At 41.4% G+C, this 72,089-nt stretch overlaps 1 protein-coding gene across 1 annotated transcript; it reads right to left on the bottom strand.

Annotated features, from left to right (window-relative positions):
• Positions 1–18,159: 18,159 nt before the first annotated feature.
• STMN2 (stathmin 2) lies at positions 18,160–57,982 on the bottom strand. Its single transcript, XM_058807442.1, has 5 exons — positions 57,803–57,982; positions 32,604–32,699; positions 31,799–31,971; positions 21,849–22,040; positions 18,160–19,520 (listed from the first exon to the last, which is right to left on the bottom strand). The coding sequence occupies exons 1-5, from the start codon at positions 57,819–57,821 to the stop codon at positions 19,461–19,463; spliced, it is 540 nt and encodes a 179-aa protein (XP_058663425.1). The 5' UTR covers positions 57,822–57,982; the 3' UTR covers positions 18,160–19,460.
• Positions 57,983–72,089: the final 14,107 nt, after the last annotated feature.

Here is a 72,089-nt window from a genome sequence, read left to right as displayed (position 1 = left end):
ATTTTAAAGGTACTTCCCTTCTTGTGGGAATTGTATATAATCAGAACAACACTCCATAAAACAGATGAATTATTTTAGAAGGAGACAGGTCAGCCTTTTATTTAAAAGGTCTGACGTTATTGTACATAAGAAAATCAATTGTTAGAGTGGATGACATTCTTCCACTAGCTGCCTGTGCTTCCCAAAGGTGGGGCAAAGTTTAAGGCATTGGTAACAGGAAGCCTGGGCTCCTTAGAGACTTTCATGTTTTCTGGAGCATGCAATGACAGAATGACTCTTTTTCTTCCCCAAAATAACAGCAGGAATAAGAATTGTTAAACTTTACCCTGTTAAGGATTGGAATAGGTAAAGATGCTAATGGTGCACATACCTGTGGGCCAAACCCAAATATCCACCAGGTTGGTGTGGGCAGGGGAAGGTGCATTAGTCAGTGTTGTGCTGTAAATGCCATGCAAGAAGAAAGAGAAGCTCTTCTGAAGACAAACCCTTCTAATAGACCTCTAAGGTCTGGCCCTCTGAACTTCAGTTCCAGCTGCACAGACCTTTCCCACCACATAAACCAGTATGGGCTGAGCAGGGGGCAGGTGCAGCTCTCACATGAAGCCAGAGGCTGAACTACCAGGTGGCTACAAATATGTTCTGGGATGTGGGGCACCAAATTAACCAAGCACACCAAGAGGTGTGATTGCAGATGTAAAGCTAAGTGGTTGTCATTCCCTCACCTATTAAATCTGCGCCTGCTTCAAAGGAGACAGATGAAATCCCATGTACTCTGCTCAGACAGTCTTCAAGCTCTGAGAGCCCTGAATGACTAAGATACTCCATGAAAGAAACTAAAGCAAAATATGTTATGGGACTCTTCGGGTTGTTGCTGGTTTAAACAAAGTTTGTCTAATTTTTCTCTCCTCCCTGGGAGGTAGAAAGCTCCCTGCTCCTTTATGGTGCTGACAGAGGTTTGCAGGACCCCTTGGACCCGACCTCATCCTGCCAGGAAGCAGACTGAAGGGTTATTTTCTGCCCCTGCAGCACAGCAACATCCCAGGCTGAAAGCACAGCCTCAATGGCAGGGCTGGCTGAGAGCCACAGGGGCCCGGGACTGGGAATTCCCATGGTCTGCCACCAGGGACAAAGCTGAAGGAGTGACACAACAGGTTTCCGGGTAGAAAAGTCCCTGCCGTTTTTTGTTTGTTTGTTTTTAACTGCATCAGTATCCTCATAATGTACTAGTGAGACAGTCTGACTTTATGCTTTTTTAAATAAAGAGGGAGCAATAATGAAATTATTCTTTAGCTTTCATTTTGGCTGTATACTTTTTACTGGGGAAAAAAAAAGGTTCAAAATCCCCATCTTATTGCCAGGTCTTCTCCTAGGTACTGCAGCCTTCTCTCCATACTATTTTCATTGCCTTTCATGAGATAGATACCCAGTCTGTACTAAGCAGTTGCTGAGAAAGCTGTGATTCAAGCTTTTTATAATGCAATACTTTTTATACCAGTCTGTTGGGAAGCAGCCTGTTCAACTCAGCTATCTGCATTGCATTAACTTTTATAACCTAAAACTCCCATCAGAAAGGAGATTTTTATGAGATTGCATTTGACACATCCCCAAAAATGTTCCCTTAACAGCTATGTCTGACTGACTGAAAAAGGCTAGAGAAGACTTTGCCAGGGGCTAGTGCCACCTCAGATTTAATTTTTGGTGACAATGTCTGCTCCTCACTCATTTGTACTGTGCAACACTGCTGTTAATCCTGTGGGACAGGGAGAGAGGATGAAGGTAATTTTGTGCACTGAGCTTCTATGCAGCACCTAGCCTGACTTTGCTCCAAGATCACAGAAGCTGCAGAATGAAGCAGAGTCCAGGCGAGTAGGTAGGGCACCAGGGAAAAGTTGAGACCCCTTTTATGTTGAAGTCTAATTCTAAAGAGTAGGTTTTTTATTAATAAACTCCTTATCCCCAGGGCTTTTTCAGTCTCAACCTATCCCCAAAGTCAGGTGACATTTGCAGTGTACTGTGGAGGTATAGCACCATACTTTGGGTAAGAAGTTGGGACTCAGAAAGTTGAAAATCAAACAGTTGAGCTTCTTGGCAGAGGTGTTTCAAACTGGGTTCTTTTTTTCTTCAGGACTTCTGCAGCAGTTCTGGATTCAAAGCACAGCTGCTCTTGATTTTCTGGAAGCCCCAGAGGGTGAATAGTTCTTCACATCAGCCTGAGTTACTTCCCATGTCAGAGTTTCAGCATAGGGAACATTTAGGAAGGCTTTTCCTAGTCTCCTACAGCACTTAAGGAAATAGAACTAAAAAAAAAAAAAAAACAAAAAAAACCCCAAACAATCCAGTTCTCTCTTTACCCTCAACTCTAAGACTGTATTTTCCACTCCAAAGTCTCCTAACACATTCAGCTATTTCAGCAACAACCAGATTCCTTTACTACACCCTGAAGAAAGGAAATCCAGCCAGTGTTTGGAATGAAACAGGTTTTGTAGGCAAAATTAATACTTCCCTTAGATGTGTTTTTTTTTTGGTGTTTGACTTCAAACCTCAGCACTGTGTTTCTAACACAGTCTTTTGTGTGTAATATACAGGTGTTAAATAAATTATTTGAAGCCATGGCTTTACTTACGATATCTCAAATCATCATGTGCGTGGTTTATCAGTAGGGCTGAAGGCCTTCAATACTCAGACCCCTTCAACAGGGAGGGATAAGTGGTGACACACATAGGTGATCTTCATGTGGACCAGATCTGGGTAAGAATGGGTTTAAAGGGAGAAAAATACCCACGTGAGGGCTCTGTGTGATCATGGGGCATGCACAGCTGAAGACTCTGCTGAGATGGCACAGATTGCCATTGTGGCACTGGATCATGGTAGAGGCATGGCAAGGTGCCAGCTGGGATCCCAGTGGAAAATGTGCAGTAATAAAAATGTCTAGGATGTGAAAATTGGCATTTAGAGTGCAGCTTTGAGCGGAGTTAAAGGCATGAAAGGAAACTTGTTGGGACTGTGGCAAAAGGCGAGGGCTGAGAAAAGGGGCTCATGTGTGAAAGGAGGGGATATTCCCCTCAATCCTCCTCACTTGCCAGAAACATCGTGGTGCTTTCCTACCCTGTGTGATGTATCAGTTGCTTGGACACAAGAGATAGGATCACCATCAGATAAGGCTGAAACTTTATTCTCACTGAAATTGCCTCTGCTCATGAAATGGATGTAATTACCTGGATGAGAAGCTGACAATAAAACATCACTCCTTTTGCACAAGGTGCCCCAGATCCTGAATTTCTGCAGACACAGCTGTGCTCTTACAGTCTTCCCTGGGCACAAACAATGCCACAGATTATTTTCTCCCTAACCAATTGCTTGCTTCCCTCTGTTGCCTCTCTAGTTGTACTGTCTGATACCAGGAACAATGACAAATGTGCAGCACTAATAAAGGGCTAGATGCTTCAGCAAGGCATTTGTGCCTACACACGGCTCAGTTGCTCAAAATGGCCAATCTCTGATTTGTAGTGATGTATTCAGGGAATGAACAAGGAGCCCTTCTAACCTTGGGCAAGTGGTCTTCACATGATGATGTCAGAGGAAATAAAAAAGGCAATTAGGATTTATTAGGACTTGTTTTGCAATCCTTTGTAAGGAGAGAAAGATAAAATCTTCTTAGAGTGGGTAGGAAAACTCTTTTCTGGAGGACATATGAAAATAGGTCAGTTGTGTCTCTTCTTGGGGAGTGTACAGAAAACACAGATTAGTGTCTCTGGAACAATTTTGGTTTATGCTCTGGCTTTCACAAGAGGAGGAAGGCTGTGAGGCAGCAGAGTGATTGCAGCATTCAGTGGTGCGGCCCATGGGAGCCAAGGAGCGCCGTTTGGGGCGGGGTTGGGCTGCACAATAGCGACAGGGCTGTTTGGGAAATGCTTTCAAACAATTTTATGAGAGAGAGAAAATAGATGCCTATAGAAATAACTTTTACAACTCTGTTGATTTAAAAGAGAATGAGAGTGCAATGAGGGTGCTTTTGTTCCAGCAAAGAACTTTATAGTATGTATTGTGCCCTGACGTCTCTGTGGCTTTCTGCATGTTGGGGTGCAATAGGCTGATTCTCTTGGGTTTTCCTTCTTCTCCCTCTGAGGCCAGCAACTGTGTCAGGGCTCAGTTCTAACATTTGTGGCATAAGGGAAAGAAGATTTCTTTAACAAACCAAAACAAACCAAGAAACCTGTGCAGAGACTTGGTACCATGGGTAATAATTAGAAGTTTCGCCCTGCTGTCTTCAGGGGGATGAGATCACAGTTGCAGCTGGAGATTGCTGTTTCTCTCTGGAACGTGTGGGATAAAGTCTGACATGGTCAAAATGGACAAATAATGAATTCAGTGCCACTGAACACTGAGATATCTCTTACAGTAAATAATCTAGTGTCAGAAAATATCTTTCTATTCTGGAGCTGTACTGGTATCTCCATGGAGCAAAAGCATTTCACTACTGCAAATGCCTATTCCAGATGACAGGTTATGGTTATGCTCTGGTGAAATAGTCACTATTCATAAGTTTGAATTATGTGTTATTAAAAAATGAGAAAATAGTGGAAAGCATTGGGCACACTGAACTGTCAGAGTCCTGCAGGCTCATAGACAGAAAAACACCTAAAAAAATAACAGCATTTTCAGGCACCACAGCAAATCCTCCCTCCTGGCCCTGAACCTCCTCCTGTATTCATGGAGATGACCCAGCCTGCACATCATGTGCAAGGGATGACACAGTGTGACCTTAACAACATGCATGCCTTTATGGTGTCCAGGTGAGCAGCAAACAATCAGTGTCAGCAGTTTCTTTCCCAACAGATATTTTTCTTTCTGGATAAGTTGTTGAAGAAGTGAGATAAGGTTCAAACCATGTATACTGCTAGTCCCAAAATTAAACCAGATCACTTTGACTTTTAAGAGTCAGTGATGCCTTCTTGACAAGAGAGGAAACTGATGGCAAAGCACACTGGTGCTGGCCAGAGGGTTTGCATCTGGGCAAGAGGTATCTGTGATACCTCTCATATCACTAAGATGCCAGAAAGAAACCCCAGGCTTCTGGGAGGAAATGTTTGCCATCTGCTTCCCTCTGTTGACTGAGTTATTGAAGTACACCAAACTTGGGTAGACTAAAGGCAAACTTCACAGACAATAAAGTGGGCTGGAAAGGCAGACAATAGGGCAGATTCCTGGCATTTGTGAACTGCTGGAGCTTTGCTCACAGTACTGCAATGGCTGAAGATTGGCCTACTTTGCTATTAGTTTAAGCAGCCCCTTTTCTGTAAGACCATGCTCTCAAAATGAAGACATGCTTTATGTGTACACACTTTCAAAGGTGCATCACTTTTCTCACATCTAAATAATAAACATCCCCCCCACTAAACTTTTCTTGTTTGGCAGATCAAGCTGTCAGTCACTGCTGGCACTTGGCCTACGATCAGGGAGGAAAATGAAGTAGCTTTCTTGTTCTAATGCTGTTTTTAAAACAACAGCTTTGTATTAGTCACCACAGCTACCAAATGTGGGCAGTGGTTCAGGAGAGCTTTCCAAGAGTATTGCTTTCTGCCACTGAAATGTTGGTAAACTCTGACTGGCTGTAGGACAGTTTCCAGTCCTTCATTGGGTGCTATGGAAATGTAGTGTGCATTATAGAGACACTTCTATTAAACCCTAGCAGCTCATTAGCACTGGAGTAAAACTGCCTAATATCTATCATCCTGTCCTGCTCTGCCTTGGCCACAGAGTATACATTTCCCTCATCTGGGAGGGGAGAAATGGCAGCAGTGACTCATGCTTGACACTTATGTCATTTGACATGAATACCATTTCCACTGGAGATCCTGGCTTGCAGTTTCTTTTGTTTTCTGACTACTTCTCTGGCATCTTCCTACGTGACTTTGTGTTTGCAAATGCTGGAAAGGGATGCTCTCAGTTGGCATGAGATCCGCACAATTTATTTTCTGCTGGCAGAAGCATGCCACTCAAAAGGGCTTCAGCTCTCCATAAAGCAGCCCCAGATCTGGACAGATTTATGTTTGCACTGTTTGCCTGAGATGCACTGCACAGCAGCACGTCTGTGCTCAGAAACAAACTTCACCCGTGGCAAAGGCACCTTCATGGGCTTGACACAATCCTTCTCTGGGCTCTGGGTGTACAGGTAACTTTGAGGGCTCCCCTGAGCTGGTTGGAAGAACCCTGCAAGCTCTGCTTTATCTTCTGAGAAGTAAGCTGAAGTGACAAATCACCTGCTGGACACTTTTTCTCAGCTCACCCTGTACCGAGATGCTGCTGCTTGGGTCTGAGCTTAGAAATACGGGGGACCTCTCTAAGGGAGTAAATCACATAAAGCTTTTTGGCAACAAGATGTGATCATCTGCCCATCTGCAGAATGTATTGGCTGGCCACCACCTGGTAGTTGTCAAAAATAGCCATGGAAAGTTGCCTGGCTACGGAATGTGCCAAGGAATGCTGCTGCTCTTTCTTGGTGGCCTGTGATCAGGGGCACGAGCTGATGCTTTGCTTGGCTCTGCTCAGAAGAGAGATGTTTTAGGACTCTGGTTTTAGCTGTCATCACCAGGCATCATTTGTTGTCCTCACTTCAGACCTGCTCCGCTACATAACAACTATGAGTGGATTTGCTCAAAGGTCAGCCATCTCTCAACACTAGGATGAACCAGATTCTTTTCTCATTTGGCCCCTACATGGTGCTTTGCTGACTTGGACTATCCTGCCATAATCTTCACTAACCTTAAATTATGTGGGATTGGTACTGAGCTCCCCTACTCCTAGCAGTTTCTTGTGGTTCCCTTAAATGTTCTGGGTGATGGAACACTGGGAGCATGTAGAGTTAAACCAAGTGAGCATAAGCATTCTATTGTTCGCATCTTTCTCCAGAAGGGCTGATAAAGAAACTCCTCTTTGGGGTGGGTGAAAATAGATAATCTTTGCAATTATCTTCACAGATGCCTGACTACAGCTTCTACAGCTTGTCCTTGACTTTGTGTTTAGCATTAAACATGAAGGGAGAATTATGTAGGATGCACGAGGCTATGGCCTGCCTTCCTGCTTTGGGGATAGGTTGGGTTGTGGCTGGGAGTGATGGTAAAGCAGGCAAACTTCTCCATGCAGGTTTTATTTTGCTGCCAACATGAGCCCAGTTGCCTGCATCCATCATATGAGGGCATGCTCTTACCACATGCCATTTCTCAGGTACTTGGTTGGAATGTAGAGTCTGCTGCTTTTTTTATGCCTTGGACCAACCCTTCTATTCTGATGGCTTCATTAATAGCACAAAAAGGATTGATAAACTCATGAGAGCTTTTCCTGGCAAACAGGAAAGTAGGAGGGAAGCAGCTCACTCAGAAAGTTCATCCATGTCAGAGAATGGAGAGATGCAGTTCCTGAGCTGAGCCACACCTGAAGTCGCAAGTATTTAACTATTTAACCAGATCACTTCTTTTTTTTTTTTCTTTTTTTTTTTCTTTTTCTTTTTTTTTTTTTCCTAGGCAGCCAAGGACAGTATTTAATTTGCTGATACTGCTTCCATTTCTGTTTGCAGTCAGATACAGGTAATGCTTGGATACATGTGACGAATGAAAGAATGATTGCCACAGTTACAGATCAACAATGATGTACCTCCCATTTTAGGCACAATTATGCTGTGGTATCTAAAAAAAAAAGAGGATATAGGTCATGGTGTGTGAATTTTCTTATTTACTCAAGTGAGTATAAATGTTTCCTTTTTGCAATGACTCAACTATTCAACTATGGGCTTTTGAATGACCTGTTTAGTGCCTGATTCAACATTAAATAACACAGTGGAACAAATTTCTGTTTGTATAAGGGAATATTCACATCAGATCCTTTATTAGCCATGCAAAGATCAAATGAACAGCCATACCTCTTAAGTGCTATTTGGTATTTTTTTCTTTTATGAAGTGTACAGTTAATTTTAAACTTTGTGGTTTTTAAAGTGTGATCAAAATACAAACACTTAAATTTATATCTGAAAAGATTTTACTTTGAGGGTCCATTTATAGTGGCTGTTATATCGCCATCAATTTTTCTTTAGAATAAGAAAAAACAAGATATTGTTTCACCACCAAAAATTCATCCAATATTCTCTCAGGGATGAAAACATGAATGGCCAAAACAATTAAATGGCATAGCACAGAATAAAATAGAACAGACAGGTTCAGTTGGAAGGGACCTACAGTGATCATCTCATCCTGATCCCTTAGGGCTCACCAAAAGTTAAGGCATGATTTTAAGGGCATTGTCCAAATGCCTCTTATACACTGACAAGCTTGGAGCATTGATCACCTCTCTGTGAGGTCTGTTCAACAGACTGAGGTCTGGTTGACCACCCTGTTGGTAAAGAAATGCTTCCAGTGTCCAGTCTAAGTCTGCCCTGTTGTCCATTCCCTTTTAAGAATCCATAAAAGAGGTCCTGGCTTAAGTAAATTAAGTAAATCAGATGGTGATTAATGGGAAAGAGAGGGAAATAAACTTTTCCATAAGTAATTTTGCAGATCCACAGCTGGTTTTGAGAGGCAAAGTTAATTCTTCATAAAGTAGAACACTCCAGTTTGACAACTACTGGATTGTGTGCAATTCCTTGTGTGTGACTTTAACAAGTTTCCACAGGGCACTGTTTCAAGAAGTGCACAAAAATTGATGAGGTCCAAACACCAAAAATGATGTGTTACCTTGTTATTTGTTACTTTATTCCCTTTTCCAAATCCCAAAGAATGACCTGCATTTGCCATGAAACACTTGTACCAGCATTTGTGATATCTTATGTCATGATGGACAAAATACATAACATGGGGTAAGCTAAAACATACTTTAGAAACTCTCTGCCTTCTCCTTTATGTATTTTTCTTTACCACGGACTCTGAGAGTTTGTTTGCCAAAAAATATTAAGCAGTTTGTAGTATGGGGGGAGTGTCCTTCCCGAAATATTCAATAGCACTCGAGAATTTAATGGATTCCCATTCTCTCATTCTCCTGTGATTGCTGCACCAAATGAAGCCCAGTGCCATACACAGGAGATGAGAGCTTGTAAGGGTACCCAGGGCTTGTAAGGATACCTGGGGACTTGGGTCATGAGAGAAGCCCACTTAACTAAGATAGGTAGCATGTGAGTCATCTGAACTGTGAGGGAGAAGGCAAAATTAGAGGAGCTTTAACTTCTGCTTCGAGTGGCTTTGGATTTAATAATATTTATAGGAACATTATCTGTGCTTCCAGCAACTTTTTGGAGACAGTCTAAAATCTGTTACTGGTTGTCAAGTATTTGCATCTGCTTGAATGCAGGGCATTTTCAGCAGAACCACCCACCCACCTGGCTGGCTTTTGATAAGTATGTGAAAATAATTTAGGATTCCATATGGAGTTGTTGATGTTTTGTAGATTGTTTGACTTCAGGGGCATATCATAGCCAACATCTATGAGGAGATGGAGATGATTTCTCCAGTACCCTTCCTATGAAAAGTGCCAAATTTGTAATGCCATAGTGGACTCCTCATATTTAAATTTAATAAAATATCTACAGTTACTGACAGGGTTACCTCTGTTGACGTGAGCAGCTACCCAATGCAATGCCATGACTACCATGAATACTTGTATTTTCACCCACATATCCACTTGATTTTGTCTTAAAGCCTCTTGCTTTATTTATGACCATCTCTAGGCTTTTTCTTAGAAATACCCATCAGGATGGTGACATTCATGAGTCTTACCTAATTCTGAGAAAAACTGAAGTTGTTCTGACACTTCTTTAGGCATTTTAGTATAGTCTCAAATGTATGGTATTTCTTCAAGACCAGTTGCTGAATAAAACTGCAACTCTATCTACTTCCACCACTATTTTCAGTCAGTTCTTGTCTGCCTAAGTGTAATGGAGATAATTTTGTATTTAATTTCTATTTACTTTCTTTTAAGACCACTGTGAGCATAGAGGTCATTCGGAGAACAATAAAGTCTTAATAGTGATGCAAAGATGCAAAGTCCTATTTTGAACCTTTTTCTTAGTGGGATAATATGCATTGTGAAAAACCTTTTGTGATTTCAGGCAACTATATCTTTTACTACAAGGCTAGCAAGAAGAAAATAAATCATTGTTAACCCCAAAATAATGAATAAATCATGGAGCAGAATAAGGAGAAAGATAATTTTTCCCATGTTAGGGAAACCAAGAAAGATTAAGTTTCTGGGTATGGCCATGCCAGGAATCAATATTGAAGTGTTTGTGGTTGATTTTCACTGCTGGGAGAGAAAGTGCAATTCCCCTTTCCACAGAAATCAAGACGCTGCTTAGAAAATGGTGTGTTTCTGTTTTAATTATTCATTTTTGCTTACACCTCAGACTTGCACATCATCCTATGCTGGGCAAAGGACTTTAGAGCTCCAAAATGCAGACAGAGCTCTTCAGGAAACTGTAATAAATTTGGCTGACTTCTTGCTTTTGTCCTGCCTTTAAGCATGCTGGAAAGTAGTCTGAAATGTGAAGGAAAGAAAAGGGGATATACAGGTTACACCTATGTGTTCCACATACCTGGGAAGAAATTATCTTCAGTGTAGAAACCTCTTTCCTTTTTTTTTTTTTTTTTTTTTTTTCCTGGAAAATCCATAGAAGAGTGCAGGTAAAACAGCATCTGACTGCAGAGTTGTCCCCTGTGCTACAGTCCATGAGAAAGGAGAAATTCTCTTTCAGTGCAGGGAATTTTTCTCCTCTAAACTAGGAAAGATCTAATTTCTCTCAGAAAGGAGAAAAATTGAGTGATGAAAAAGCAGTTCCTATATTTTATTGGTTCAAATAAGAGGAGGGGATTTTTTCCCAGTATTAAAGCATAGAAAATATCCAGGTTTTCCACAAAATCTGTGAGAGGGCTTCATGCTTGCAGCAGTAAGCACTAGCCTCTCAGGGTGAGCTGGAGCCTGTGTGGCTGTGCTTCAGCAGCCAAGTGCTTGCTCCCAGCATCCTGGGACTCCCAGCCTGGCTGGGGAGGATCCTGGTTTCAAGCTGGCTGAACTGAGCAGGCTCTGAGCCCAGGCCAGGAGCGTGGGGCTGTCTGAACACACCCCCACACTGTGCTGCAGGTGCCCTGGGCAGCGCAGGGGACTCTGTGCAGCCAGGACCTCTTGGTGCCTCTGGGAGCATGAAACATGTGATGGCACTGAGGCCAGCTGGTGTGAGCACCCTGTGTCCCAGGAATGATCCCAGGATCATTCCCTGCCAGGAATGGGGGACTCCCCAGCCCTGCCTGGCATCTGCCAGGCACAGCAGCATCTTGCACAGGCCAAAGGAGAGCCTGTCAATATTGTAAACTCTGCATGGTCCAGAGCCCTGGGAGAAGATGTCCAGTCTTGCCCTCATCTTCAGTGTGGAGAAATTCTACACCTTGGATAACCACAAAACTAATGGGAAACAATGAGGAGGAATCTCTCTAATGTCAACATTGTAAATTCCAGCTTGGTTTGCCAATGAGCTCTATCAAAGCTGTGGAGGTGCACCCCTAGAGAACAGAGAAGCCTGCATGCCTTCAAAAACTCATCATGAATCCTTCCATAGGAAAAAAAATACATTTTTGAAACCAGTCCAACCACCTGATTATTGTGTAAAAGATGAGGGTAAAAATGCACTGTGAAATGCAGAAGTAGCCTCATTTCTACAGTCAGGTCTGACATGGAGCCAACAGCTGGCCAGAGGACAAGCAGATAATGCCCAGTGCTGGTGACCTGCTGTGAGCTGGGGAGCACAGGGCACACACCCCTGCAGTGGTGTCAGTGCTGGACAGCATCTTGGGTGGGTTCAGAGTGCAGTTCCCAGCATGCCTGGGACCCTGCTGTCCTGGTTTTAGCTGGAATAGAGTTAATTTTCTTCCTAGGAGCTGGTACCATGCTGTGTTTTGGATTCAGGGGGAGAGCAGTGTTGGTAATGCACTGAAGTTTGGTGATCAGTGCTAACTCTAAGTCAAGGACTTTGCAACTTCTCACACCACATCCCTTTGAGAAGGCTGGGAGGCACAAGGAGATGGGAGGGGACACAGCTGGATCAGCTGACCCCAGCTGCTGAGGGGGATATTCAATGCCTTATGACATCTGGGCATTGGTCAGTGGATGGTGAGCAATTGCATTGTGCATCCCTTTTTTGCTATGGCACTATTATTATTATTATTATTATTATTATTATTATTATTACCTTTCAATTTCTGTTGTATAAAACTGTCAACTCATTCATTTTACTTTTTTCTCCCCATTTTTCTCCTCCATCCCACTGGTGGGGGGAATGAGCCAGCAGCTGTGTTGTGTTTAGCTGCCTGCTGGATTAAACCATGACTTCCATGCATGGATCACCTTCCCACAGGACCCATCCTGAGGTGCCAGGGATTGGGGAAATTCAGAGCAGAAGTAGCATCCTCCAGCTTCATCTTTGTTCTCCCCCAACTTGGCTGCTGCTGCCGGTTTGCTGCTGTCTCAGTGGCAGCCATCAGCCTCCTCTTCTCTCTGTTTCCCAGATGACATCTTTCCCTGCAGCTCTGCCACAGGCTGTGCCAGCATGGACAGGCACCCAGGGAGATGCTGGGTGGGTCAGGCTCCCTCCAGCACTGGTAGGGTGTCCGAGGAGCAGGAAAAGGCAGACTGAGCTGGCCCTTCATGGGGACATCCAAGGTCTGACAGGAACTGTTAATCTGAGCACAGGCTGTGTTTGCAAGCAAGCAGCTGTGCTGCCTCCAAACCCGTCCCTGGAGGCAGATGTGCTCTCATCCAGGGCTGCTCCCAGCTCATACCTGTATCAGGGAAACATGCACTCTGTGCAACCTGCTCATGGACAGCTCTTCACATGCCGCTGCACTCCACCATTCATTTCATCATTTGCAAACATCTAAGTGCAAAACACAGTGCAGAAAGGGATGTTCCACTTTCCTATGCTGAGAGCATCACCCTTTTTCAGCCTGTGTGAAATCTCTCTGAAGAGCAGTGATGTTTTCCTGCTTCCATCCGGCCCTCAGGAGAGCTGGTTCAGACTTGCTGGGAGCAGGAATCAGCCTCTAAGCTCCAGACTAAGGAACAGCTAATATTAACCTGTTCATTCATATGGCCACCTTATCCTTTAGTTTATTTTAAATGTCTGCCCAGTGCTGTATTTTTAAGGAAATGTAGCAAAACCAATGAATTTTGAAGAGAAAAGTGTTATCTTTTATGTTTTATATAAACCCAAGCCCATATTTTAGGGTAAATATGGAACATCTGACTCCACATAGCAGGATTTCAGGATTCTGCAGAGGCTGAAAGGCTCTTCAAAATAAAATTTGGCATCTATAGTTGCCTATTAAATAATAAGAGATTGCCATCTTCTGGTCAGAAGCAGTTGTACATGGGGAAATTTAGCTTTTGTGAATATGTAGAAATTATTATCTAAATAACTTACTGGAAAGCTGTGTCTTTAAAGAACTAATGTTTTTAAAATGTATTTTGATAGGGTGAACCTATTTTTCAAAGTTTGTTTAAAAATCCATTGCAACTATCATAGCTAAAAGAAATTTAAGTTGTAGCTTGGCTGTTTCCTCATATCACATTTGTCTGGGCTGTATCTGGGATAATGCCTTTCATGTCTCCATCAAGAGTAGCCCAGGATCTCCCTTTTCTGTGACCCATTTCACCAAAGCCAAACTGCTACAGCAGGAAGACATTTTCCAGCAGCTACTTACTGCCACCCAAAAGAATGGGAGCATGGCATTATATTGTAGACTTGAAGCAGGCAAATATTTCCCTAAGTAAATTATCTATTATCTGCATTCCTATGGTCTTTGAATAGCAAAAGGAATCTCCATGTATCTCCCAGGAGTAAAACTAAAAGATCAGATGGCATCAGAGCTTCAGCACAGCACTGGAATTATGAATGGCTAGAGCACAGGCATTTTACTGCACACTGGAGAACCCCCTAATCCATGGATAATCCAAGCATATTCTGGTTCCTATTGCTCACAGAGCTATGGATCACACACACACACACACACACACACACACACACACACACACACACACACATATATATAATGTGGGCTGGAATTGGTGTGGGGATGGAGAAAGAGTTCAGTGTTTTTCAAGGGGGACAGCTTCAAGGATGACCATGCTCTCTCCTTCGCTGGGAGATGAAAACTACTTTTCAAATGTACCTAATCTGCTGATGGTTTCTGATGTAGCTTCTTTTGCCCTTCCCTGTACTTTAGACATTGCTTTTATAATTGTCTCAGTCTCTTTTCTGAGCTGGCTGCTGTGCATTATGTTGCTTTCTAGACATATTTGAAGTTTCAGTAATGCAGGATTTACCATAGTCAGGAGTGCTTCTGATGGTGGTGCTGCAATAATTCTAATTCTGGCTGCTCCATGTTCCACACAAAAATATCAGTCCTTTCTTTGGACTTACAGCTATCTGTGGTCGTGCCACTCCTGTTAGAGAGGAGTTAAACCTAAAAATGTCTGGACTCAGGCTTCAGATTTCAAACCCACCATTTACCTCATATAAAGTGTAAACTGTGCAGCAGATTTCAAACCCACCATTTACCTCATATAAAGTGTAAACTGTGCAGCAGATGGGATGGATATTCTTCAGAGAAAATCCTTGCAATCAATCCCTGGTGTATTCAGAGATGCTCCCCCCTGTAAACTCTGACCACTGCATGGCAGTATTGCACCAACATCACTGTGTTGCCAGCCCTGAGGCACGGGGAAAGTTGCCTGAAATTATCCCAATATCCCCCTGGTAATATCCCCTCTGCTGAGTGAATGTCTCCTCTTCCCACCACTGGAATATGCTCAGGACAGAGCCTGTGGTGCAAGATGGATGTGGGGCTGCTTGTTCCTGTGCAATCTTTGCTTCTCTCCATCTAAACCTGATGGGAGGGTTTGATTTGACATGATGGGATCTGGCAACAGTGGGATGAGAAAGATATTCGTGCTGCCCTAATGTCTCACTCCTTCTGGGAGAGGGGAGAGAAGTTCCTCTCTTCTCTTCATGGTTTAGGTGCTGGGAGTAAAACTCTCCTGTGCTGATCACAGAGCCCATCTCTCTGTCAGGGCTGCTGGGCGGCAGTCAGGCAGGCAGCTCTGAGTGTGTGTATAGTGCTGCTGTGCATCAGCCACATGTTTGGGGATTCTGGAGTGAGGGAACAGGCAGACATTGCTATTTGGCTATAGAAGGGTTAGCGTTTTCTTCCAGTCATTCTAAAACAAAGCAACAAAAAACCCTTCATCTGACAAGAAGCATAATAACAAAGGGGAGAGAAAAGGCATTGTTTTCACGTTCTGAACTGGTGGTGGATTTAAACCATACATCCAAACCTTCTGACTCTGGAAATATTTGGAGGTTGTAGCAGGGTTGGTCTCTTCTCCCAGCTAACAAGCAACTGTACAAGAGGAAATGGCTTTAAGTTGTGCCAAGGGAGGTTCAGATTGGACATTAGGAAGGAATTCTTCACGGAAAGGGTAATTAGATACTGGAATGGGATACCCAGGGATGTGGTGGAGTCACCATCCATGGATGTATTTAAGGAAAGACTGGGCATGGACTTAGTGTCATGGTGTAATTGACATGGTGGTGTTTGGTCATAGGTTGGACTAAATTGTCTTTTCCTACATAAATGATTCTGTGACTCTGTGACTCTGATATTAGGAAAATTTCTTCACCAACAGGGTTATCAAGCACTGGAACAGAAGTCACTGAGTTGCCATCCCTGAAGGTATTTAAAAGATGTGGAGACGTGACACCTAGGGACGTGGTTTAGCGGTGGAGTTGGCAGTGCCAGGTTAATAATGCCAGGACCCAATGATCTTAAATGTCTCTATCAACCTAAATGATTGTTGCGATTGTAATGATTCTATGAATTGGTTTGACCATAAATTTTGTGGCTTTGGTAGGACCACAAGAAGTGTGACAGGTTTGAGCCATTCCTGTTTGATTACTCAGGCTGTCGCCTCGTGGCAGCTCTGACACAACTGATGATTTAACCAAGAGGAGATCTAACCTTAACCACACCTGGAGTGGCAGTCCTTGGACCTGCAGAGGTCAGAGGCCAGAAGTGCCTCTCTAGATGTGCTGCACAGCTCTGCCCTGCTTCTGAGGCATCACAGAGCCCAGTGAAAGGAGGAAACATCTGTGTGGTGCAATGCCAGTGCTCCAGCCTCCCTCCCATCCTGTGGGAGGTCTCAGGCAGTCTGTGGAAAATGTTCTGCAGCTCAGCAGCAGCTACTCCCAGCTCATGGCAGGGACTTGGGCATCTACAGTTAATCAAACAAGAAGCCTAATTTTTTTGATCTAAAAACCCTGAACCCTCTGGTTGCCATTGAATTAAAAAAGCCCTGTCTTACCCAAATGGTAATACTTTAAAAGCAGCTGTTTTATACTTATATTTTCTTACTTTTCAAGGAGATTCTTTATCTGAAGCTACACATGAAGAGAGACCCACGGCCAAAATACACTTTTGCTAGCACAAGCAGGGAGGAGCTAAAAACGCAGTACTAAAGCAAAATATAAGGAAATGTAAAGAAGGAGTAAAAGAAGGAAATGGCTATTCTGCAGGTCTCCAGATATTTCCTTTTTTTGCTATTAGAGATTAAATAGGCAGTGCATTTGCAAACAGGCTTTCAAAGCATAGTTATACATTAATATGAATGAATTGTAGACCCTCCACTGTTCAAAGAGCCAAGTGAGCAGGAGCAGAGCATGGTTTGTGACCTGGGGCAGCAATGCTCCCACTGTCTGGATCTTCACTCTTTTCCCTGGTGCAGCCTTGGTGCCTGTCAAGAAGCACTTAGCAGGCAAAGCACAGTTCTGTGACAGAGTGAGAGTGTGCTGGGGACCATCCCAGCTGGCACTTTGGGTGTGGACACCCTTTTTTGGGAGGAAGAGAGTTGAACCCCATGGCAGTGATGCAGGTTGCCCTGCTTGGCTCAGCAGCAGAGATTTGTTCTTGGCTTGTTCTCTGAGCAACCATAGCCAGGAAGACAAACAGGAAAAGGTCTTGAAGTACTTCCAGAATTTGTTAAATCAATGGAGAGGGAAAACTGTAAGTGGCTTGCCATTGGGAAATGAAAACAGAGTCCACAATCCCTCAAGCTAAGATCCTGGACCTTAAATTTAATTACAATAATGTCCTTTTTTTTTTTTTTTTTTTTTTTTTTTTTTTTTTTTTTTTTTTTTTTTTTAATTGGGGCTTAAAGCAATATACAAACTTTATAGGCTTGGCAACATTGAAGTTCATGTCTTCCAGACTCAACGTCTGCTATCTGGCTCCCATGCCAGGTTTACTTCTGGTAATTTCATGAGAAAGATAAGTAATTTAGCTGCTGTAACAAGTTGGAGTACTCATTTCATTCTGTGGTTCTGAGTTCACTGCACACAGAGTTGAGCTCACAGCCTTTCTCCACGTTCAACTTCTGCTGCTTTTTGACTGCAGGCCACCTCTTGGCCCTGAAACAAAATGATCTGCCAAAATAAAAAATTGACTGTTGCAGACGTAGAGCATAAAGTCCACCTCTCTGAAAGAGTGAGTAAATGATGCAACTTTGATGACTTCAAATAATTAGTTTAGTTTTCTACTAATCCTAGGGATAATTCTTTATCACTTGTCCGGTTAAAAATGGAGTCTAATTCGATTTTACATCTCAGCTCTGTAGCTCAGCAGGAACCCAAGTGATTTTGTTCTTAAATAAATCCTATAAATTAATGTTTTCCACCCTGAAAACCAATGTGTTAACACTCAGGATCTTGTTGTAGTTATTGATGTACGTACCCAGAGATAGATTATTTACTTTTCTTTCCCCAGATTCCATTTTCCCCCCAATGTTGAGTCAGGATTAAGGATTGCATGTCCATGTGTATATAGCTAGTTCTTTTTTAATAAACTCAGTGCTAGAGGTCACATTTATAGGCTCAGTTTATATGGTAATCTTTAAAAACAGCCAGCCTAAGCACTGGAAAATACATAGCAGGGATTAGTCCCATATTAGCAGAGAAATAGGCTTGGTCTATTAATAATTGTTTAAGTCTAATTTCCATGCTTTTACAACCACATTAGGTTTTCCCCTTCATGGGCACATGCCAGAGAGGTAATGGAGCAAGAGAGAAGAAACAAGCCCTTTTTCAGTTCACAGAACCCCAATTCTTTATTAATCACAGCTTGCTCACAATGACATACAGGAAAATAGCACTAATGAAGAGTAGAATATGCAGGCAGCAACCTCCAGGGGGGGTAGGGACAACTTCAAAACTGCAGCTATTTTGGGGATGATGTGTTGGGTTTGGTGATATTGTACTTGGCACAAGCACCCTGTCTAGTCATTCCTCCTGCTTCAGCCCTCTTAGTCCTAGATGTCTGTCCCTAGGTAGGATTGGCTAACACTGAAGAGTAAAGGTCATGATGAATGGAAGTCAGCAGTGTCATAAAAAAACAGTAACAACTGGCTCATGGTTCCAGGTGAAATACTCTGTAGCCTCTTGTACTATTACGCATGTAATGTGGTAGCATCAGATAAGTATCATAGATCATGGCACCTACAGATAAAGCCACTTGATGCTATCTATTAGTTGCTCCATCAATAAATTTTCAAGTGGTGAATTAAGCTCACTTTACAATTAGCATTTGTATGGCTGTTTGGATAATCCAAAACTTGTCATAGCTTGATGGTTACAACGTGCCTCTTTTAAATTTGTCTCAAACTGATCTTGCTTCATTTCATTCTGTTGCACAGATGTTTTTGTTGCCTCTCACCTCAAATAGTTGAAGCAACAAATACGCTACGTGGCGATTCAACCTCAATTGTACAGCACAGTACAGAGCCCTGCAGCATAAGTTGCATTTGAAAAACCATTTTAAGAGCCTTTTGTCTTGGGCAGCTGAATGTGAAGTCACAATACCTGTGATCTAGTCACTGTTTCAAGAAAGCTTATAGATGGCAAAGCAGTCTAGGTTATTAGGCAATGATTGGCCTCTAGCACCATAGAACTACTACTGACCTCATGGTGGGTTGGAATGAGAAGTCGCAGGGAATGGAATTAGACACGAGGTGCTTCAAATGAACAGACCCAGCAAATTCAACCGAGTGGAAATAGACAACATCAGAAGCCTGTTACAGGACATGTAAGATTATGAAATAACTTGCATAATGCAATAATTGTATTTTTTAACAAAAATGTAAGTATTTACAAAATAAGATCCAAGTTTTTTAAACATCAAGCAAATCATTCTGCAAAGAGACCGCATTGATTTTGTTTTTATTTTTTTTTTGTTTCTTTTTAAAGTTTTTTATTGAGTTCTTGTTTTTACCTTTTTTTTAAACCACGTCATACATTTCCCATACTTATATCGCATGATCCATAATAATATAGGCAGGGGGAGTTTACTAATGGTGGGGATGGGTCACATCCACCATTGCTTTTTTCAGCCAGACAGTTCCACCTGGAGCTCCTTGTTTCTACGGACCTCTGCAGCATGCCTCTCCTGGAAAACATCAAGAAAAGAAAAATCAAATCTTTTCTCATTCCCCCTGCCCAGGGAGGTCCAAGCTGACATGCTCTTTAGGTCATGCATTTGATGCTTGTGCAAAACTTGTTTCACAGCACAACCATCTTTAAAAGAAGCAACACAGGAGAGGTGTCGTCCACCAGACCAGCCTGAGGCACATTTTGTGTTTACTTTCTACTCCTGCTCTGGAGCTCAGTCTTTTATCTGATATGGTCTTATAATCCTCAGTGCCTCACAGAGTCTCATTTAAAAGGGCCACATAGAGAGGTGCTGCTTGCAGCATAAAATGTGCCACATGCTCACATTTGCCCTTTGAATTCCTGGATATTCAACTAAATATAGGGAAGGATGAGTGAGGAATTAATTGCCTGCACATTGTATGTTAGTTACTCTGTTATTTGTAGCATTTAGGAACTGTAATAAAGATGCAAGAACTTAGTTTCAATGAGATAAGTTAATCTGAACATCTCGATAATTTCCTTAGTCTGAACACTGAAGCTACCTGTCCACTTGAGTCTTTCTCTGGCTATGACGAAGAATATCATCTATTGCACTAACTTAACCTGTAAATCAGTCCTTGAAAGATCTGTAATACTGAATGCTAGATTTTATAAGGGATTTGTTGCTCGGTGTTCCTATTAACTGCAGCATACAGAAGTTATTTCTGCAGTAGCTTGCAGACACCAATTCCTTGAGGAACCCACATCTCAGTGTAACTTTAGAAGACTTGGAACAGATATCTCACTTCTTTTTCTGTATATTAAGAATTCACTTTTGATGTTGGCAAATTATGTCTGTTTTTTATGTTTTGGTGTTGGCAAAATTGTATTTTAAATTACTGGTCAGTGCAAATGTTTCCAAGTAAGTTACTGTCATCTTTCCTCAGAAGTCTTTCTTGGGTTTCATGCATATATGCTGTCACATTGAGGGTTTAACAGTCTGTTAACATTAACCTAGGACAGAGAGATGCATCAGCTGTCCTTCCCACTTCCTTTTGGACTTTGAGAATAACTAATTTGCTTTTCCTTTTTTTTTTCATAAGGTCTTGGAATGTGTCTGCAAATGAAGCTAATGCAAAAATGTCAAGCAATCTGGATATAGCTCTTAAGCTCAAGAATCATCCTGTTTGTGTAGTTTCTTTCCTACTCTCAAAGACTTTTGTCTCCATCACAGATGTAGAGGTACTTATGAAGATCGCCTTGAAAACCTGAGAGCTATTTTCTTTAGCCAAATTACTATTGAAATAGTGTATCAGAATATATTAGAAAGTTCATTATTGAGAGAAACAAATGATCATTCACGCAGAACTAATTAATTTTTTCTTAACACTTCTAAATCTTTATTTGCATGTTTCTCTCCCTTGTGTGGTAGGTTTTTTTTGGAGAAAGGCATATTCATCTTGCATCTAGGGTTTGTGATTCCCTGTTTCCTCTGGATGTACCAAAGATCTCCAGGAAAATTTACTCTCTTCCTTGCAAGACTTGGGGAAAGACAGACCTCTTTTGCTGTATATGAAAGTTTTTTTCCCCATAATTTTTCATCTTTCTCCTCTGAGAAACCAAGAATTACAGACATAGGGCAGTTGTTTGATTTGATCAGTGACTTTTCTTAGAAGCTAAAATCTAAACACAAGTGACCTTTCATTTGTTCACAGAACTTCTTAAAAGCTAGAAAACCAGCCTTTCTCTAGAGGCAGTCCAGCAAAGGGCCATGAGGATTAAGGAGCATCTCTCAGTCTCTGCTGTGAGGAAAGGCTGAGAGAGATAGATTGTTCAGTTTGGAGACAGCTCAGGGGGATCTTACAAATATCTATAAATACCTGAATGAAGGGAACACAGAGCCAGGATCTTTCCAGTGGTGCCCAGTGACATGATCAGGGGCAATGGGCAAAAACTAAAACCTATAAGGCTTCCTCTGAACATCAGGGAAAACTTTGTCATTGTGAGGTGACTGAGCACTGGCACAGGTTGCCCAGAGTGGAATTGGAGTCTTCATTCTTGGAGATATTAAAAAGCCACCTGGACGTGGCCCTGGGCATCTGGTTCTACGTGGCCCCCCTTGAGCCTGGGGTTGGACCAGATGATCTCCAGAGGGCCCTTCCAATCTCAACCACCCTGTGATTGTGTGACTGTAGCACTTCAGTCCTTTTCCAAAGGGCGTGGGGGGTTTAGACAGGCATCAGTAGCTCTGACTTAAAAATAGCTCAAGTGTAGCAGCTGAGATATGGACTATGCACATCATCTTTGCAAAATATTGATTAGGTTTTCCTCTCTAGTCTAAGGTGAGGAGTGATGGTGTGGTTACCTTCTCTTGGAGGCGTTCAATAAGAGCAGCTATATTAGCTTCACGGTTTTCTTTGATCTGTTCCATTTTCAGTATCAGCTTTTCCTCTGCCATTTTGCTGAAGTTATTGTTCTCCTCCAAAGCTTTTTGAAGCACTTCTCGCTCATGTTCTCTCTTCTCTGCCAGATGTTTCAGGACCTGGGCCTCCTGGGACTGGAAACAGAGACACAGATTGAGAAGAAATACTCATGTGGAGCAAAGCATGTTGCCAAGGAGCACAGTTCCTTGCCATAGGGCAACAATTCTCTGAGTGTGGAAACTGTGTAAAGCTTGCTGCCTTTTTTTAGGAGGTTACTTTGTGACTGAGCTAGGTTAGCTTTAGGTTTAGAAGCACGGGCAGAATGTGGGGTACACGCCTGAGGGAGCAGCAGCAGAGAAATGTCCGAAGCACTTCTGTTAACAAAAATGCTGCGGTGCTGCTGCCCTGGCTCGTCTGCATCGCTGCAGCGGTTGCTCAACCTCTGACAGCTGCAGTCTCTTAGCTACAGACATTTTATCTTTAGAGATAGGCACCTGAGGTTGAAGAAATGTAGAGTCATTTCTGTGGAGATTACTGATGCAGCACAGGTGCAATTTTCACCCAGGCTGGACTCTTCTATAATGTGCTTGAATAGTTAATAACAGGCTTGGAAGTTTATTGACATGAAAGACAGGCAGCATCAACTCAGACAATGTTTCTTCCCATTACACTTATATTCAGATTAATCTCACTGATTAGGAAGAGAAAATAAGTGTTTTATTGCATAGAAAATACAAAAAAATTTTAGTTAAAAGCTTTTATTTTTCAAGGAAGATGAAAACTGTGAGTAGGAATTAAACACATGCAGTCCATGCTTAATATTGTGTTCTTCCTTCTCTCACTTCTCAGAAGCTTTGTTATGTGTACTCAACGAAATTTCTAACAGGAAACCACTAATCCTAGGAAAGAAGCCAAAAACTTGCAGCATTGGGCCCATTCTCCAGGCAAGTCTAGTTGAAAAGACAGTTATTTGGAAAAGATGAGCAACATCATGTGCTTTTGGATAAAATAAATGAGAGGCAGCATGAGAAGAAATAGAAAAACAGAGAATGAAATAGGGCACTGGGAGGCTAATTGTGTATTTCAGTGCTGATCCCAAGGCTCTGTTGCCATTGTGATCCATAAAAATGAGTTAGTTTATGGCCTAAATTAAGGGGTTTAACCATTAATTACAATTAGTGGTAATGAAACATTCAAAATTCTATCATGTGGCTTTAAATGGACTGAAAAAGGCTGCAATTCTTCTATATGAGCAAGACTCAACTAGGAGAAAACAAATATTTTAATGAAAGTAAGATATGCATAAAACCAAATTCACTGACAGGGCAAATAAAGGAGATTCTAGAAAAGGCTGCAAAGGCAAGGCAGATCATCTTGCAGCAAAATGTTGGGGTAAAACACATCTGGCTTTGAAAGGCTGTAATGGCCTGCTTGAGATGATAGGAGAGAGCCACTTCCCTCCATCCTTATCACTTAATGGGTTTCACCTCTGACCTGGCTACAGGCTCATTTCTCCATTTCCCAAAATGATCCCTGGAGCACCTGCTGGCAGGAAGGGCCTCCTGGAAGGGCTGGGACCTCCCTGAGACTCTTCCTGGCTCCTCTCTCCCTTGCAGCATATGCTGAACAGAGTAATATAGCAAGCACTTTTCATGTCTCTGACTCTGTTGTGCCAGATGAAAGATGTTGCAAATGGGAACAAAACTCCTCAGATAGATGAAGCCAAAAGCAGACGGAATTTCACTGATGGAATATAGAAGAAGGATGAGCCAAAGTCAAGTAGAGCTAGGCAAAGAAGGAATTTTGTAGAGCAATAAAAAAATCATAAAAGCCCCATAAGTTTAATAAAAATATCAACATTTTAAATAATAATATAATAAAAGTAGTTTATTTTGGAACACAATGTTTGATTTCAGATACTTAGCATTTAAAAGTTCTTAACTGTAGGTTAATTTACAAAGTAAAAAAGTTATTTCAAGAGATCCGATGCAATGTAAACCTGAAATAATTAAATATCTTCATCTCTTTCCCACTTGTGGACAAACCTGAGTGGCCCAGTTTGACTAGTGCTTCTAAAGTTATTCTGCATTTTCTATTTAATTTACTACTCAACAGAAATCTCTCATCTACTTTTGGAAAAGTTACAATCATTAAATTTTGTTTGCTGATATGAATTTTGTGAACCCTTTGCTTAAATGATCTAAAAGTAATGGATAATCTGGGAATGCATTTCTCTTCCTCTAGGGAGTTTGAATAGAAAAGACACCATCAGAGTAATTATAATGTCCTTTCCCATGAAACATTTCAGAAGTGACTTGTAAATTTGAAAGGCTAGCATTTCATGGTGTTTAAATATGCATATATAATGAGTTATAAAATCAGACCTTTTCAGATTTGGAAAACAATTTTCAAGGACACAGCCATGTGCTAATAAAAAGTAAGATTTGGACCATGCAGATAAGAAGCATTTTTTAAAAGAGCATTTGCTTTCAATGGAGGTAGCAAAATGCCTTTGAGATTTTGAGGCACTTGCCCATTTTTCAAGATTTGTTTTCTTCATTCAAACCTTTTGCCTTCTGGAAAGACTTTTTATCATAAATCCTGGAGAACAGTGAAAAATTAGAGCCTCATATCAAAGTACACGCATTTCTGGATGCTGTGCTGGCAAACAGTACATTCAAAAGTAATTTGTCCTATAATTCATGATAATGAAGAAAATCCTTATCCTCTAATTCAGTATTTACTGGATGCAAATTGGGTTGGCACCAGAAAGAGACTGCTTGAAAGCTGAACCAGGCCTCAGGAAGTGACTGCAAACCCCTAATGTGATTTTCCTGTACAATACGTCTTTAAGGGCACATTGTGACAAATTTTGAGACAGGAAAATCACTGGCACTGGTTCAAAATAAAGGAACCCCCCTCCCTGCCATGAAACATCCACAGGATAGAATGTCATTCAGACTGATGTCCCTTCTCTAATGGCCTTGTACCCCAGCTGTCAGTCTGCTGTTTCCCTGGTGCTCAGATCATTCTGAAATCCCCTTATGACAATTCTGGAAGGTGCCTCCTATGTGTTTGTACTGGATTGTCAAATTATTTTCTGTTTCCAGCCCATTTGGCAAAAGAACTTGGCCACCCTGTCTGTTCAAAGTCTACTACACATCCAGAAATGGGTAAATGAATGACCATGGATACCCAGGGGAGCTGGGATTAATAGACTCCCTTTGTTGTTTGTCTTGGCTTTTAAATGGCTGTGTTTGGACTCACACAGCTCCACAGTGATGCAGGATTCCAACATACATAGGAGGTTTTCATTTCAAGTTTATTTTTGACACTTTTTGAAGCGCTAGAAGGGATATTTTCAAATTTTTGATAGTTCTAACACAGTTGTATATTGCTTATGGTGTTTCTTACACAGATGTGGTGAGAAAATGAAAAAAAAAGGCTGTTAGCAAGATGAAATATAAGGAAAACTAATAAGGAGAGAGAAATACGAAATGGTGGAGCAAAAAAAGCAATATTCAAGGGGGAATATTCAGAACACTTCTTAAATATAACAAGGCATAACCAATGCAGCTCCAGCTGCAGCATCTAGTGTTACATCACAGAATCAAAGCTTCATAGAGTGTCTTGGACTGGAATGGACCTTAAAGATCATCCAGTTCTAACCCCCAGCCAGAGGCAGGCACATCTTTCTCTAGACCAGGTTGTGCAAAGCCCCATCCAACTTCATCTGGGGCACTTTGAGGGATGGGGCACGCACAGCTTCTCTGAGCAGCCTGTGTCACTGCCTCAGCCCCCCACATTAAAGAGCTTCCTCCAACCATCTAATTTAAATCTCCCCTCTTTTAGTTTAAAACCATTCTTCATTGTTCTATCACTATCTGTGTTTGGAAAAAAACCACTTTCCCTCCATTTTACAAGCCTCCTTAAGGTACTAAATGGCCTCAAAATAATGTGGAGAAACAAAAATATTTATTTGTTAATAATTAAATATGGAGGAATAAAAATACTGGAGAATAGTCCTGCTACAGATACCTTTGCTCCAAGAAACATACTGATGTGCTAAAACTGCAGGCAAACTCCTCTCCTGTGATGTTCAGGTCATATTTATTTAAGCAATCATGTGCATCTTCAGTTTTCAGAGATGAGTGGTTCAAAAGGAAATCTACATCTGGTACCTAGCTGGCCAGAGATAGATGCAGACTACTAAGTATTCACTTCATGAGCAAAATTAGTTATGGAAACTGGCTTTGGAGATATATTGTTTAATTATTACTCACATGAAGAAAATTTTCCTTATCTGAGTAAGAGCTGCTTTATTTTCTCACGTCTATCTATCTATCTATCTATCTATCTATCTATCTATCTATCTATCTATCTATCTATCTTTGTTTGACAGATATATCCAAATATTGAAGTAATTGATACAGAGATAAAATTAATTCTTTATTGCTCTTAAACAAGAAATGGGTTCAGACAACTGCTTTTAAGCTGGAAATTTCAGCTTGAATGTATTCAACCTCAGATAGCAGTACTTTTAGTTACTAGGGCGTCTGAGTGCTCCTCTTTCACAACACATTTGTTCACTGACTGTTTTTTCTTTTTTACCAATGCAGTTATTCAGAAGAAGCTGCAGTGATGTTGGTGTTCCTCAATACAGTGTGTATCTAAGAGTAACTATTAATGAGCAGACTGTGAAGACAGGAGGAAAGGCTCCTACAGCAATGTAAATGCCAAGGTGAAGCCTTGGTATGGTGACTTGAAGTACTGATGTTTTCAGTGGAAGGAACTGAGGCTGGAATTTTTCCATGTAAAAACATGGGAATAGTCTCAAATTAGACTTCTCTCAGAAATATCCATTTGGCAGGAGAGTCAGAGACATGTGATCTGTAACTATGGGTGAAGCTCTGCTTCTAGTGAAGCTAGATAATGAAAAATTTTTCTTAAATTTAGGTGGGGATTTCTTTTTCAATTTATTTTTGTACAGTCTGCCAAACAACCTTTGAGATGTGGAGTTAAAAAAAAAAGCCCTTCCATGTTGTGATTCAAGAAAACTCTCTCTTCCTCGGCTGGCACAAAATTGCTGCTCTCATGGTTTGACCTGCAGGGCTGAACAAGGCATGTTGGGGACATGCAAGAAGTACCACCTGAGCCTCTGCCCTCATGGTCTGCTGCAGTTTGAGGCCTGGCATTATAAAGTTAATGAGGATCAATGTCAAATTGTCTGATGGTTGTTCATTAGTGGCAGAGAAGCCCATGGCAGAGTGGGGAGAGAATATTTGCCAGCATTGGGATGTATGCTCATGGCTCCATGTGCTCCAAGACAGACCCTGGTGCCTGACACCAAATCTTCTCCTTCTTGGTAGCAAACATTTTCCTACAGACCCACATTCTATAGGCTAATGTGTGGTTTTGGGTGAGGAGCCGTGAAGTTTCTTGGAATTTTTGCTATCTTTGATTTCTTTGGTTACTTAGGAGTGAACAACTGTGTATTGGCACACTATGGTATAAATCAAAATGTGACAGAAACATCTGTTTCTGGTGCTGATTACACCTATTACTGGGACCTTTACATGGAAAAATGCTTCATGCTCTGTTACTTCTCCACAGAAGCGCAGCTGAGGGCCAGCAGCAATAGAAAGGAAGATCAATATGTGAGCAAGACAGGAGACATATGTCTTGGGCATTGCCTATCTTCATTCCCATTCTTCTCACCTTAAAATTTGGTGGGAAAGGGTAACAGAAATTAGATGGAAGAAGAACGGTTGACTTTTGACAGGGAAGGAGCACATCCCTTCTCTGCCTGTCACCTGGAGCAGCAGTTCTGTAGGTGCCATGCAATGTCCAGGGAGGAACATTTGTCCCCAGCTCTGCTGCCTTCCCTGCCTTCCCCCAGCAGCCTCCTGTACAGAACACTAAACATGGATGGAAAAGCAGAGATGGGTTAAGAGTGCCAAGAGCCCCCTCTGGGCAGGCTGCTGGCTCAAAGGGGCAGTGAGTTGGGTGCTGAAGCCCAGCACTGAGTGTGTTCCTGAAGCTGGCAGAGATGCCCTGGGCTGGCTGCAGCTGTGGGGAGCATAGTGAGCCAAGCCCAGGCTGGACAGCAGGCTTGCCTTGTGGCATTTCATCGCAACAGCATTAAAAACCCAGGAAGCTGGAAGTCTGTATCCAAGAGCATGAAATTAAAAAAAAATATGACTGTTTTCCTGCATTCTTGTCACACTAAGCTCTAGGGATAAGCTTGATTCAGTTTCAACCCAACACAAAGCCATTAAAAGGATTTAATTACATACAATTTCTCGTCTATAATCCACAGTCTAGAAGAAATGCACATCCCTTTAGTGTTTCTTTTCTATACTACTAAGTAAATTGAACACAGACAAAATAAAAACAAATAATTTGATATATGCCCCTTGAAGTCTGTATACCACTAATAATAACAGCTGAACATTCAAGGTCAATTGGTAAAAATTGATAAATGTTAAATATCTGTAAGGAAAACTTCTGCTGCATACAATGTCACAGTGCTCTAATTTCTTAACTGAGAAGGATGAAAAGATCTGTCTGATTATCCACCAAGGTAGGAAAATATAGCACATATATGCCAAGAAAAAAAAGGATAATAATGACATGCTGTAAGGAGGATTCTATAATGGAAAGGACTAATCTGTAACTAGCCCAAATTGGCTTTGCTGTGTAATGCAAAAAATACTAAATGCCTCAGGTGAAACTCTCTGAGAGTATGAGGTCATGGCTGTCAGGTGAGGTGGAGAAAATGGGAGAAAAGGAAAGGAGCCCTGTAAAAGCTTACTAGGAAATAAACAAGAATGACAAACTGGAAAAAGCCTAAGCAGGAGACTGCTGAAGTGCATGTATTGCTCTAGACGGTCTCATGAGTTTGAACATTTATTAATGAACACTGCCTAATTAACAGAGCAGAACCTAATTCCTAAGCAGCGTAAAATTCGTTAGCAACTTGTTTTCCAAAAAGGCAATTCTCATCCATTAGTTAAGCTTGATTTGAGATAAAATTGTGCTGGAAGGACATGCCTGACAGCTTTGTACATAGATTGAAAAGTATGATAACAACAGCCATGCTTGCTTTTGGAAAAAGCCTGGTTTGTCTAGCAGCAGAAAGTGGAAGAAGATGCTGAGGGAAACTCTAGATGAATTTGGGCAAATATCTCTAGCTTTCAGCAGTCAGCAAGTTCCATATTTCCTGAGTCACAAGTTCCATTCACATAATTTCCTACAAGGTAGTGCTCTATCAATTTTGCTATTATATTCTTGAACCAAATAACATTTTAATAACCTATAAACAGTCTGTGATAACAAATATATCTTAAATAAACAATATATGAAAACATGATTCCTTTTTGAAATATCTGTCTGATGATTTCTTTGAATGTTTTGTCCCCTTTGGATTGAGTGAAATAGAATATAATTGTTCCTATTCATCTTCCCATTACCATTCATGACTTTGTAGACTTATATTTTATCTTTCATCTGTTGTCTCTTTCCAAGCTGAAAAGTGGACTGTTTAATTTATCTTCTTATGGAAGATTTTCTGTTCCTCTAATTGCTTTTTTATCCTTCTCTGCACTATGCTTTATTGGGGCAAAAATGAAGTCAATAGTTAAGATGTGAGAACACCAGGGATTTTAACAGTGATGTAAAGAAACATTTTGTTCTGTTCTTTGTTCCTTTCCCAGCAATTTCTGCTAATGTGGAGGATCTTGTCTATTAAAATAACTCAGTTATATGTTCATTCAAAATGAATACAGTATCAAGGGGAAGAAATGGCAGGTGTCTCTATTGCTATCACTGATTACCAATCTATTGCATGATGAGTTTTTCTTTAGGAGGAAATGAACAGTAATAAAATCAATGGAATGAAATCTCTGAAACATTCAATTTGTAATTTCCACCAAGTATATGCATAATATCAGGCCTTTTATTGCTGTCATTTCATTCTGTGTCTGTATCTTTACTTGAGCATTTGTACTCAGCACACAGGAACTTCACAGACTGAGTTTTTGGGGAATATCATAACTTGGATGAGTGAGAGCTCACCCCTCTCTGCAGGTGCTAGTGCAAATGGAAATTCCTTGGATATACAGTCATGTCCTCTTACTGAAATGAATGCTCTGCAGAAATATTTGTTTGAAAGAAGGGATAGTGCTAATGAGTGTGTGCTGGAACCACAGAGTCATTGTTAGCAAGCCAGCAAAAATGACAAAAGTAGCAACACTGCAGTTATCATCTAGATGAATTGTTCAAATTAGTGAGGTCCAGAATAGTCAGGTTTCACTTTAAATCCAAACTATGTGCCAGGTTTTAAAGCCCTGTCAGTAATCCAAATCTACTGACTTCAGCAGACACATAACAAACCACACCCCAGAGTAATCATTCCCTTGAGGTTCTTGGCAGTGACCCTGATCTTGTCTGACAGCAATGAAAGAGAATGGAATTGCTTTTCCTGGCTCTCTGTGGCACAGATGCTGTACCTGAACTTCTGTATATGTTTTTGATGACATCAGGAAAAGCTGTGTTAACAGCAGTTTTAACAAGAAATTACATTGTTTAAAAGAGAAATAAATGGCTTAAGAGACATATAAGCTTGTTTCATTTTCAGAAACCCTCTATGAGGGACTCCATGGGCAGGTAGAAGGGGTTTCTAATGCCTATTTAATTGTGCAAGCTGATTTCCCACAAAATAACATTGATCTCCTGGGTGAAGGACACAGCCCAAAGATCCTAAAGCTTCTGCTTCTCTCCTTTTGTTTATTAGCAAAAAGAAACATGAATTAATCAGGACAATATATTACCAATTTTAATTTTTCTGTGGTCATTGCAGCCAGTCATGACTTTTCTGAAATGGTGCAACACAGCACAAATGCTTTGTGTATATAGAACACTGATAATTTCCAGCCTGGCAATTCAGGCTGGTTATGGTAAGTTTCTCATTGTCATCTTCTGTTTTATCTAATCTGGAGTTTGTCTTTTTCTCTTTGTAAAAAGTAAAAAGAAAAAGCAGCCTGATTTAGCTCTAACTTAGAGAAAAGGAAGACCTCTTCAACACATCAGTCACGCTGAAAGGCAAATAAGCAGTTAATGGGTATTTCCAGCTGCCTTTGTGCCAACTTTTGTGAGAAAGGTGTAACAACTCTTCCAAATGCCATGTGACAAACTTAGTGATTATGAAACAGAGTTTTACCATTGTGGGTAGGATCATAAAGAGGGGAAGACATAGTCTGTGCAAAACCCTAGAAAGCCAATTACCATCACTACTGAAACTGCTAGAAATGTCTCTTAGCATCTGTGCCATGCTAGTGTCTTCATTCAAGTGTGTGGGAATGATCCCAAACTCACTCTACTCAGGGTGTTCCTCTATATTGCATAAATAAGATATTTTAGCTGCCTTATACAGACCCTGTGAATAATTTCCATGGATGCTACGAGGAGTCAAGATCTGGTAGCACCAAGAGCATCTGCTTGAATTGCAGATCTGCCTCTTAAACTCAGACAAAATAATTGCACTGGCTTTGATGCCAGTGCAATTGATGCAGGGCTTTAATGCCCTGAATGAAGCATTAGTTATGCTCACATTGTAAGCAAGTGCATTTGAGCCCACTTGGCCCCTGTCTGAAGCTAGGTCTATTTTGTGATGCATGCTTCCCCAGCACTGAGACCAGTGAGGCTTGCTTGAAAGCTGCTGAAGGACAATGAACTAATTAATTTCTATAAATATATTGATGATTTTTGTCCATGCAGGCTACCATGACTCAGTGATGGCAATGGAAAACACACAAAGAGACAGGAAACTCAACTGCTATTCTGTACACTAAATCATGTCTAGTTACTAGCATAATTTTTTAAGGAAAGGTACCTTTCTCCTCTCCTCTGCAGCCTCCAGCTTTTTCTGGATCTCCTCAAGAGAGAGTTCTTTCTTCTTTGGAGAAGCTAAAGTTCGTGGTGCTTCTGAGACTGGAGACGGCGGCTTTAGGATCAGTTCAAAGGCCTGGCCTGAGGCACGTTTGTTGATTTGTTTCACTTCCATGTCTGCACAACAAGGTAGGAAATTATAAGTCCTTAATACACCAGCAGTATTCAGGAGAGAAACAGCACTGATATCAGAGTAGGATCAGAAGCACAGACAAATTATTTAGCACCTTTGCCTTGGGCATTTTAAATGCAATGGCAGATTATGGGCTGAAAACTATTCTCGGGAGTACATTCCATTTTATTTGTAATTGCTTAATTATACCTTAATCTCATAAAGATAAAAATTTACAGCAATTTTGGATGCATATGAGGGTTCTGTGCCATTTTACGCCCCCTGCAAGCAATGCCCAAGCTGGTTAATTTTTTAGGCATCCTTTCATTTTTTCTTCATTTTCTTGGGAATTATGCCAGCTTTGAAGAACTGTAATTCTCAAATGGGGCGTAGGGAAAGAACAGCTCAGTGTGAGAGGGTTATTGTTAAAAGTTTAGTTAGCTCCTATTAGGAACAATATCCACCATTGTGGCTACTGCACACTGCACAGAAATTAATTGCCCAAACTAGCAATTAAATTATTAAATCAGCAAAATATTCACCAACTAATACTATGGACTAGGAGGACAACTGAGTCATTTCCCAGCACTAGCACATTTTCTGACCTGCAGGATGACTTCCAGTAAACATCACTCACCATCATATTTGTAGATGTTCATGTTGCGAGGTTCCGGGTAAAAACAGGAGCAGATCAGCGAGAGCATGGACAGCTCCTTCATCTTTTCCTTGTAAGCTGAAAGGAGAGATCTTGTTAGCATGCTTCACTTCCCCAGCTCCTCCTCTGAGAATCTTGAGCTGAGATGAGTGGCTGGAGACCAGAAAGCCTACTCCGTCACCCACCTCGCAGATTTCTCTAGAATATTTACTTTCAACTATTTCTTCTCAACATTGCACCTTTATCAAATGACAAATGAGATGCTCAGAACTGGCTTCTGGTCCCCTACATGACCTCAGTCTTGGGCATAATGCAGGCAGTCCTCTCTGATTTATAGAAAGTGATTTTGGCTACCAGGAAATGCATTTAGCATTGGAAGAGTGCCATGACTCCACTCTCCCCTGACAGGTGGAGAGACATGAAGCTCTTACAGTTCCTCTGATGTATCCAAATGCAATTGAGAACAGCTATGAAAAGCTGGCCATAGGCTAAGGACATTATTTCACAAATGAAAATGTCATCCAGAAAATTAAAAATAAAAGCAGAAATGAGGATACATTTATCAAATCATTTGCATAATGTCCTTAATATGCTTAACTACCTGAAACAAAGCTTTTCATTCCCCACTTACTGGCCAAAATATGTGGCTTTCATACTCAGGTCTAGTCTATATTAGCTGATGCCATTAATACCTTTGTAATTTACCTTTATGGTGCTATCTTTGCTGACTTTATAATGCCTGTAGGCCCCAGTCATGAACTGAGGAGGCTCTGGTCTAAAAATGGTCATACCAATATATAATCATTATGCAGTGAGCACTGTACTCACCCTTCCTAATTGCCTGTAAGTAAAGAAAACAGTCTTATACTTTGTCACTTGGCAAGCCAATGGCAGAGCCCAGATTGGAGCTGGCTCTTCTGGGTCCTGGGGCAGCACCCTACTCACTGCCCACACTCCATAACACATGGATGTTAAGGCAGGGTGCTTCAAAATTCATCTTTTGATGATGAATCACACAAACCCCTGCTATAATCAAAATCACATCTACAGAGGCAGACACTCATTTGCTGCCAGCATGTGAAAATGTGGCTTAAAATACGTGTGGCTCAAAGTATTGTATTTAACAGATTAGACCAAATTAGCCCTTGTTGTTGCTAAAGGAAAATCTGATGGTCCTTGGATCTTCAAATTGTGGATACAAGTGAAATTCTCAATCAGCCTTTCTTATGGATGCTCTTGTGGTTTTTGATTTTGCTTTTCCTACTCAGAAAGAAACCTGAGATTGATGATGAGGGTTTGAGAGCCTTTGGGAGCTGCTCAGTATGATGGTATTTGAATAATCCATGGTTCAAGAAAAAATTTCTAGCTGTCAGTAAAGGATTAGATAATTTAATTAAGCTTTGCACAAGGGCCTCTTGTGCAATCATGTTCCTTGAATAAATCACCTAAAGGAGATACAGCTTTTCAGAAACCATTGGTAAAGGACAGGATTTGAGGTTAAGAACGTACTGAAGACTTTGCTTTCAGTGAACTTAGGCTGTCATGGAAGCTTGGTCTGGACATGATTTTAGTTTTAAAACTAAGTACCAACTAAGTAGCAAGGGATTACTCAAAAATCTTCTGAAGAGAAAAATCATGTGTGGTATTCACATGCCCTCTGAACAGAGAGAAGCAGAGAAAAGAATGATCAAAACAATTCTTATCTCATTTACTGTTCCTGTGTTTGTGTGCAAGTGGAATGCATTCTGGAGATTGTTTACCTGAGGTGACCAATTAGATCCATGTGTGTGAGTCGGGACTCTCGAACAGAGAGTCACGAGATTTTCAGTTCAGTAGTTAGAAGTTAGAAAGCAAGTATGATGTAGTATAGTATGTCTCTTTAATATAGTATAATGTAATATAATATAGTTTTAATAAAGTGAATGTTCAGCATTCCAAAGCCATAGAGCAAATACCAATAATTTCCCAGACATCGAGAACTCCCTAATTTTACTATAATCATGTCCATCTGATGTATGCTGAATTATGAATAACGATAAACATAATAAATTGTTCACTTAGACTTCCACACAAGAAGCACACAGGTGTGGTTTTCCAGACGTTTCCCTGAGGAGGGCTTGCCTAGCCAGCTGCCCATACCATGGAATTGTATTCTTCTCAGCAGCAAGGTTGTGGAGTGGCTGCAGATCAAACCCTGGCAGATTGCTAAACACAGAGAAAATGGACACTGGGCTGTGTGTTAAAGACATGGCCATTGATGATACAGGCAGAATCTTGTACAAGATCTGCTGAATCACTGCTAAAATGTATATCTTGAAATATCTTTGTAGAAAAAGGCATGCAAAGCAGCATCCTAGGAATCTTGCCTTTCGAGGCCTTTGTTAATATTTTTTATCTTTGCATGACATTGAATATGTTTTGCTTCCTAACAGCATTTTAAATGATTAGAGAAAGGTAAGTTTTTCCCAGCTTGCCATCTGCAAAACACAGCAGGAGAAAGATAAGAACATTCCCAGCTCTCTTTCCTTCAGTGCAATGGCTCCACTGAAAACATGCTGGCAAAATCATTGTCTTAGTTCACTCTGGCCACTGGCAGAATTAAGATGACTTTCCATCCTTCACAAGAATTACTTTTTGCTTTTTTGTGGTATTGATTTAGTCTGCATTTGCCCTGCAGACTCCTTTAACTATAGCTGGAGCTTGGCTTGAATACTCACAGAGGTTCTGGAGGCTTCTGCAGCCCTGGGAACCAAACAACCTTCCATGGTGGCAAACACTGGTTTTCCTGTTGTAGACTTAAGGGCTGAGCGTGCCAAAGGACCTCAAGTGGCACACACCTCCTCTGGTGTCCAGCATCAACATTGTGATGACCTGTCCCCCTTGATCAGGCTCAGCTCTGAATAGCAGGGGCCCTGCTTTGTTCAGCTCTCCTTTCCTTAAACACTTCCTTAATCCATGTTAAAAAATCTGAAAGCAGTAATGTCAGCCCAGTTGGTGGTCAGATAAAAATGGCTGAATTAAAATGGTCAGATTAAAAACCCATGTCATGCAGGTTAGACAGGGAGATAACTGTACTTTCCCAAATCCCAAGGGTTAGTGTTTTAGTAATGGAAGCCTGTTATCTCAAGAAGGTTTTCTGTTAAGAAAGCAGCACACCCAGACCACACAACCTAGGGCAGAGCATTTGTGCAATCTGCACAGGACCTCTTGTGTAACCTGAAAGAGGCACAAAAATTACCTGCCTCATAGTGGAACTCTTCAAAACCCTTGAAGACCAGCAGTGATTGCAATGAAGTTATTTTCTAAATGTGTTTCCAATGGTTTTCTAATTATATCCCTCCTTGTGCAGTCATGTAGGCTACATATCATTCCATTAACTGTGCAAGTTAAATGAAGGAGAGTAAATGATGGTAATCGTAATACTGCAAAAGCTTTGATAGGGAAATTGCTAGGCAAGAACAATGTTGACAAAAGATGGCAACAGAATCTTTTTAGTTATATGCAGCAAGATCTAAATGTTTATATGCATTAAGAACACTGATTTTTGCTAAAACCAAAAATATTAGCATTTCTTGTAGTTTTGCTGTGAATATACTAGGTTTCATAGGTCTTGAATTCTGAAACTGTGTGATTATTCTAGAACCTCATCTACTTTTTAAGAATAAACCCCTCATATTCAGAGTTGCAGAGAAAACCTTAGAAATACTATCAAATGCCCCTAAATGTTTGACAGCTTCAGAAGAGATTAAACTCAGATGGCTTTGAAAATCAAAAATGCATGATTTTTTTTTTTTTCTGAAAAAGTCCCAAATGTATCTTAATATTATTGTTTCAAGCCAACCTCACCCTTTCTCTCCAACTTGTGGAATTATTTTTAACAGCTGTATTTAGAAACTGTGAAACAACTCCCCCTGTTGGGTGAACATCCATCTTCTTCCTTTTTGGGCTCTACTTGCTTGTCTGTCTAAGACCTTCAGGGGCCTTTTAAGGGTTCCAGTCCTAAAACTGATGAGCAAGAAGGGAAGGACAGCAGGAAACCATTCTAAGGATTTCATGCCCATGTTGTATAATTTTGGAGATCTTTTCTTGAGGCTAGTCTGGTCCCATGCTCTGAACAACCATTAGAGCCTGGCGCACAATGGATATACTGCTAATACACACCTCCCAGTTTCAATACCTATCAACTAAACTTGTTTGTGCTCCAAGATTGCTCTGATGTGTGAAACAAAGCATGCTCAGCTGGGGTGTTTTGATGATCCTCTTTGGAAATGCTCTACTAATCTCAAATAATATGTTTATTCAGATATATCCTGCATTCTTCTGCTAATGACAGAAAAGGGCTGCACCCATTGCCAGTCCTGCAGCTCACCTGCCCAATGAATGAAGCTGCTAAGGTGGAGTGCTATGGCTGCCATTAGAAGCCAGCAACCACCTATTTACATTTACTGCTGGGAGAAATGGGAAGGTTAAGGAAAGCACAGCTAAACCCTTACTGTCTGTCCTCATCTGCTATCCAATAGCTATAAGGAATCTTTTACAGTTTACACTGTAAAATGAAAATCTGTCCTGACTGACAGGCCATGGACAATTTGGGTGACATTTTGTTCCTTGGCAAACACAGCTCAGACAGATTGCTGTGTCACAGCAGAGACCATTATTCATAAGCAAGGCTATTTTTAACACATGAAGGGAGAAAAGTGTTAATGTTACTTATAATTAACATCTGATATAGGAAAATGTGTTGATTATTTTTGCCTTACTGAATCTGGTCCACAAGTAAGAAATGTATTTTATACACACATTAATATATAGAAATATTAATCACATACATTATGTTTATACGTCACGTACATGAATTTGTAATGTTACTGTACTTTGACATTTCAAATACCACTTGCCAACTAGTTCTTGAAGTTCTGTACACCTGGAAGGAAAAGGAAACTGGCACATTGCCCATGGTCAGAGTGTGGAACCCATAACACAGCTCAGCCCTTGCTCCCTCGGCAGGAGCCTGTGGGATAGTTGTCCTTCTGAGACTGAACTGAAATTCTGCTTAGATTCCTCCTCTGGCAGACACTGAAGCATTAAGAATTGAGATTAAGCATGACATGCAGATAGAGAAGACCTATCACACCCATCCTTTATATGGATTTCTGATGGATGTTATTGACGATGTGGTTTGTTACAAGTGTCATTTTGGTAATGCTCCCTCTGGGGTGCTGGAGCTTTTGGTTTGTCAAGGCAATGCTTTAAGTCATATAATTTTGTGAACACCAACAGCCACAATCTGTTGACAGTAATTTACAATTTCATTTTTACTAATCCATTTTAGTAATGTGCTGCATCCTTTTCTGCCAAACAAGGGGACATTATACAATCCCAGCTGTGTTGTTTCCCATAGCTGGTGGAGTATTTGGAGAAAGTTACATGATGAGTGCTGCTAAAGTGGTGGCTTGTACTTGGACAAGTACATGAGACTGGGAGAATTAAAATTCAAGATGGGGCACGACTAGTACAGTTTCTAGGTATCATTTAGTTTTTAGCATGTCTGAGATCTATTAGCCTGGGATTCACTTTAATTAATGCTGGCCATTATTTAAGAGAGCTACTTTGCAGAAATCATGAAAGCTTATTTTTCAGTCAAGGGAGAGATTAGCACTACCAGAGAATGATGGTCCCATTCAGATGTCTGAAGTCAAACAAATTAGGTTGTCTTAAGACCAGCAAATCCATCTTCAGTGTCAGGAAGCCTACGGATGTTTATAGGCTTATGGAGTCACCAGTGATGGAGAGAATGAAAGCAAAAGCCGCTGCAGTAAATATATCATATCCACTCCTTATTCTCAGCCATGAGTGACATCTCATTTTGGTGGTTCACATAGGTAGGGCTCATTTTGTTACTCTCTGAATGCAAAACACTGCCCACCAGAGTATTAGTTTGAGTCCATCTCACAATCTTATCTTTATGTGTACTTTTCCAGTTTCCCCAACAAAAATAAAGCTGCTTCACAGCTTAGGGACTCTTTAATCCCTACAGTGCTCACCTACTTCACTGTAGAGAATGGTGGCACAGGACTCCCACTCACCTGGGGCCATTCTTCGGGGACCAAGTCTTTAAAACTGCAGTCTTTATATACTGCAATGCAGGTTAATCTGGAGATGAAAATAGAGTTTTGTTTTTGTCCCCTGTCCCTGATTTTTTTGATATTTCTATATCTAGGCAATAGAATAAGCAGGGACTATGAAAAAGTAACAAGAAACAGAAATCCAGGAAAAAAAGAGCTAACCAGTGAGTTTCCTCTGTCAACTGTGACTCTAGAATTTCCTAAAATATGCCTGGAAAATGAGAAAGGAAGAGCTTGGGACAGCTCTAATCTGCCTTTGTGGCAACTGGGAGTTTGAAAAAATAGTTTTAAGCATTAATTTTTGTAACCCTCAATGATGTTCCTGGGCTTAGGCAGAAAGATCATCCATTTCACTCTCTTAACAAAATTCTTTAAAACAGTTTGGGAGGGAATCGAGCATTAGTGTCACCCATAAAAGAACATAGTGGCTGTGAAATCAGGGATCACTGTAGCATCAGTTCTTCAAAATACACAAAAAACCAAATGCAAGCAACAGATCTGACCTTCAGCTTCTTATTAAGACTGTGTCAGATTGTACCAATAAACCCTGTCCCCTAGTGCAAGGCCTGGCATAGCATTTCCACAGCATAATTTAGGTTACAGCACGGGATCTGGCTGGAAAACCCATCCTGTGGAATACACAAGAGGCTGTTTGCTTATGGAAAGACTGTCCAGTAATGGTTTTCTTGAATTCTAGTGCAGGGATACAAATGCATGCAAATATGCAGATTGGAGAGTGGCACAGGTCTCATTAAAAACTGCTCCAAATTTTACAACCTAATCTATCGTTGATCATGATTATGTACCATGTCTTTGGTTTTTACTTACTGTGCGTGGTGAGAGTCAAATGTCTTTGCTCACTTTATGATGTCAGCATCTTAAGATGTAAAGTTACTGTTTTGTATTATTTCAATGTATGTAATTTTCACTGCTGAAACAATAAGAAAGCCCATTTACTGAACCCTGACTATTACAGTCATCTGTGACATGAGTTAATTGGACTTCTTTGTTGAGCTAATGTAAACCCATTTCCAAAATGAGATTTGGATGTAAGTGGTTTTTTGAATTTGAAAAAAACAACAACTTTGTCATGATTACTCCAAACAAACACTGATGCAGACTCTGTTGTAGTCACATTGTGCTTTCCAGTCATTGAAATGGAGGCACACACATTTCCTCCTTGTGTGGAAGGAGCACAGCAGACATGTGCCTGTTCAGTGCCTGTCAGTGGACTTGGGGCCCCACCGCCTCACCACACTGCCTGCTCCAGGAAACATGGGCAGACAGGACAAGACAGCCATGGGCTAGCTCCTCCTTCTTCAACTGCAGAAACTGGTCCATGGCAGTGGCAGAGCGGATGCTGCACTCTCTTCTGAGCCACCCTTTGCAGAGCCATGAATCACGCTGGCATGAAGAAGCCCTTGGCAGCTCAGTTCCAGAAATCCTCTGGGGCTGAGGGGAAGGCCAAGGAGCCAGTACTAATACTGGCTGGACTGTGGCCCTCTTGAAATGTGTTTGAACTTAAGAGAACTTCAACCAAGGTGAAAACAAAAAATTCCAGAGATTTTTTTTTTTTTACAAGGGGAAAATACAGCCTTCTTTAAGGTCTGCTTTGCCTTTACAAGGCATCCTTCACCATATTTCTCTCTGTACCTCTACATCCCATGTGTGGTGGTGTTCGCAGGGGTCCCAGCATGAGGGAAAAGATGAGAACCTTGACTCAATATTTCAGAAGACTGATTTATTATTTTATGATATATATTATATTAAAAGAAAATTATATATTAGAAGAATAGAAGAAAAGGATTTCATCAGAAGGCTTGAAAAGAATAGAAAGGAATGATAATAAAATCTTTGACTGACCAGAGAGTCTGAGACAGCCGGACCATGATTGGTCATCAAGTAGAAACAATTTCACATGCTGGGTAAACAACCCTATAAACCACATTCCAAAGCAGCAAAACATGGAGAAGCTGAAACTTCCCAGCTTCTCAGAATAAAAGATCCTAATGAAAGAATTTTTCATAAAATATGTCTGTGACACCCATCTGTCTTCCCCCAGTTTTCTTCCCACGAGCTTTCTGTGTAGGAAAGGATGTAAGTTACTAAAACAGACTTTGAAAACAATGAGGTGGATGAAGAGTGAAGAATGAACTTAAAGGCTACAGTAGTCCTAAGACAGCTTTATTTCCTGCTGGTTAACATGACTGTTTAATTTTTGTGCAGTCAGAAGTTCAAACCCTGCTATTCAGATGATTTGGCAGGATACTGATGTTTAAGATGCCAATCTTACACCCACCTTCACAAGAGACCTCCACAGACACAGATAATTTCTGATTATCACTTAAGTGTGAAAGTCATGCAAACATCAAAATTTGAAAACTATTAAGGCAGCCCCAGCCAGGAACTGTCTCCTGTATTCATTGGAAGCAAAAAAGTCTGTGGAAATTCAGCAATGGGATGATTTGAACCAAAGTAATATTCCTGAATGTGGACTGGATGGAAAAAGTGAACAGGCTTTCAGCAAGAACCAGGAGGAAAGCAGCAAGACCAGGAGGAAATAATCTTCCTTATTTGGCTCACATTACCTCCTGAAGAACTGTTGTTGGTTTTGTTACATATCTGCACCTGGGGCAAACAGCTTCTTTTGACTGGCATTGTAGCAAGCTTGGCTCTGTCATGGCTTACAGAAAAATCTGTTTTACTTTTAGCTGAGGACTCCTGCTAAAGTAGTAGTAAGGATTCTCCATGTATTGTTCTGGGTGTGATTCTATCACTAATTTTCCTGTTCTCAAGAAAAATCTCTCTCTCCTGATCTCTCACTTAGAGTCTTATATGAATGATTTAAGAAACAAAACCTTGAGCTCTGGAGTTTTTGAATGGATGGATTTGCCTGCCATGATTTAGTGCTCATGGTGTGTAATGCATTTCCTTTGCATTGTATGCCCGAAGGGTTGTGTGCCCCTTTCACCAGGACACAGACATTAATCTCTACACTTCTGAGACAGGTTACATATAAAATGGCTTAAAAAGCCAGATATTTCACTCCAAAATTTCCATTAGCATGGCTCTGAAGATCCCTCCTGGTAGGCACCACTGAACCATGATGTCCATCTACATGCAGGCGAAAAAGCAGTGTTTTCAGGAGTCCTGATGTACTTGTCGAAATGCCAGGGAAGCAGAAGGATTTTCAAAGACTCTTCTCAACAGAACCACCCCAGCCTTGCTGCATGCAGGTTATTTTGGCTCAGCATTCCTGGGATGGGGGCTACCAACTGTACTTGCCTTCTGTAACATCAGCATAGTGGACTTTGCTTCAGGACTTCCCTGCAATAGACAATCCCAGACTGCTGATCCCTCCCTCAGAAGTGGACATGCAGTGCCCAGGAGCTCCCCGAGCCCAGCTGCTCCCTGTGGTGCTTGCCTTGGTTCCGGGGCCATGCTGGTGGCTGAAGCACCAGGGAAGGACGTGCAAAGGAGCTGGAACTTCTTCAGTGTCTTTCTAAGTGTGGGGTGGGGAGAAGTGAGTTACAGATTGGAAGCTGCCAAGCCTGCAAGCAGCCCACTTTCCCTCAGCAGCATGCAGGCTTCAGCCACCACAGCAGCATCGTGTCTGCAGCTTGGTGCTGAAGCCAGCACTGGTGGAAAGCGAAATTTGGAGTCCTCTGGTGTCTCAAGCAGAGAACCCAGCAGTACATCCAGAACTGGGCTATCAGGGATGGCTGCTGCCTCCCAGTATGCTCTTAAGGTCATCTCATCACCACTTTGTGGGAGTATGCGGGGGCTCAGCTGAGATCTGTGCTACTTTCTGTAAAAATGTGTCAGATGCAAACACCCTATGCCAAAGAGCTTATGGAGTGAGAAGGAGAGGGAAGGGATGCTGGGGGATAAAATGTCACAGACATGAAAAAAGAAATGCCTTGGGACACAGACCTATTCTGTAGGAAAGCCCCATGGGGAACAGAGCTCTCCTGAATTCTGTATAAGTGACACCTCTTTGCAGTGCTGCAGGCCCTACAGGTGCTGCCTGTAGCCTTGAGGGAGGATGCAAATCCAATATGATGAAATAGAATGGCAATGGTTTAGTCACGCAGCCACTATGATCAAACAGCATCCTCCCAAGGCATGAATCACAAATGGCTTCTGTTCCAGCACAGTAAGACTGGGTTACTAGAGCAGGTGTGAGAGAGCTGGCTGCCAGTATTTTATTTATCTGAATCTCACTGTCATCCATGTGTGTATTTGGAACAGAGGCCTTTATTTAGTTTTTCACAGTGATGTCTTCAGGGGCTTCCACTGACTTAAATTTGCATCACCCTTATCCCTTTATGTTGGCTGGGCAAACACGTCCTGGTTGTGCATCACCTGGCCATGCACCAGCCACTGACACTTGACACTGAGTGTCATTTTACTCCAAGCTATTTTTTTATCAGCCCTGGAGACTAATGACATCACCTTGCATACTGCCGATCTTGGAGATGGAAATCGGAGTTCTGCCACTGTTTCTTTCCATCTGGACACAGATCCTTCCTAGACTTCTACCTGGCATTACATGATGAAGTCCCTCCCCTCACCTCTGTGCTGAGATTAGTCAAATTGTTCATACTGAGCTTCTCCAGAAAGCAAGTATTAGCAGAACTGCCCACATGTTTTGAAAGCAAGCCATTGATACAGCATCAGGGAAAGAAATGGCTCAAAATGGTTCAGGAAAAGCAAGCAATTAGGAAAGAATGGGCCAGGAATGCAACTTTTTCTGTTTTCATCATTCAGCTTTGTGGAGTACCTCAATCAAGGGACCAGAGATAGATTACCACAGTGACAGTTTCCATTATCAGACAGGCTGATTCTTGCCATTTTTCTGGCTCAGATAAGCACATGCTTTTAACAGAACTACAGCTCTGATATAATATATGACATTTTTATAACTCATATACATTTTATAAACAACACTGTGCCATTCCAAAGTGCAGATAGCTTTAATGTCTTCCAGCATTTTCAAAATTTTGCTTTGAAGTAATGAAGGCCAAAATATTATTTAGCTGTGTCTTGAGGCTCAGAACAATAAGCCAGATAAAATGGAAGGTGCCTTTTTTTTTATTTTTTTCTTTAGACAAAAAGAAAAAAAAAAGAAGCAGGGCAATCAGCTAAGCAGAAATTTTTGTTTGTACAATATGATATAAATGCAATTACAACTTCTTGTAGGGTTGACTCTCAATCTTTGCATTCCAGTAATTAAATGTGTTCCTTGCTTGTTGAGTCATTGCACTGAGCGCAAAACCTATCACAGTTATTTTCACACCACAAATATCAGAAGAATCCATTTAAGAGAAAATATACTGCTGTGAGTGCTGTAGATAGTATCTTTCAAAACTAATCACTCCATATATAGGCTAGAAAACACATTTTATAGGGTCTGAAAACCAAACACATAGAATCATTAATTAGTAAGTTTATATATATGTCTATACATAAAAAGTATATATATATGTGTATATGTATATATATGTTTATATATATGTATGTATATAAAGCTAGATTTGTGTAAGTTTATGGGTTGATTTTGAGCAATTCCCATGTATTTAATGTACTTAACCCAAAGCCAAATATGTGCAACTGCATCTTTATGCTCCACAATCATTCTTACTGGCTGCCATGGCTACCGACTAAATGTCAAAATGCAAAAGACAATGAAAGGAGGCAGTCTGGAAAATCCAATTTACTTCTGGGTTTTGAATGGAATTTTAATTTTGTGGAACATTTTAAAATAAGAATGTCTCATCAGTTTGAATAAAGGCATTTTCTTTACAGGGTTTGCTTTCTGCACACAACTGCAAATGACATATGTAAGTAGATTACTTACAAAGGAAGAATCCCAATCCTTGCAATTATACAATGGGACACATATTACAATTGTGTTAATTAACAGTAGTATTTTAAATTTGAATGCCAGAACAAAATAAGCTCCTAGTGTATAAGTCCTGAGTTTCCATATAAAAGTGTTTGATATTAGATTTTGCCTGTCAACATACCTCATAATTATGGAAGATTTTGCTTTAAACCCAAGGAGGTGTGATAATGGAAACTGTGTTACTGTGATGCTTTATGTTGTATGGCTTAGATCCCCTTTTTCATAACAAAGACTATTGGAATGTAAATATTTTTATACAATTTTAAGTCTACTTAGTGGGGTATATGTGGGTGTAAGGGGCTGTATTTAATTACGAGCTATTACAAAGGATGAAATTTCTGGATTTAGAGAAATGTAATCCCTAATTTAAAACAGTCTCCCTATGTAGGAAGCCTATCAAAGGCATGTGTATCTTTGGAGAAATCCTTTGATTCAAAAAATAATGTCTTCAGGGTTTGAAGGACTTTGAAAGCACTGCACAGAGTAAGCCCAAATGACAGCAATTCCCTCACCAACTACGTTGATACAAAGCCAATTCTGTAAAATTCATCTTTTCACTTGGTGTTTTCTGCTAACAAGTGGGCAGCAGAATGACTAGGAGAAGTATCTTTTGGCAGGTCACCAAATCTAGAAACTGGGGCTAATGTGGAAATCTATTTTTACAAAATGGAAGGGGATAAGATAATTTTCTGTTAGTCTTCTTCACAGTCCAAAAAAAGTACAAATGCCCAAGTGAGGCATCAGATGATGGGATCCTAAACCCATAACTGTCAATGCTGAAGGATGAAGTGTAAGAACCAAAACAGGAATGGATACTGGGGAAGTGACTTATTTTTTTAAAAAGTTTGTAGAAATAAATTCTGCATGTGTAGGCTAGCATAAAAAAATCCCACAAGGGAGAGTTTGTGTTTTGTTTTTTTTTTTTTTCCCTATTTCTTCAATCTTTCTTTTAAACATCCAGGTTTGGAAGACAGAAGCAGCAGAGGTGGGTGTGAATCAGCAGGAGGGGTTGGTTGGGTTCACCTTTGATTGAAGGTTTGGTGCTGTGGAGCTGCACCTGAGGTTCTACATCCAGTCTTGGATCCCCCAATTTCAGAGTGACATGGAGGAATACCTGAAAGTCCAGTGGAGGGCTATCAGGGATGTGGGGAATAACTGGGAAAATAGGTGGCTTAAGGTAGCCACCACACTAAATGAGGTGGTCAAATTCATGAAATGACAGAAACAAACCCTTTCATATGACACACATCTGTAACTCTGTGGCTTTCAGAGTTTTCGATGTGACCTTTACCTAAACAATCTATGCAGTTATTACTACTAATTACCTGATTTATATTTCTGCTATTGTATCCTGCCATGACTTTATGCATACATGCAAACATTTGATTGCTTCCATAATGAAAATAATGATACCTCTCAACAGCATATAAACTCTATCATGGTTGGGCATAAATTATAAATATTATTGAGTATGCTAACCAGAAGATGAATAAAATTAACAAGAAAAAAAAAAAAGAAAGATAAAGAATGATGCCTCTTCTTGGAAATGACACTGATGGTGCAAAGAAATTAGTATATTATTCAGAATTGATTAAATTGGCTGAAAGGGAACATTTGCTGGGATGATATTTTTTATTATTACAATTGATGCTACAATAAAACTAGAACAAGAGATACTGCTTGCAGTGAAGTGACCTGTGTTTTAAGTAGCTTTGCTCTGATTTGCATAATAGAAGCACTTTGATTTTTGAAGATGTAAAATTGATGCATAAATGATTATGATTATGCTATACCAATTTATAGGGACTTTTGGGAATATGACTGTGCCCAATTATTTCCCAGTCTTTCATGACCCACCTCTCTTTTTCATCTTTCTCTTCTCCTTCCTTCTTTTTTACTGTTTTTCAATTTAGTGGTATTTTTCTCATTCCAAAATATTACTGAAAATTTCTAGAGCACCTTTACTCTCTCAGTCTATCTCTCTCTGCAGCTCTCTCTGTCTGAGCCTCTCTATTTTTTCTGCAATACCAGCCTACACTTGCAAGAAAATCTTGATGAATTCAGAGACACTGCTCTGCTATTAAATTAACCACATGAGGAGCTGATCCCTGCAGAGATAATCTACTGATTGTTGTTGTAAGGGTGTTTGTCTCATTTAAAATTAAAAAAAAAAAGAATCCTGCAATAGTGAAATTTTCAGGGCACTGCGCACCAGCATCAACAATCTGCCATTAACAGCAAATCAGAACTTCTTTGCTTTTTAGCCTGTCATTTACAACAGACTTATCAAACTTCCGGAATCGGATTGTCCATCGCATTTTAATATGTTCTAAAAGCAGCAGGAGTTAGATATCCCCAAATGTCAATTTGAAACAGCCTATTCTGTCTTTTTCATTATACAATCTTTTTCCAGTATAAAAAAGAAGTTTTTTTTTCTGAACAATAAAATTCTCCTGCTTTTTTAGTGTAGCTGGCTCTTACATGATTTTAAAAAATAATAAAGGAGAGGTTTTCTCCCAAGTTGATGCTTTGGGAGTTTTAAAGAGGGAAAATAGGCTCATCAGATGTAAACCAACATGAGTCTACTTCACCCACAGATTTCCCCTGGTTTAGTATCTAATTCTGTCCAGGTTGGTGTTCCTGGCCTTTGCACATCTTAGCCATTTAAATGTGCAACACTGTCAGCCATTGCTATTTCCCACCTTATGCTGCTTTGTTTCTCCCACTGCATCAGAAAATCTGTCCTTCCACTGAACATCACATCCTTAAACTATAATTTGGTCTACAGTTTTCTTGGCTGGAAGGCTGCTTCTTCCTGAATTTTGGAGAAGGTTTTAGCTAAAAACATTTCACTATTTCTGTGATGATGACTAGGGAAAAATACATGTGTGTGGGTAAGCCAAGCAAGTGGTTATTGCACTTGTTTGAAAGGTTCCAGTGCTTTGTGCCAGGGAATCATTCTTCATTTGAAAAATTTGTCCAGGCCTGGCCTGGGAATAAGTCAGTGAAATATCAGATTTCAGCCTTAAGCCTTGTCTGAGAGACACAAAACAGCTTTACAGCCAGCTTCTCTCAAGCCACTTTGTGCTGGATTCTGATTCCATGTGGGCGAAGAGTGATGTTGTGGACCACGGGAGCACTGGAAACTGGAAAAAAAAGAGGATAGTTGTATCCTGTGGTCTCAATTCCTCCCCTTCTGACCTCATGGAAGTATGAAGGACTACAAGAATGAAGCAGCTGTGTGAAGAGATGAGAGCTGAATCTGCATTGCGGGAGTAATTGCCAAGAGCAGAAAAATTAAAAAACAAATAAAGAAGGAAAACCAAGCAGGTAAAGTCAGTTAAGGAATAGGATGACTGAAACTGGATCAAGAATGAGGATAACACTTGACTGACTGGATAATGAAACTAGGTTGAGAAAATCAGGGAAAGGCTACCAAGGAAACTGATGAGACTGGAAATCAGTAGGTCATGGGGATGTGGTAGATGGGAAATGGATTAGGATGGTAGATTGTTCACAAGAACATTGGGAGTTTTATCAAATAGAAATTTTCCTAACTGCTATCTCTGACTTTCCCCTACATACAAATTACATTAAGTGACTATAAAAATAGTAGTCACAGTTCAGGGACAGACTGGGGTCCATCTGATATAATGTTCTGTTTCCACGATACTTTTTCTTAATTTTTTTTTTTAAATCTTGGAAATTCAGTTTGTGTAACTACATAGAAGTGCACTAAATATACTTTTGCAACCTTCATATTGTAGATTACCTGTTTGCTTATCTAAATGCCTTCATTTTGCTGCATGGGTTCAGAATTTGTTCTTATTGCAATTTCTACCCTTGACAGACTTGCTACATCTTTGTGCAGAAACCAGGATGCCAGCAGAGATGAGACCTCTAGAGCAGCACTGGCAAACGATGCAAACTGATAATTACCATTTTGCAGAGGACTTGAAAGTACTTATGTCATGTTTATCCCTGTTTTTCAAGCCTCTCACAACAAGAAGATGAAATACTTTACACTGTTAATCAAATGCAGAATGATTCCCTAAGTAAGATATTTCCCTTAATGTTTCACTGTGAAAAAAATAATGGAGGAACTTGAATTGTCAATGCAGCTTAAAAAAATACCTTACTATTACTTTTCTTAAGTCATTATTGATCTTTTACTTGGAAAATGATATTTAGACTTAAAACATCATTTCCCAGTAAAAGTTTTTTGCCTTGAGAACAAGTGGTTTGTTGACAAATATTAAACATTTAGGTTTTTAAATCAGGAATCAGAGTTTCATTCCTACCTACAGCATACAATATTGAAAGTCCCCTAACTGCAGTCTTGACAGCATCAAAAGATATCTGAACATATAGAAAAAATATCAGCTTAGAAATAGCTTTTTGTATTACATCTATGTAAAAAAATCAGCACCTGGAGACAAAGAAGGTATATTCAAGTGATTGATACAAACATGACTTGAGTGACATAAGATACCCTTTCTTTTCACATGAATAAAGTAAGCAACAAATACATCAAAATAGTTAACAGACTAATGAAATGGGTTACAGAAATGAATTTCACTTCCAAAAATGTCTTTGAAAAATTATGGATATTGATGCATTTGCTTTAAGATATCCTAGGTACACGCAACTTCTCTTACAGCTCCATTCAGGTAACTGGAGGATTTGCAGTACAAAAATACCTGTAAACCAAAAAAGGTAATTTCTGCTGCAATTCCATATAGCAATGTTGCTAAAAACACTTTGTGCATCGTTGACATGGCTGTGGTCTCCACAATCTTTTGAAAAAGAAAAATAATAGACATGATTTCATTAGTCACTTCAGGGAGCTCCACCAATGAAATGACATGTAGAGTCATCCTACTAGAAATCAGAGGATGAATTTAAACATGTATATATCAGAAATCTTAGTCCAAAAGGACAATTTGTGTTTTCAGCAATTTTGAAAGCATCAAGATCAAAAGTTTTAGCTACTTAGAGATAAGTGAATATATTTAAATGTAGATACTTCATCTACCTTCCAGCAGCGTATACCTTAGCTTAGGGAAAATTCTGAATTTGTAGAACTCTGTGCCTTCAGTAGCATAAAATACACACATTGTTATTTTTTCTTTCCCTAAGAAATTCCCTAAGGATTATAGAAAAGTACCTCAATAGCACAGAATGCTAATACAGCTTTAGCAGGTAAGTTGCTCTGCTTCTTAATCTGATCAGTATGGATTTTGGCACTTCTATAATGTCAGAGCATGGTTACACATTTTCATGCAGTATGGAACATAACCTCACATCCCAGCTCTGAGGTAAGTACCCAAGATTATCCCCATCTTAAAGAGGAGAAAGTCAGGTCATAAAATGATTAACCTACAAATCCAATAAAGCAACTAGGTGCCTAAAATGATGCTTAAGAGAACTCAGGTTTCTAAATCAAGGATCTGGAACCCAGAGATTCCTGCACAGATGAGGAGAGGTCATGAGAATACAGAAAACCACAATTTGTGCTCTTTAAATTGGTGTGCATTGTAGGGTGCTGAACTTTGGACAAGCAAGGATAGCTCAGACTTGAAATGTTTAAGCCACTAACATTGGGAATTGTGTGTTCCTCCAGCTCACAGCCAGTCCTCTGAAGAAATCTGTGTAGCTTGTTTCCTGGGAGTGTGGGGCACACATAGGTAGCACAGGGCTCATCATAAACACAGGAACAAGCCACAGTTTTCTTTTAAAATGTATCTGAGAAGGAATGCTGCTGGCTGTCTTACTCCTGCCCATTGGAGCAACTGCCTACAGTGACATCTTTGACTGGAAAATGCCAGAGCTGGGGTCAAACTCCCAAAATTTCCACTCAAGCCAAAGCATCCTGTCACCCAAAGGAACTCAGGTTCTATTTGCTGCTTCCACAACGGTTTCTATTTTGCCATATATGCAAAATCCAGTGATGCCCCTGGGATCCCAGCTCCTAGGTGTAGGTCATCCTCCCTCCTGTGTGCTCCCTTTTCCTCTCTTTAGCATGATGTTCTTCCCATGGGAGAGTGGAAAGAAGACGCAGCTGGTGGCTCTGGTATTCTGTGGGGCAGGAGGACACACAGGGACAAGGGCCACCACACCCCAGCAGCACAGCTGGAGGCCACCCACCAGCTGTTTGGCTCAGGAGCAGGAGGGCACCCATTGCCACACCTTCTCCACTCCCCACAATGGAAGAGACCGAGCCAGGGCTTCCCTAAGACTGTGTGTGAGGAGTCCAAGGGACAGTGGAAGTCTCACCATTCCTCCTGACATTTTCCTCTGGGCCACCAAAATATGAGTACATTTACTCTGGGCAGACCTTGATCATAGCCAGAGGTGCTGACCTCTCCCTGTTGCTGTGGGACAGCCATGCCTGTATCTCACTACTAACCCTATCCTCAGTCACCTCTCCAAACTACTGCTTGGGGCAAGATTGGTGAAAAACTCCTAATAATCCTGTTTTGTAGTAGTGTCTGTGAAGGATCACAATTTCACAAAATAACTGCTACAACAGTGATAGGTTTTGTGCTTTAGAATGAATGCATAAATCATAATTTATTTATGAACTGCTTGGATTGAAAGCTATAGCTCAGAAAAATAACATTTCTGAATATATTCAGCAAAGCCTAATATTTTGTGCAGATGCGGTCCAATTTAACTGCACATCCTGGCAGAAATAGCTTAAATTTACTTCAGTGGTTAAATTATGTATTAGAAGACAGGAAAAAGAAAAACATAAGTGGAAGAGAAAATGAAATAATTTCAGATCAGCTTTGTATGCTGGTATTTGTCAGACACATGATGTCATAAGTATTTAGTTCCCAGGAGCCAGCATTTATGCATCAGTCCATTTTTTTTTGACTCAGGATGCGGGTCCACGTGGATTGAGGTCTCCAAAGCCATTTTTGTCCATGTTTGAAAAGTTCTGAGCAACTAGAGGGACAGGTACTGTCTGCACTGCAGTCACGGTACCCAGCACCTTGCAGGACTGAGATACCTGTCCCCGGTGGAACTGGGGACCCGCCCTTCCGAGTGAGAGCAACAGTCCTTTTAATGGGAATGAAAACCAACACCACCTCAGACTGTATCCATGGAATAGTGTGAGGGTTGTGTGCAGCCTAGAAAGGACTGTGAATAGCAGCCATTCCTCCAAATCAGCTGCCAGTCTCCGTGTCCCCATGGACTAAAGAGCAGCTGGTTGTGCTGGGGCCAGTGGCTGTACTGCACTCCATTGGCTCCAGTGAGGCAAGACTCATTTCAAAGTTGGTTCATCTATCATCCATTTTATGGATAAATGCTGAAGAAGGCATGTTCTCTACAAGCCAACTGAGGATGGCAATACTTTTTTGGCTTTAAAGGTGACTTGTATGGAGAACTGACAGTGGATTTTTTTGCAGGTTGTTGCTGCAGAGGTAAGCAAGCACTGCTGCTTCATGGTGTTCCATTTGCTCCTCCTCTTGGGCAGAGCGACCAAAAGTGCCAGGATAAAGGATTTTGAAGCCTAATACCCTAAGTTGAAAGACAAATTTACATTCTCTCTCTTTGCCTCTGGTCACAGGGCCAGGTGCCACCTTCAGTCCCTTATCTTCAGCTTTTTTTGCTGTACCAGCTTTAGCAAAGCTTTTAGTGAGTCACTATACCAATTATGTGGTGTGACACCATTTTTGGATGCCTACTTTAGGACTCCTAATGTTTGTTATTTTTCAGAAGTGCTGAGCATCTCTTTGCCTGTTTTGTCTGTGAATTATTATAGTAGTTAAATTAGACCTACATGAAAATGCTGCACAGGTCAAGTATTGCCCATACTGATCTGTCATGGGAACCTTCTGCTCTCTGTGTTTTAGACTACAAAAAAATGCTCACTTCTCTCTGCAGCAATTAGGAGAATCAATATAGTCTTTGAAGGCTAAAACACTACCTAAATATATTGCTGGATGTGAGTGCCCCACCTCTTTTTTGCAATGAGGTTTTTTTTTTTCTCAAATGAATGCTATTAATTTGAAAATGGAGAATTCTTTTCTAAAGAAATTAATGCGTCACCTGAGAGAAATCTAACCATAAGGTTAGATTACACAGTATATATAATAAAAAATCAGTGTGCAAAATGTGATATAGAGAAATGTACTATTGTTGAACAAGTACCAATAGTAAAAAATTTCCAGTCTTAAATAAAAAATTAAAGAAAATTCAAATTCACAAAATCTATGTGAATGAATTACAGGATTACATTATTAAACAGGGAAGTTTTTAGCCTAACTAGAGCTTATATTGGGACAAAGAGGTGATGGTAATGGAGGTGGAGGTGAGAGAACATTTTGGAAGTCTTCAAGCTGCTGAAGTTTATTTTTATTTCCTCGGTGTGTTATGGGTTATATTCCATAAGAAAATGGAATAGATGAAGTTCCATCCCTCCTGCCTGTACACCTCAGGGTAAGTAAAGAACTGCTATGAGGCAATATAAATCCTAAGCCATATGGACTCTTTTTAAAATTATTCCTGTCTTAATTCTCAATAGTAGGAAGAGTAATCAAGTCTTTAAAAACCAAGAAAAGAATATGAATAGGTGTTAACCTCAGTTCTTTAGTAAATTTTACCAACATTTTTATATTAGCTCAGTAATAAAAGTTCACAGAAAAAAAAAAAAAACCCAACTGAAATGCTACCACTTCAGTTTCCTTATCACACCAAAATTATATTAGGGAAACATTTTTTTCACCCAGAGAGTTGTTGGGCACTGGAACAGGCTCCACAGGGAAGTGGTCCCAGCATCAGCCTGACAGAGTTCAATAAATGTTTGCACAGTGCTCTTGGGCACACGGTGTGAGTCTGGGGGGTGGTTCTGGGCAGGGCCAGGAGTTGGACTCAGTGACCCTGATGGGTGTCTTCCAACCCAGCATATTCTGTGATGTCTTCTCCTAGTTCTTAAAAAAATTTGAAACAGTGGTATCTCAGCCAAATTACATTTCTGCCAAAATTATGATACAATAAATAACTTTCTGTTACTTGCCTATGTTCATTCTTCTCTTAAAGCAACTTCCTATTTACAGACATGTAATTCTGTGGCAGTTGGAAATAATTCAGAGCTGATGTATATTCATTTATTTATAAAAGCGGAAGGTTAAAACCTTCAGCTAAAAACTGAATAATATGGAAAGAAGCGTGTTCAGTCCAAATTCAGCCTGGCACTTAGCCATATGTTGTTTAACTTGAAGCTTGTCATTGCCATTCATATTCAGATGACTACTCATGTGCAATTGTTGACAATCAAGCAATTGTTTAAGTGTAGCGGCAGACTACAGGCAGAACTCTTACCCCTTTGCAGTACAAAAAGGCCACTTATTAAAATAATGGAAGCAGTCAAAATCAACAACCACACACTTCTTTATGACTTCATATGTATGTTACATACCAGATAAACTAATAATGCCGTACTCAACAGAAAAACTCAGCAGTGGCTTTGCATCCATCAAGGTAAGTATCAAGGTCTGAGCTTATAACTAAAATGCAAATGACAGAGCAGAACAGCAGCTCTGAAGTACTTCTACAATGGTTCAATCAGCCTCACTCAGATATTTTATATCTGACAATTTATTATTTGTTATGTCTGAGAAAGAGGGAGCATGGCGCTGCCTCAATTCCTGTATCCTCATAATCCCACCCATTCATCACCTTACAGGGTTCCTGACTATCTCAAAAGGAGTTGACATTAAAACACTTTCATAACACACTATTAACACATACCCCGCGTATTTATGTTAAATAACTTCCTATAAAATAAACTAGAACCATAATCGGGACTGAGATTTTCTATACGATGGCTGTCTGAAGATGTTAGAACAATAAATAGTCTTTAAATAAAACATCACAACAAAACAATGAAATAATGATTTCAAACACTTTTTCAGTTCCAATGGCATCACACACTGCTTCACCTCCACACTGCCATCAATGTACTTTACACTAAGTAAGTTTATCAAACCAGATATGTGGCCTGATTGGTCTGTAGTGACCTGATTGTGGGCCATAAATCAGGGCAAAGGCCCTGATTTATGTAACACACCACCTGTTTGCTTGGGAGCTTAAGGTGTGAAGGAGTCCCTCTATCTAATACACAATTAAGATGGTGTCAGGGGGAGGACGAAGTTTAGAGCCCTCAGAATTTCTGTACAGCAGTGTTACATGGAATTTCAAGAAAAGACACGCTTAAAAAAAAACCCAAAGATGCTTGTGTGGCATGTATCATTCATATACTATGTAAACTAAACAGAAAGAAGAATCTTGTGAGCATTCAGAGTGTAATGATCTCCAGAAGTTCTTGCAGCTGTTGAAACTCCTACATAAGTAAAAGGAGCTTTCCCTGAAAACCTTTTATTTTACACAGCTTAATAGAAATTTAGGCTTAATTTTGCTTTCTATTGCAGAATATGAACACAGGCTTGTTCAAGGTGTTTTGCATCTGCCTAACCTGAGTTATGTGAAGAGTTCTGTCCAAAGCCAGTAGGACTATTCACATGCTCAGACACCTGATTAAGTGCCTTGCTGGACCAGGGCCAGAAACATAATAGTGGGCTGGTTTAAGCTGATTAGAAATGTTTTGCTGGCTCTAGTGGTAGCAGGACCTAGCCTTTATTGCCGCTTTGCAAAATCTGGTGCTCAACAGGAAAAAAAATCAGAACTCTGTAGTTCTTTCAGTGTTCTACTGGGTAAAGTTTGAGTACAGGAACAAATGCAGCTCATTTAGCCCTAACTGGAAATGTGCATTACTGAGAATGGATCTATTTTTCCACATGAAAATAAAATTTCTTGCTTTGTTGTAACTCTTGAAATAAAGTGGTTTATTCTAATAGGCTGTCTAGACAAATGTTGTCTATGTATAACGATAACAAGGAAGAATATAGTTTAAAGAAAGAAATGGTGAGGAGAATCCTTTAAGCTTTGTGAGTTTAAAGATAGGAGATGCTTTTAATAAAGTAACTTTAATTTTATAATTGAATGTTGTTGTAAATAGTATTTTTGGAAACTGGAGCTAGGGGGCTGCATGGCTTTTTATAGCTGGTATAGGTGGCTCGTTAACGAGGGATTAATAGACAAAGTGGCGCCACACAGTCCCTCTGTCTCTGGGTAAACCTAATGATTCCTGGCATCACCCTTGCCGTAGAAATCTTTATATTTGTGTGATGAGAGACCATTAACACCAGGCTGAGGAGCCCTTCCTTCCCTTGTGACAGAATTCCTAACAGGCCTTCTGCAGCGCTAAGTCCCCGGCCGAGCACAAATTATCAATACTGATTACGGGATTGCTGCAGTGGGGAGGGGACGGCGTGCTCGGCACTGCAGGGCTGGCCAGGCTCCCGCAGCCCTCACGTCCCTGCTCTGTTTGCATCTACAGCTGTCTCATGCCTGGCTCCCAAGGGTGCCACAGCCGGGTTAGAATGCTTTCAATGCACAGCAATTGTTCCTTAGGAGCGGAACATCAGCATTCAGATAAACGCTTTGGGGTAATGCATCGGGTTCAGCCGGTGCCAGGAGGGTTTGCTGTAACTTCGTGCAATGCGATGAACAGCGGTAACAAGAATCTGCACAAATGGAAATTTGAACTGGATTTGCTTCTTGGAGAGGACACTAATCGTGTTGGGAGCACTTCATCTTTATTTTGTGGGATTTGCGTGTGCATGACATTAATGGTGAATGATTGTGAAAACTTGAATTTGAATGCGTCAAATGCAGGTCCAGCCTCTTTCCTCCTCAAAAAGAAAAAAGAAAAAAAAAAAAAAAACCTAAATCCAAAAAACCCCCCACACCAACAAAAAAAAAACCGTAAGGCGCGTTAGGGTCTGGACGCTTTCAGCAGTCCGACCCCACGACTGTTCTCCCTCTCCTTCTTCCACACCCTCACTGGGATTTTTTCTTCCACCCTACCCAGCAGCCTCCCTCGAACAAAGGGGCCAGTGCCGGGCTACCGCCCCTCGCTCCCGCCAGGAGCAGCAGGAGCAGCAGGGACCGGGCGGGCAGGCGCTCCCCGAGAGCCGAGAGCCCCGCGGGGCCGGGCAGGGCGGAGGGGCCGCGCCCCGCGGGGCCGCTCCCGGGACGGGCAGGGGCCGGGGCGCCGCGGCGGCGGCAGGGCGCGGCTCCTGCGGGGGACGGAGGGAGGGAGGGGGATGGATGCTCTCCGCGCCGCTGCGAAACGCGAGGTAACAGCAGCCCCGCCGGCTGCCCCCGGGAGAGAGCGCAGGGCGGGCGCTGCTGGCGCACACCGGCTCTCCGTGATGCAGTGACCTACTTCACCGGCCCCCGCCCCCCGGCGGACTGCAGGTGCGGGCAGCGCCGGGGCAGCGCCGAGCGCGGCTCCCCCTCGCCCCCGCCCGCAGCTCCGCGGTGCCGTGCGGGGCCGGGCCGGGCTGGGCGCGGCCGGCCGCAGTGCGCGCCTGGCGGGGTCCGCCCCGCCGCAGCCCCCCCGCCCCGCACCGCACCGCACCGCACCGCGGCCCGCCGGCCCGGCCCGGCCCCGCCCGCAGCCCCCGAGCCGCGCCGAGCCCCTTCGGGCGGCGGTGCCGCTCCCCCGTTCTTCTTTTCTTCTCCCCACCCGGTTTCAGAGGTAGAGGGGAGCGCTGACTCCGGCCGGCGGGGATGGGTGGAGGCACATTGACTGCAGGGATAACTTTACCGTTCGTTTTTATTTTTTTTTCTTTCTTTCTTTCTTTCTTTATATATATATATATATATATATATATATATATATATATATATATACACACACACGCACACATATATAGTATCTATCTATATCTGTGTTATATATATGCATATATATATATATATATATAATATCTATTAACCTTTAAAATAATGAAAACCGTTTCAAAATTTTGCCATGCTCATATGCCGACCTCACCCATTGCTATATAATTAATCTGATCTCTGGTTAGGTACTAAAACGTTAAAACATCCCCATGTCCCACCCACCCTCTCCTTTTTTCTCTGATCAATGAAATAAAAAATACGTTCCGTGTTCTCTTGATTTTTTTTTTCCTAAACTTTTGGGCAAGCGAGAAGAACACCCAGGGTAGGTAGCAGACCTAGGAGACAGCAGCCTTAGTGTTGGCTGAAGGAAAAGAGAGGCGTTTTCTTACCCATTGCTGTTTTAGCCATGCTGGGATGTGCAGCTCTCAGAGGCGGAGAAGGCAAAGGGGTCCAGCTACAGCAGTGGAGAGAGGGAGAGAAGACTGAATAAGGCACTGAGTCAGCAGAGTGGGGCTGTGCAAGAGAAGGAGCAAGAGGCAGGAGCACATGAATAATTATCACTCCTCCACCCAAGCAGATTGGCTCGAGAGGTCCCCTGACATGACTCCTGCAGAGCCAGAATCTCCGGGCATTAAATATTGATCCACCAATGGTGCTGGAGTACAAAGTGCCAGAATGCAGTTTGAAATGGAAATCAGTCCTTGGATGCTTCTCCCCCCTCGGTCTGGTGTTAATAGTACATTCCATGTCAAATGTTTTATGTCTTACATGAAAAAAGCCTATTGGTGTTGAGGGCTCTGCTGTTGCTACCTGTAAAACATGCACAAATTCATTTTAACATATTTCATTCCAAAGATACAACAAGAAGAGGGACCATTGCAAGGGATTTCCTAGACCATTTCAGTAAAACAGCTGCTCAGATTATTTTTGCCTCCTGCAAGGGTACACAGTTATCCTATGCAATTGTTTTATACTGAATGTTTCTGCATTTTAGTACCTTTTTGATTGTTTTACTGTCCCCAGAACTAACCTTGGTAATATCAAACTTTTCTTAACCTTGGGAAATGGCAGATGGACCTGCTTACCCTCTCAAAGGGCTCTGGAAATCCCAGAACAGGATAAATGTGGACAGAAGTCAGTAACTACTTCCCTGACGCACTATGGTAAGAGTCACTGGGAAGATGTGATTGATTCCCTTGATAAAGTGTGCAGGATGGGATCTCATGTGGTCATTACATGAAAGGGGATGGACACGTTATAATAATTCCCTACACTAATTTTAAGAATTCTCTATCCCTGGCAAGAGGAAAGCCAGTGACATAACTGGCAGTCACTAAATAAATGTGGTAGAGGTTAATTGAAACATTGCTAGAAACAGGGCAGTGGTGGGACCTGTTTGTACACCTTGTAGGCCTGGGAGCAGTTGCTGGCCTAGAGGAGACAGTATCCAAGACCTTGGCACAAAGAGAGGGATGCTCCACCTTTGCCTTCTCATCTCACTGTCCAGCTGGAGCTCATTTGCGTCTCTCAGGGGATAACCAGCCTTATTGTTAAGAGCTTTCAGGGATACCAGACTCCCACGCTGCTTCCAGACAGACAGGGCCCTGGGCAAATTTTCAGCTTGCAATTTGGAGTATGCTCCTTGTAGATGTGTTTCCTGGGTGTGTATGGGTGGGTGGGAAAAGCAGGGCATTGGCACCGTTGTTCTTCCTTGTGTGGGGCTGTTTGCAGCTGCACAGCCCACACTGCATGCCATCCCTAGCTGTGATGCTCTCACTTTGTGTCTGCTTCCCTAGAACTGGTCACTCACAATTATGCTTCTCAAGCTTCCTTGAAGTCAGTGAAGAGCATCTTTGAGTGAAGCATCACTCAGAGCATGGGCATAAGGCTAGGTTTGTCTTTGAGACAGTGATGACGATGCTAAAAACTAAACTAGGTTTTTTCTTTAAATGAGATTAGTGAAGTCTATAAGTGAGTCTGGGGAGAGAAACATCCCCATTCTCAGACACCAGCATGTGAGCTGAGGCAAGGCAGACACCGTGACGGCTCCCTGCTGAGGTGCAGGCAGAGGGGATGAGAACAGGTGTATCGGGATGCAAGGCATGGGGATGAGGACAGGTGTATCGGGATGCAAGGCATGGGGATGAGGACAGGTGTATCGGGATGCAAGGCATGGGGATGAGGACAGGTGTATCGGGATGCAAGGCATGGGGATGAGGACAGGTGCATTGGGATGCAAGGCTCAGGGGATGGGAACAGCTGTATTGGGATGCAAGGCATGGGGATGAGGACAGGTGTATCGGGATGCAAGGCACAGGGGATGAGGACAGGTGTATCGGGATGCAAGGCACAGGGGATGAGGACAGGTGCATTGGGATGCAAGGCTCAGGGGATGGGAACAGCTGTATTGGGATGCAAGGCTCAGGGGATGGGAACAGCTGTATTGGGATGCAAGGCCGACCCACCCTCCTGAGAGGCCCTGCCCGTGGGAAGGTGGCCCCGGGACCCGGGGGCTTTCTCGGGTGTGTCACTGCTGCGCCCTCGGTTCTGTGGCTGCGTCGGGGCCTTGGTGAGCAGGGGACAAGATTGCGACTGGATGTCTGTGGTGAAAGGAGCTTATTCCCGAGAGGAAACGGTGAGCACCGGCGCAGTGCTACGCACACAAGGGCGGCCTCGCCCCGGCCGCGGGACCCGCCGAGGCTCCCGGGCCCGAGCAGAGTGGTCCAGGGCCGGGCAGGGGTGGTTCGTGCCCGGGCAGGGGTGGTTCAGTGCCGGGGCAGGGGTGGTTCAGGGCTGGGCAGGGGTGGTCCAGGGCTGGGCAGGGGTGGTTCAGTGCCCGGGCAGGGGTGGTTCAGGGTTGGGCAGGGGTGGTCCAGGGCTGGGCAGGGGTGGTTCAGTGCCCGGGCAGGGGTGGTTCAGGGCTGGGCAGGGGTGGTCCGTGCCCGGGCAGGGGTGGTTCAGTGCCGGGGCAGGGGTGGTTCAGTGCCGGGGCAGGGGTGGTCTCTGCCGGGCGGGGCGGGCCGAGGGTGCCCGGGCGCTCTCCGTGGTGCTGGAGGCGGCGGCGCTCCCGAGCGGGGCGCGATGGGGCACGGGCGGGCACGGTGGGGCCGGGAGGGTCGGAGGGGCCAGAGACAGACAGGCCGTGGGGCAGGGACGGACGAGGAGGGGGCAGGCAGGGATCGCTGCGGCTGACCCCGGCCCCGGGGAGCGCTGAGGGTCCGGCTGCCGGCCCCGCCGCTCCCCGTCGCCCTGATGCCTTCCCAGCACCGGCGCTCGGCTCGGCCCGGTTCGGCCCGGCTCGGCTGCCCGGGAGGGACGTGACACCGGCGCTGCGCTGACACAGAACATTTCTGCTCCTCGGCTCCCCATCCCCCGCCCGGCACGCCCAGCAGGCAGCGGACCCGCCCCGGCGTCTGCCTCTTCTATTCGGTTGCTTTTCCTGTTCTCCGAGCTCAAGCAGCAGCACGGGCGGCCGGCAGGGCGGGAAGGCTCCCCCGCCCTGGCGGGACCTCGCTCACTCGCTTCCCGCTTCCCGGCTGCCGCCGCAGTGGCCGCAGCGCTGCCCCGCTCCCTTCCCCCGCCGCGGGAGCGGCGCCGCTGCCCGGCCCCATCCCCAGGCCGGGACTCCCCGCGGTCCTGTGCGAGGGAGCAGACGCGGATTGTCATCCCTGGGGGACGCGGGACCCCGACGATGACAGCTCGGGTCTCCCCCAGGAAGCAGCTCCTGGGGCGGGGGGTGCCGAGAAAGCCGTGCAAGAAATTGCTTGGCAATCACTGTCATGTCAAATCTTGGCGTGTACAGGAGCAGTTATCAGACACCTCATACATCATTTCTGTTCCACTGACTGCCATTTTTGATGTTTTGTTCCACATAAATTTTACGGGAGCATGAATTAAACTCCAGCATGTTCCAGCAAGGCAAGGACTTATTTTCTTTCACAGTTTGTGCCTTTTCTTGACTGACATTAAAATGTGTTTGCAGGCTAGGCTACCTCCAGGTCTGTGGCTGTACAGCCTGTAAGGATGCACTGCTGAGCAAAACACCCCTGAATTTCTTCTAAATAGCAGTAGGGTGTAACTGTGGCTTTCATCCATTTTTTTGTTGGACATTTATCTGGCCATGGCCATATCACTGAAAACCTTTTGTTCATTTTTCCCAATTGTTCTTTTGTCCATTTGTTAGAAAAGATTTTACTTTTTACCCCATTGCAGACAAGGGAAAAGGGGAGGTGGTACTGGAAAGAAAAATGTTTGCGCAGCACTTTGAAGACAATTGCTGCTAAGCAAATGATCTGCATTGGCACTGAAATGTGAATCACAGAGATGGGAATAGGCCATGAATCTCCTTTTCTGTGACTGTGCTGTGTGGCTTACTGTGGCTTTGCCACTTTGTTTAATTTTCTTAAATAACCTGAAAAGTCAGCTTTTCTCCTACTGAATTTTGGGAGAATTGTTTACACTTAACCTTTGTCATTAGGAAATGTAATAGACCTTATTTAGAGAAGCTGATTTTTTTTCCTATTTGTTCACTTTTACTCCTTCTTTATGCCTTCAAGAGTGATTTCTCTTTGTATCTATGAAATTTTAGAAAATTAGTTATTAATTTGTTCATTATTAGTTCATTTGCATCTCTCTTGCTTTCACATCCTTACCAAAATTTATGATAAAAGATATTGTTCAGATTGTATGACAAAGTCTTCAAAACTCAAAGAAGAATGGTGCCTATACAACCTTAATTACTCTTCCAATGCATTTATATAGTGATGGAGTTTTAGATTATATACTCACATGTTGTGTTTTTCTCTCTACATACGTAACAAGATGGATGATATCCCCTTTTTGAGCACCATTTGATATTTTCTTTTCATTTTGTTCTCATAAAAAGGAACCTTGACACAGTCCTCTGTGCCCTTGAAAGCACGAGTACAATAAGATTTTCTTGCAGGAATGTTTACCAGAATATTTTCTTTCCATGGGTGAAAAAATCTTTTGTTTTGCCTTACTCTTCACAGCAGGTTAACCACAGATTAGAAGGTGTTAGCATAGTTCGTGTTTCAGTAAGTAGATAAGCAAGCATATTTTAGTGTGAAATTTAGAGAGAGAAGACTCCAAATATGTGCATGTGTGATTTTCATAATCTTTGTAACATTTGAGATTTTTTGGTAACTTTTTCTGAAATTTTCTGTAGAACTGTATAAATATACCAAGCAGATGAAAAGATCAGCTGTGTACTGAAAACACAGGGAGAAAGAAAGAGCAGATATATATATATATATATATATATATGTATGTATGTATGACTGCCTTGCATCTGAAGTATGGTGACCATTTTCTTTTTGAATTGTGTCTTTCTTATTCTTTCATTTCCCCGTGTAACACTCGTGCTGTGGCGAATGACGCAGTGGAGTACTGTTACATTCCCATTAGCATTTCTCTGCTTCTGAAATTGTGCTTTTTTTGCTGAGCATAGCCTATCTAAAAATCATCTTGCAAAGAAGCTTGGTAGCAGCTTGATAAGCCAGCTGCAAACAATGTCACCATTAGTGATTTCAGTTGCTGCTTGTTCCACACACATGTTGGAGAAAGGCAGCTTTAGTGCTCGCCTGGTTTCATGCAGGCTTTTATTCTTGCATGGCTGCACGTGGTGCTCCTTTCAGCAGCATTCAGGATCACCGTGGGGAAGCTGAATAATGATATTATGGCATTTGTGGATTTATTTTTTTTTAATTTTCGTAGAAATCTGTAAGCAATGGCTTAATGCTAGCACAGGTGTTGTACATAATGAGATCTCCTTCAACAGCCTTGTCCATGAGCTGTGAGCTAGAGCTGTGCAAGGCCATGATGGGAGTGACTTGGTTGCAGCTAGATCTGTGCTGTGTCAAGAACACATAAACCATAGACCTGGTGGGTGGAGACTGGGCAGATTGAGGTGGAAGGAAACCAGTTGTGTCATTCTGAACGAGGGTAGCATGTGCATGACACCCTGAGAACTCTTGTGTGGAATTAAACCAAGGAGCCATCTATCCAGTAGCCTGTAAATTGCGTATCCTCCCCTCCCACCAGAGAGCAGAATTTTCTAGTCAGTGACATTCTCAACTTGGATGAACCCCTCATGAACAGCTCTTGGACAGGGCAGCTAGGAGGGGAATCCCAGTGCCTGTGGAACAGTTTTGGTTTTCTCATCCTGGTCCATCTTTGTGTTAGCCCCCACTGGGCAGCCTCCCCACATCCTTGCATGCATTCAGTGTGCTTACAGAAGTGCTGTTAGAGATGCTCAGCCTGATGTCTCCATGTGAATCCTTACATTTGTAATTCTTTGACTCTCCCCTGCCTTCTTGCTTCCACATCCATATTCCCTTGATTGAAAAAAAAAATAAAAATCCCCAGTTTCTTTCTTCTTCAGTTCACTCTTCACAGATAAAGTCTAATTTTTTATTTTTGTAATGCGATGAGCTTGTCTTTGAAATGGGAAAATGTGTAGGAAGAGCAGCCACAAGCACATGCCAAGGAGTAGCAGCAAAGGGCAAGCTCCTGTTATTCTCCCAGTATTGCACTTTGAGGCCCTCCTGTAATCTCGACATATTTAGTTGCCTACCCTTTAGTAGTGCAGCTTCTCTTTATCTTCACTGGCTGCAGGTGAGCTCTGGGGGAAGGCTGACAGTAGGAAAAGCACATGAAGAACTTCCCTAGGGATCATTCCAGCCACTGGCTGCCCTCAGGAATACCTGGGCTTAATGCAATTTTGATATTCAGTAACCCTTGACCGATCTTTTTCGTTCTATAGTATTCACAGTGTCTCATGGAAATCTGTTCCACAGAGCAGCTCCTTGCTGTGTGAAGGAGCATCTTCTTTTATTTATATTGAGCACGTGTCCTACCAAGATCTGTTATGTTTACCTTGATGTGGATACTAACTATTCTTTCAGAGGGTCATTCCCTCTTTAAAGTAAAAGTTAATTGAGGGAGGAATATCAGATCCAACTATACTTTTAAAATGGGAGAAATAGATGATAGAGAAGAAGTTATATTAGTCTGATGGGGAACAACACCATCTGCTGCACCTCAGAGGTTCACAGTGAAAATTTCCTAGAAAAGCAGAAGTGCTGTTGCCAATGTTCAGCAGACCTAAATCACAAGTCATTCCAGGACCAGGAAGCCTAGCTGGAAAGTGTCCTCCCAGTGCTCTGTCCAGATGAAGCGTATCCTGACAGGGTTCTGATTTGCTTTCTTGACTGTAATTTTCTGAACAGCAAAATGCCTCATGTTACATGAAGTCAGCAACGAAACCATGCTATAGAGTGCATGATTCACTTTGCTCTGTCCTCCTTACTGCTTGCTGTAAGAAAGTACTGGGCTATTTCAACTTTCTTTTGCTCTTTTTTGAATTTATTAAATTTCTTGTTACCGTTGCCTGGTTATCAGCTGTTTCATCATGGCTTTTTCTCACATGCCTTCGAGAAGACCCACAGACCTTTTGCTGTTCCAAGTGTATTCCAGACCATTTTTCTATATGTAGTCAGGCATATTCATAGAAATATTTGTTTTAAGGCAATAAGTGTTAGTTGTGTTGTTGTCTGTCAAATAAAGATAAGGTTCTTGATACCAGGCACATCATCTATTCTTTCTACAACTAAAATTTATTTTGACTAAGTGATTTAGCGTGCAAAACAACAGATGATGGTAAAGTAAAAATATGCTGAGGTTAGATAAAACAGACTTTGAAGATATTAGCTGAAATCTTAGTGTGAAATTCACACTTAGAAACAGTAGCAGAAAATCACTTTGAGAATGAAGTGTAAGAGAACTTTTTAGTTCTAGTCTTGCTCTCAGTACATTAAAGTGTTTACAGGAAATTTCATTTAACAAATGTTTTTTCTTATGTCTTTGCCAGACTTCATGATCTTAATCTGATATTTTTAGTGTTGTTTGTCCCTTATTTTTTAGCAGTGTCAGCAGACTGAGAGCTGGTCAAGGAAATAGGAAAATGGGATGAACAAAATGCTAATTACAAAGAGCAGAAAGACAGGGTAACAACTGGAATAATGAGAGAAAATGGGCACTGGCTGGACAAAGAAACTGCAACGAAGAAGCCTTTGGGAGAATGGGTAATTAGGGTCACAGAAGCAGACAAGGGAGAGTCAGGTTGTGAGACAGGCCTGGCATGTGTTTGCTGAAGAGATGAAGAACAGGGATTTGTGGCATAATGTGGGGAGGTGGTTGCTTGGCAACCTTAATTTGGTCCCCTTATTATACATGGGTGATCACATACTGTTTTTGTGCAGGATTTCTGTCTCTGTGCAGGATGGACCTGCTCTGGGGATGTGCTGGGGCTGTGCAGGAGAGCCAAGTGATGCCGTGTGGCTCCTGCTTCATTTATTGCTTGAGCTGGGAAGTCAATAATGAACAATGGGAGGGGAAGGAAAGGTCATGCAACTGTAATAATGCACTGTTGCACAAAAGATACTTTTCCTGTGTAGTGCTAAAAACCAGTCCTGTGTGGAACCTCTAATGGTGTAATAGTTTCTAATTATCTAATTTTTAATGACCCCTTTTAGAGCCCTAAATCCAATTTCCTCAGCAATCACACCTGCAAGGGATGTTGCAATGTCTGTTTTTGAAGTATTTTTAAATACTTTTAAATTATGTCTGTAATGCCTCAGAAATAAGATCTAAAATCAGTGAATACCTCTGCCTTCAATTATTTTGTGCCTCCTTGCCCTGTATTTTAAACTGCAGTAGTACCTTTTCTTTGCTGCTGTGAATTTTTGTGAATTAATTTGAATTTGTGCAGCACTCAGATGTTGAAATGATTGTGCAGCACTCAGAAACTCTGGAGGAAATTAATATTTCTGGCATCATAAGACAGTTGAATAATGAGATGTGAACAAAGCACAGGTCACACAGTGAGTTATGAGGTGAAAGCAAAGTATTGATTAACTGTTTGGTGAATATAGCATAGTGGTCATATGCAAAAATAGCAGTTAAAGACTGTGACATAAATACAGGAAGTTATTATTACCCCTGTACTGGGTAGATTTCCAGGAAGGGGAGTAAAAGGTGTTCTGATGACCCATGTGCTTCCTTCTGTCTCTAGACAGGGCTGCTTGTTTGGATAGTATGGAGCTTCGGATTTGTGATGGGTACTTTAATGGCAATACTCCTGTTTTAAATCTCTAGGACTCATGAGTGCACTTTGTGCTGAAGGTAGAAGGTGGTGGAGTTTTTGAAATTTTTTTTTTGCGTCCCTGTCTCTTGTGGAAGTTTTATCTCGCTAGAGTCACTGCCTCTGAATAGTGGGGGTAGGTACCCTAAGAATGAAGAGTACTTGGGTAGATATTTAATTTGGGTCATGGAAAATAGTGGCAATGCACTAATAGCTTGTGACTGGTCAGAGATTAACTAAACATCTCTAATGCTACTGTTTGCAGGGAAAATGGGGTTTTAGGAAGAGTTTATGCAGGTAGGGAGCTACAGGCTTAGTAACTCATGACAGACAATAAAGAATGGTTTTCTTTACTGACCTTTTGATTTGATTATTGCTTCAGACAAGGTGGCTTTTGTTAATGCATGTTTGTGGGCACTGTAGGTATGGGGCTCAATAGGAATTTAGTTTTTGAATGGCATAAAATTTCTCCTATGCTTGTTAGTTCAGCTCTGAGCTTACAGAAGCCAGTGTTCCAGCTCTGTGACATGGGTGATGGTTCTGCTGTCTGGTGCATATCTGTCTGTCCTCTTTTGCCCTTTCTTATTTTTATATGCAGCTCTGCAAAGCCTGTCTGGTGCAATCCCATGTCACAATGTGCCCTGTCAGTTTTTGTCCTGTAGCAGACATGTCAAAGGTGGTAAAAAACCTGTGTTCCCAGCAGATTATGCTACTTGTGTTTTTTGGTTTGCATAGCTATCTATTTTTTCATGTCTGAAGTTGGACTGTAATCACTAAGTTCAGAAGAAACGAATATTTTCCAGAAATCTTCAGAAAAAGAAATAAAAGGGAGTCTTATTAAGCCACAGAACTTGAAAAGACTGTGAGCTATTATTCATATGAGCTAATTCAATGGCCAATTAAAGCTGTAACTCACTTTTATCTTTTCTAGAGCTGAAAAATTCCTGACTTACATCTGATTTCCTGTTCAATCAAACGTATTAGATTCAAGTCATGTAAGAACTTGAGACAGAAAAAGAAAAAAAAGGTAAAAAAGCTGTCCATCTTTGTCAGTGGCTCCATGGTACATGGCCATTGTAATAATGAAGCATGGAAAAACACATTAGATGAAAACTTCCAGTTCAGCAGCTGAATTTTTCTGCCTTCTGTCTTCTGATTTTCTTTTTCTGTTTTAGTTTTCAGTCTCTTTTCAGTTGTTTTTCTGAAAAACCAAGATGACTTGGTCCCTGAAGTTTCTTGCTTTAAGGCATTATCTTAAGTCTTTGCTTTGTGACTCTTCTCATTCCATTTCTGTCCTTGCTTTTTAAAAAAAAATTGTAGTAGAAACATTATTCTAAAATGATGTCATCAACAGACAAGAACTGCCTCTCTGTTTTTGCTCATTTCTTTTAACATGTTCAAAAATTGTATTAGCTTATCTTGTCATAATAGAGCTGCTTCTAAGAGTTCATGCCATTTCTCCACTGGGATCTGCCGATCCCTTTCAGACTCTGCTTTCCAGGTTGCTGTTCTCTGCTACATTAGACAGCCTGTTGCTGGATCTGTACCTTTGCACCTGGCACATATAACAATTCAAATTTATGCTATTTGAAAAAATAACAAAAATTTATTTTTCCATATATTCCATGCTATAGTAATGGTTTAAAATTAAATGATAGAGGAAACAAACCAAGTATTCCTTTACATCTGAATTTTAGCATTGTTGTTTCATCAAGGGTCAGACCCTGCAATTTACACATCTTCTAGGTAGCTTTATATTCCTGTGTAGATAAGCACAAGGTAATTGGAGTTAGTGAGAAGCACTCTGGCTTCACCAGGACAAGCAGTCAGCTCCTCCTTAGGCCCCTCCATGAGGAGGGCAGTGTTTCACTGTGGGGATGTTTGCAAAGAGCTGGGCCATAGTGTCATCCTGCTAAGTACTATATTTAATTTTCTGGGCAGTTTTGTTAATTAGCCCTATGGAAAGTGCAGTAAATGCTCCAATCAATAGAGTGTCACCAGTTCATAAATTTTTAAGTCTGGAAAGGACTATTCCTTTCTCTGAGTCATTCTGCAAATAATTATTTATGAAATCAAAAATTTTTTTAGTAGTTTTGTCTCTACTAGCATCAGTTGAATAGTCTCACTTAGATTACTAAGAAATGCTGCTTCAATGTGATTTAAAGAAGATTCTGCCTAGAAAATACCTGTTTGAAAAAAGTTGCTAAGCCAGATATTGCTTTCTTCAGTCCCTCTGGTTAATCAACCTTTAGACATTTAATGTACTTGTATTTATTTAGTGCCATTGCAAAAATCAAAGGATCAAATTGATCCAGGTTAAAGTGTATTTTACAGAAATATGTTGTATGAATATAATGAATTCTTATCCCTTGTGAGCTTTTTCACGGTATTGCTTGAGTTCTAATTTCTAAGTCTAAGTAAATACCATTTAAATATTTTTTTAAATATGGGATTACTGGGTACTGATATGGAACAGTGAAGTACTCATTGACTGTATTGCCAAAGCTGTTCTGATTCCAGTCATTGGTTTTTACTTGCAGTCTTTCTGCTGGTAATAGATGTTACAAATGGATGAAATTCAATTGTCTGAAGGGATGATAAGAATCCTGAACAGCAAAAGGAATGCAGCATCCATCACTTCTGAGAAACCATGTATCTCTATCACTAAAAAGGAATAATTTCTAAAGGAAATAATGTATATTTAGAGAGCTCTTTTTTCAGTTTGGTAATGCATTTAAATTGGCAATATTAAACATCTGTTATGGCAGCAGCAATTCTAAAATGAGAATTGTCAGCTAAAGTTTGCAAAATTCAGTAGGTTTGAACTAACACAGTACAGCCAACACTCCTTTTTTTACCTCAGTAATCATCTATCTCACCATTGTAGCACTAGGATAAAAGTTTTTCTTACAGATACAGGGGTTTTACAGGCTAAGAAGTTGCTTTGAATTGCCCATGGAGAAGAAAGAACTGTTTCATAAAATTATTTTTTCATAGAATCATAGAATGATTTGTGCTGCAATGGACCTGAAAGATGATCTAGTTCCAGCCTCCCTCTTCTGGACAGGAACACCTTCCACTAGACCAGGTTGCTCAGAGCTCCATCCAGCCTGGCCTTGGATACTTCCAGGGCTGGGACATCCATTACTTCTCTGAGCACCCTGAGCATCCTCAGAGTCAAGAATTTCTTCCAAATACCGAATCTAAGTCGACCTTTCTTCAGTTTTAAGCCATTCCCCCTTGTCCTATCATGTCATGTCCTTTTTAAAAGTCCCTCTCCTGTTCTTTTGTAGATACTGAAAGGCTGCTCTAATGTTCCCCTGGGGAATTCTTTTCTCCAGTTTGAACAATACTATTAATGTGGCATAATTGTTTGAAAATTTCTGTGGCATAATTCTTTGAAAATTTTGGTGGTGGTGAAGAACAGAATTGCTACGACAGTATTACAGCAAGCATTTTTTTTCCTCTTGTGCCAGGGTTAACAAGATTTTGTTCCAATTTTATATTTATGAAAACTGAGATCAGGTGGTAATCTGACTTTTGAAAGGCCACGGTTTGACAGCCAACAAGTTTCACTAGGAAATTTGATATCTTTACCCAGGAATTTGGATGCTCAACCAAACCTTTGAATATAAAAAAGTTCACTCATATAGTAACTCTCAGTCTTCTAAAATGATTTTATTCATCCAAACAAATTCAATTTGTGTGCTGCAGTCAATGGCAGGATGCCCATTAAAAACAGATTCTTGATAAGAGTGTGGAGATGTCTTACTTCTCTGCAGAGAAATGGAATATTGTATCCATTTCATATTCATATTTTTAAAATGGTTCAAAGGTTTATAAGAGCAAGGGAAAGAACTACTGAAATGATTCATGAGCTGTAAGAAATACCTCATCCCATGAGAAATAAAGAAATTGGCATGTCAGTGAATTAAAAACAAGACTCAGAGGTGACCTCATTAAAATGTGTGAGCATATTCACTATAAGAAAATTCCAAATACTACGGAAGCAATGGCTGGAAGCTGACACCAGCCAAATTAAAATTAGAAATTCTGTGCCCGTTTTTAACAGAAAGAGTGATTAACCATTGAAATATATGATGAAAGGAAGAGATGGGTTCCCCATCTCTCATTTTCAAATTAAGACAAGATATCATGCTGGAAAATGTATTTAAGTCAAACACAAAGTTACTGAGCTCAGTACAAAGGTAGTGGCCTATGAAAAGTATTCCAGATTAGGTGATCACAGGTGGCAACTCTGGATTTGAGCTCTGTGACTCCATGGGATCAGATCTCTGCCAAGAGCTGGGTGAGCAGCTGGGTGGATTAGAAATTGTATCAACTGTAAAATGCAGGTTGCTCAGCCCTATGCAACCAGCATTTTACAATTATTTATTATTCAGCTGTGTCGAGTATGCTGAAGATTAATTTCTTTATGATAATCCTGGCAAAGTCAACTAGACCAGTTCAATGACTAGAGAAATTACTGAAGACTGCTGATTTTAATGTTTCTTGGATCAGGTAACACCATTTTTTTTATTTACACAGCATAAAGTCTTCCATGCCAGTTCAAATAAAAAGTCCACGTAGCCCTCATATTTTCTGATCCCAGCCAGGATGTTAACAGTGCAAGCCAAGGCATGGACAGAGGGATGTACCATAATTCAAGTTGGAAGACTTCCCCCGGAGGTCTGTGGCCCAACCTGCTTCCCACAGTGAGGCCAAATTCTGAAGAAAGGATAATCCATGCTGCTCAGGGCTTCCCAGCTTCCAGTGATCACTGGTCAAGAGGTTTCCTAGGCAGCACCTGGAATGATGTGTGTAATTTCCCGTTCTCCAAATTTGTCCAGTGCTGGTTTTGTCTTGGCTGTCCTTAGGTTCAATGATAATGATTTCCATAGTGGTACATTGTACAAAAAGTGCTGCTTCACTTTACCTTGAACCTGCTCTTTACCCACAGTTCATCCTGTGAGAAACAATGCATAATCATTTTCCTTTTCCAACAGCCCACATTCTACTAAAGATCTTGCACAGTCCCCTTCTTTGACCCTGGTAATAAAATTCAAATACATCTTTGAGCTCTTTATACATGATATTAAAATGTGATGTTGATGACATTAGAAATAATGGTGCAAACACACACTTTTAATAATGGTCTAAGCTATAATGAGTTTTGGCTCCACTCAATAAAATTTTTTTTACAAAGCAGTGTCTATTCAAGACTGAGTAAGCTGTGGAAAATCAATTTTCCATGGCTACTTTGGCCTTGTGCAAAACCTTAGTTTTTTTTTAGTGAATCAAGCCTTTTGTTTTATTATTTGTTCTGCTTATAAATTATGACGGTTGAGGTACTAATTTATAAAGGCCAAACAAATCTTGTGTGACAGTTTAATCAGCTAATTAATGTCTTAAGTCAGAAGTTTTATTGTATTATTTTGCATTTATGAGGTTTTGCGCATTAACACCTGAGTAGGAACATGTAATAAAAAGTGTCATGAATTTATCAAATGTCA

This window comes from Ammospiza caudacuta, chromosome 1 (assembly GCF_027887145.1).
Source record: "Ammospiza caudacuta isolate bAmmCau1 chromosome 1, bAmmCau1.pri, whole genome shotgun sequence".
Classification (NCBI taxonomy): Eukaryota; Metazoa; Chordata; class Aves; order Passeriformes; family Passerellidae; genus Ammospiza; species Ammospiza caudacuta.
The sequence above is the reverse complement of the archived record's forward strand: the minus strand, read 5'-3'. Positions and strand labels throughout refer to the sequence as shown.

Bases quoted from the DNA above. Each gene is read 5' to 3' on its own strand.
- STMN2 (XM_058807442.1), bottom strand. The intron at 22,041-31,798 runs GTACCTTTCCTT...CTCTGTTTCCAG, and splicing joins CTGCAGAGGAGAGGAGAAAG to TCCCAGGAGGCCCAGGTCCT. The intron at 19,521-21,848 runs GTAACCACACCA...GATGTTTTCCAG, and splicing joins TTGAACGCCTCCAAGAGAAG to GAGAGGCATGCTGCAGAGGT.